This window comes from Azolla caroliniana, unplaced genomic scaffold, assembly GCF_043228905.1.
Source record: "Azolla caroliniana isolate FFs.n. ecotype wild unplaced genomic scaffold, voAzoCaro1.0.p SCAF_8, whole genome shotgun sequence".
NCBI lineage: Eukaryota > Viridiplantae > Streptophyta > Polypodiopsida > Salviniales > Salviniaceae > Azolla > Azolla caroliniana.
In genome coordinates this window covers 7,091,154-7,163,242 of record NW_028230443.1, presented here as the reverse complement: position 1 = coordinate 7,163,242, position 72,089 = coordinate 7,091,154, and the positions used below count along the sequence as shown (strand labels likewise).

The window sequence follows — 72,089 nt, the reverse complement described above, 5'->3', positions numbered from 1 at the left end:
GTACGTTTGACTATCGGCCCATGCCCTCGCTCGATCTTCCCATTTGCTTCCGGATTATAGGCAATTGTGAGGGAGAGCTTTAGGCCTAGTCGCTCGAAGAGCTCCATTGCTTCGTGCGCATCTAACTCCCCTCAATCGGCCACTATCTTTCCCACACACATCTATATTGGCAGACGACCTCTTCGAGCAAAAATTTGCATATGGATGTTGTCGTCTTATTTGCTAAGCCTCGTCCTTCTACCAGGTTTTTCAGGTCTTCCCTCGCTAGTACCAAGTACTTCATCTGTCCCACTCCCATTGGCATCGAGACCAGATCCACCATCCATTTAAAGTGTATGGTGAGTGGGTATGTTAGTCACCACTCATCACGGTGACGTATGTTCGAATGTACTTGGCAGTTTTCGCATGTGGACATGAAATGTAGTACATCTTTGTACATGCTCGGCCACCAATACTTCTCCTTTAGCTTTTCAAACGTTGCACAGTTCCTCTATGACCTGCCCATGGACTCTCGTGGAATTCAGACATCAACGTTGTTTGGTCCTCTTTCTTCACCACTACTTATCCTGGCATCCCTATCCTTCTCTTTGGATGCCACCAAAGGAATCCTCCCTTCAGAAAGTATTGGTAAGCTTTCTTCCGTACTTGTAGAGCCTCCTCCTTCGTCCATGAAGCATCCGCCATCATTGTTCTCAAGAATCTCCTGATTAGCAACCACTCCCCTTCATACTCATTCTCATTGAGAGCGTGGAGGGTTGGCATGCCTCTGTCTTCTGACGACAGTCGGGTTTCCTTGAAGAAGTCGAGGGTGACATCTTCATCTTCCGAAACTATGGCACTTTCATCCTCGAATCGTGCTCTTGACAGCATGTCGTCCATGACGTTGTTCTTCCCAGCAATGTGGCGGATCTCTGGGTTCAAAGACTTGATATAAGCGATCCACCTTAGCATAGCCAGATCTAGTGTCGCACATCTGGAGATCATCCCAAGGATTGGGAGGCAATCCATTTCAATTACCACCTCCGACCCGTGCTTGTCTACCTTCACTGCAGACACTATACCCCAGAGTTTCCACTTTACTTGGGCGTATCATCATTGTTGTTCGCAAAGGACCTTTGCTCCGAACCGGATGGCGTACCGTGTGCTATCTTCTCCTTCTTGGTTGATGACCCATCCAATTCCCGTTGGACTCGTATCTACCGTGATATAGATGGGCATCCCTTCTTTGTAGATGGCTTTCCTTAAAGCTGGTGTTGCCATTAGTAGCCCTTTTAACCTCTTCATCACCTTTGTGTGTACTGATTCCCATTTGAATTTTCTCCCTTTTTTTAGTAACCTATACAAGGTTTCAGCCACATGAGCATAGTGTGGAATCCAAATGTGGTAGAACACACATGCTCCTAAGAATCTTCAGACCTTTGTCTATGTTCCACATTCCTCTCGCATCTCTTGAATAGCATTCACCTTCTCAGGAGAGGGTTTCCGTTCATATGGTCCACAAAGATGTCCCACTACTAGGATCTCGCGTTGGCCAAATGCTGATTTTTCTCCGAAGAATGTGAGTCGTGCACCTTCTAGTCTTTTTAGCACTCTTCCACAGTCTTCAGTATGGTTTGAAACAAATCTTCAACATCCATCTTGATCTAAAGACTCATCCTTCTCTGATTCAAGGCACCCCTTTTTAGGGACATCATCGAGGAAAGGCATCGTAATATTTGGGATGCAGTCTCTTAGTACTTTGTTCATGGCATTCATCATGTGGGCCACTGAGTTAGTTGCCCCTTGCAGTAATGTGCACATCCTTACTAGCCCGATGGGAGTCCGCATCGTTGTGATGTCTCGACTGTCCAAAGATAATTGAAATTGGTCGTATCCAGAATACAAGTCTCCAATTGAGTAAATCGACCTTCCTACAAAAGCTTCAGCAAACTCATCAACACTAGGTCCAATACCAACATTACGAATGGTGACCTTGTTTACCAGTTGCAAATCTTGGATAAATCGAAGCGCTCCATTCTTCTTCGGCACTGTGAACCACCTATTTGAATAAGGCGCATTAGATGGCTCAAGGATTTCCATTCTAATCTTTTCTTTTAACAGCTCTAGCAATCTTGGAGTTTGAGCTCTTGGAATGGGAATTGGCTTCAAGTTCCATGGCACATGGGTTATTGTAAAGATAACCATTGGTTCCACAAGCATTGGGTCAACACATCCGATCTCTTGTGGGCAAAAGGCAAATGCTTTCCCGTGTTGCTCCAACATTTCCCGGAACTTGGACTCTTCTTTGGGAAGCAAAAACTCACCCCCACCAATTTTGAGCTTCCTCCGAGTTTCATCGATGACATGCCCTACTCCTTTCTGGTTTCTAAGGCACAGATCTCTCGCTACCTCCTTTATTCGCTGCCAACTATCTTCAAGCAAGGGAGCAGCCACAGGTTTGACCTTCTTATCCACAGTCTTGTATTTGGTATTAACTTCGACTTCATCCGTCGCGACACCTTGTTCATATTCTTCGATGGCGGTGTATAAGGCGACAGATTTTATTGGAATCATTCTGTTGACTGAATCTGTTTTAAACAATCCAACACTTTGCAGCCTTGACCCTGTTTAGCATACCCACCAATAAGTGCATTCATTACAAGAGACTATATCTCGAATAGGAAGCTCTTGAAGCACTTTTTGAGATTTTACAAACTCTCCACATTTGGCATACATATTCACTAAGGTATTTCCATGCATAAAATTATTTTTCAGCAACCTTGAGTTGAGAATCATATCATGCATTTTTTACCCTTGTATAGAGCTGCTATGTTTCCATAAGCCTTTCAAATGCAAAAAGAATGAGATCACATCACGAGAAAGCCCCTCACTTTGCATACATTCGTAACACTTCAGCTATTCAAGATCTTGCCCTTGTTGGATATACCTTGAAATTAATGCAGACTCTTTTCATAATTCCAATATCATACGAATTGGGAAATTTATGAAGGCTCGCACATCTTACATTAGGCTATGTACCCAACCATAAAACCATATGATTTTGAGAATGTTGCCTTCTCTCCGGAGGCTACAACTTCGATTCCTAACCGGAATCGAACCAAAGGACTGTGGTACATGGTGGTCAAAATCGCTTTTAAGAAACGAGATGACACCCTACAGATTACATAAGAGAAAGCCTCAGTTTGTGTATACACAATAGGGAGAGTTAAATTATTTAACAATTATTAAAAGCTAACAGTGACATTACATAGAGCCAACACTATTTAGATTACAGAATGGGAAATGGTTACAGTTACGCGGCTATCTGCCGGAATGTAATAGATACACTGTAGTATGATATTTTATGTAATAACCTCAGACTTCTCTCCTATATCTCTCTCTCTTTTTCTTCAGTCTGTTGCTCCTTATATATATGTTCCTTGGCACGCTCCTTCTCCTTTCACGTTTACGACTGTGTTTTTTTTGGCTACTTCTAATTGCTTTCGGTTGTTTTACCTATTGTTGCCTAATACCTATTACGTTTCACATATGATACTATTTTGGCCCACAGACAACAGAGAATATGAGAACCAAACACAATTTTACATCTACTTCTTTCACATCGCTTGTTGTTCCATAATATGTATAGTCATGTACAATTAGCTTAGATCTAAAATTCTTCTGTGCAAGATGCGGCACAGAGTGATTGGTAAAGAGCCTCATTTTCAATGCATGTATATGTCGGGCAAGTAGGTCACACGCTATAAATTTTTGGCCCCTTTATTTCTGTCAGGGTATATCCCTATACAAATCGAAAAACAAGACTTCATTTTCATTAATGGGGTGACAACTTTTATTACACTGAATTGGGGACATAGTTAGATGTCCCCGACTATTGTTGTCCCTCTCCCTAATAGGCCGAATTAAAAATCCTCCCTAGATTCTTGCCCTAAGTTATGCCTATTTCTTTCATGGTTCGGTCGTACGGTGAGGAATTTAACCGAGCTTGTCCCATCTTGACTTTGTATCCGCTCATATGTTGAACCATTATCAAGTACCTTTGTCTCCATCCAGGATGCTATAATGTAAGGCTCGCCAAGGATGATAAGATGTGACGCCGATTCCTACACAAAAAAGTGTTGATCATGCTCAATGTCACCAATAGTTACCTTAACGTTAGGGCAGGCCCCATGAAGCTCTTCAATCGCCCTGGTTGCCGCTCAAATCTTCCACCCATGTCTAGTATTAATGGGCTAGCGACCTTTCCGATAGAAGTCAAGAGACATGAGGTTGATCTCCAAGCTATTATCAATGAGCGCCACCACCGGATCTTTCAAGTCTCCCATCCACACCGGTGTCTCGGTAGTGGCCCTAGCCCAATGTGGCCTAGCGAAATGGCTACCCACAAATTTTTGTTCAATTTCGAGACCTTCCATTGTTATAGTGCTTGTCGAGACATTTTCCAGTCTGGTTCCTTCTTCAGTTGGCGTCAGTCTCTTCCTTCTTATTAAGTCAATGATGACATCATGAAATTCTTTCTTTGCAATTCCTAAGATCTCCCGTAGTGTGAACTCAATTCGGCTATCCAGGATCCTTTCTTCCATCACACGCTTAAGGTCAGTGTATTGCTCTATCTCCGAGCATAGTTTGAACGTTGGTCCGATTCTTTCCTTCCCTCTTTCGGTTATCGTTTGGGGCGGTGATGATTCCTCCCTTCTTCAAACAGCTTCTCGTGTGTCATGTTTCTTTGAAAAGCCTAATTGGTCATCTAGTCTTTTTCATGTCTCTTCAATTAGGACGTTGTAGTTTTGACACATGGCCTCGACGAAGCTAGACTTCTCTTCCACAGGGTCCTCCCATCTTGTCATTGCTTGGACTCTTTGTTCTGCTTTGAATGCCTTGTTCATGCATAGCTTCCCTTTTCCGACTTGCGAGAACCGACATGGTCTCTCATGCCTGTTGGTGTTCTTATTCCCTGTGAGGACCACACATGGTCAGACACGCCCGTTGGTATTCGTGTTCCAGTCTCCGGTGAGGATCGAACATGGTCACTCACTCCAGCTATTTTCGTGTTCCAAATCCCGGCGAGGACCGACATCGTCGCTCATGCATGTTGTTGTTCATGTTCCAGTTCCCGGTGAGGACCACACAAGGTCGCTCACGCCCGTTAGTGGTCATGTTCCAACTCTCGGCGAGGAGCGACATGGTCACTCATGCCTGCTGGTGTTCGTGTTGCCCATGAGGACCGCACATGGTCGCTCATGCCCATTGGTGTTCAATACCTCGTCTTCTGGAAGGGTTACTCCTTGTCTAGGATTTACAAAATACTTGGAGGTGGTCTAAGATTTTCATCAACAATATCCCCTTAAGCCAACGACCGGTTTGAGAAGATGGCGTAAGAGGGGGGATAATTTCACATTCTAGACTCAAACCTTTGACTTTTAACACACACCGTACATTGTGTTTTGTTAACCATATGGAAACGCTTGTGAACTGTCCATATTCGATTGTGAACTTGTATATATTATAGAGTCTAGTGTGTAGTACATTCGAGAATATTCTAATCGTTAGTATATTCTAGAATTATTCTATGGTATATTCTAAACGGATATATTCTCGAGATATTTCTCGAGTATATTCTAGAGATATTCAATCTTGGAATTTATATAAATACTTCGAACATCCTTGGTCCCTTTCAAGGGATTCAACATTAGTCATTGACACATCAATCTAGTATTCTTGTTTCACCTCATCTTTGTCTCCTTGATCTCTATTTCTGTCTTCATGCCCTCATGTCGCTCACAACATCTAGAGTTCCTAGCCTCGTCACATCTAGCTCCAAGTTCATCCGTCATTCGTAGCCCCATCATTTGTGCTCTGTCCTAGTCCGCACTTGGTGTGTTCGTGACAGTAATCTGGACTTGGCTAAGGTGGGGGACAGGGGAGCTATCGTGTAGGACGGGGATAGGGGGAGCATGTGGGATAAGAAGTTCGTGGACATTGAAATCAATCATAGCACGAAGTGTGAGGAACCAATCGCAACCTAAGGAGAGGGGGAAGAGTTGGTGGGGCAAGACATAAAAGTGGTGTGAGAAGATGAGAGTGCCTAAGGTGAAGGTGTAGTGGGCTTGCGTGCAAGAGTGGTATAGATGTTGGTGATTGCCAAAAAGGACTTGGATGGAAGGAGCGGTGAATGTGTGTAGGCCTAACTGGTGAACTAAGGCGGTGCTAATGGAGGAGATACTACTACCAGATTCTAATAAGATGATGTGGGTGGAGTGATTGATGGTGGCGAGAGCACTGCATACCTGTGAACTGGAAGAGGCGGACGCTTAGATGTGGCGGGATGGCTCTTCCATCAACACCCCAGAAGTCAGTTTCTTGGAAGCTCAGCCAACAATGTCGTGTCAGCCATGGTTATCTAGACTTGTTTCTTGTGAGATTGTTGTTGCAATTTCCGGCAATGACGTCGGACATGTCCATAATAGTGCTAGTAGAAACACTTCAAGCACCCTTGGCCATCGCGATTGAGAAGGTTGCAGCGAGCCTGCAGCTACACGTTTTGGACATCAACGTTCATGGGGGCTGCTCCATGGTACTGGGCTCATAGGTCAGTCGATGATGGATGGGGCCAACGTGGTTGGGAGCCGGATAATGTACAATCTTCAATGCGTTGGGCAATGAGGATGGCGTCGTTGAATGTCTTGGGACCTTGGTCTCGAGCACGGCGAGTGATGTCATGGCGCAAACATGGCCATAAGAAGAAAAGCTTCACATGCTCGGGCATGGTAGGGTCAGCGTGAACGAAGAGTTGATTGAGGCGAACATCAAATTGGCCCATGGCTTCATGTGCTTGTTGCTACAACGTTTCGAGTTGTTGCAACGCCGTTTGGGCTGAATTTTGATGGGCAAAGTTTTGCATGTGGAGATCCCAGAGGATCACTGAGTTCTCTATCACTTCGCTTGATTGTTGTACATACTAGGTGGCGGCGAAATTTTCGAGTAGGGTAGAAACTTCCAAAGCTTTGCGCTCGTCAGACCATCGATCGTAACTAGAGATCATCTCGAAGTGGTTCAGCCAAGCTACGACATCCTTAGAAGGCAAGCCGGAGAAGGACTTCGGGCGGACCTTGCAATCTGGCCGATCTTGAGCGCGGTCATTGTTAGAGGAGAGGAAGGAGAGCATAGCTTCATTTGTATGGCTAATTTTAAGCATGGCGTTGGAGAGGACTTGCAGGAGTTACTCCATTTGGAAAGGGGGTGGTCGTTCATGAGGTTGCGGGAACTCAAGCTGCATAGGGGTATCGGCGTCGGAGGCGACAGGAGGGAATCGAGATGCCATGAACGAGGTGGTAGTGGCTCAAATTTACTCCTCTTCTCCACCAATTATGTGAAATGCACATAAAAAGAAGCCAAACCAGCTTGCTTAGCTTCTTACTTATCGTTCAATTTATTGAAGATACAAAGGTGCCCATTTTGGGTTGGCCTAGCTACATGCGTTCCAAAAGGATGTACTAAAAGGGTGCGCTAAAAGGGGTGGTGTGCTGAAAGGGTGGTGTGTTAAAAGGCATGCGCTTGCACGAAAGGAACACCACAATATTATAGGCTATTTAGTGTCAGAGCTCATAAGTGAGCATTAAAGTACTAACTAGTCAGTACTTGTGTCATCCCACTATCAAGGTCTTGTATATAAAGTGCTTTGTGAGCACATTGTATGTACTGAGAATCATTGTGTTGAATTGAAGTTGTTTTGTGTGCTCACTCAGTCTCTCTCTCTTATTGTGTACTTGCCTTCTACCCACATTCTCTATGTATTCCTAACTATCTATAGTCTTCCGGCTGAGCCGACTGCTTGTGTAAGCTTCCGCGCGTAACTCTTTTCAGGGGATAAATAAAGATCACATGGAATTTGTGAGGGGGTTATTTTTCCGTCTAATTTTACGACGAACCATTTGGCGATAAATCTAAGTCATTTTAGTAGAAATATTAATCTTGATTTTCTTTAAAAGATACGTTATCTACTAATTTCTCATTGAATACTATCTTATGTCTTCACTCACATTCAAATCTTGTTCGAACTCAAATTCAACTGTTATAATTCTACCCCATCTCTAAGTCAAGAAGCCATGTGGTTCCATCCATCCACACAATGATCCAGATTCATGAGTTTTGATGACAATGCAGTGAGTGTTCATGCACATGTTGCTAGGGGACATAATAGGGTGGATGATCATGATGTTAATATGCAAAGTAAACAAGACAATGTAATGAATGAATTGTTGGATGCATTAGTAAGTGATAACGTTGCTAGTAATCATGCATTGATGCCACAAATTTCGAGCAATAAAAGGAAATGATTGGATTCATCATGTATTGAAATAGCCCTTATACATTGAAGCTCATTGATGGGAAAAACATTAACATGAATTCATTGTTTCAATTGATGAGAAAGACACATTTTCAAGTAGTTCATAATGTGCATAGTGCATGGTTTTCATAGGTTGTCATGGCTACAGCCATTGTAATGTTGTTAGCCTATTCAGGTCATCATGTATGCAAAATTTGACTAATGAAGCATATTTTGTTATGAAAAAATGTGCATAGTGCATGGTTTGTCCATATTTTGAGTTTTCGTAACAATAACCTTCATTTTGAACCTATTAACACTTAGGTTACTTATATACAAAAGTTTTATATATACATTCATAAGCTTTTAGCCATCATCATCATCTAAAGCATTTACAGAATGCATGTCCTCTACGTATAACAAAAGCATGATAATTACATTCCCAATGGTGACTTCTTCCATCCTTTCCTACTTTATAAACTCCCAAAGATTTCATATAGAATATTCTCTATGTACTCCCAAACATTTCATAAACCACATATTCATGATGGACGAATGAGTTAATATCATATGGTATCCAATGAATTCAAAACAAACAATGTATTTGTATATATTTATAATGAAGTGGATATCTCTTGTTGATCTCTCATCACCTAGTTAGGCTCTACGATATCTCTTCTAGTGCTCTATATTTGCAACAATTCATAGTTCAATAATTCTCTCATAAAAGATCTAGCACATTGCATTGTGGTATGTTTGTTGATCCCTTGTCTATATCTATATATATCTTGGATAGAGAAAGATTAATTTTGGTAATTTAGGGCGTTCCAATGATTTAGTGTTGGAGTGGCAAAATCATATAATGTTTTGCTCAGATTATCTTTGAGCAAAAAAAGGAAAGTTTTGATCAATTTAGCAACGGAAATTGGAAGGTAATCTTTCTTTGTGCCAAAATCTACAGATGAATAACATTGTTTAGAGAGAACTCACACTTTCCACATTATTGAGGTCAAAGATACTAGGATGGTGCTTTATGACAACTAAATGCAAGGAACAACGGCCTAAGTCATTCTTAATATTATGTTGGAAAATGTTGTTCCTCGTGGTGTACGGTTGAAGCCAACCATATCAAAACAAAGGGAAGTACGAAAGAGAACTACATTGTTCCAGTCACAATATGAATTCCCACAGGGTCAAAAATAGTAGACTGGTAAATTAAGATTGGTAAATTTGACGAAGCATTTTTGAAGCTCAAACCCAAATAATGATGGATGACCTTTAACACCACATTGGACTATTATGTGTGTATAGGTGTATTAGTAAACCTAGTCATATGTACGAAGATGGAAAATTTACAATCCCAAGGTAATCATATGTAGAGCGAGAGAGAGAGAGAGAGAGAGAGAGAGAGAGAGGAGACCCATTGGTGGTTGTATTGTGTGGATGTACGAGTGCGGTATTGTTGCCACAAAAATGTAGTAATGATAGTATAGTGGATAATAGGGTTATAAGAGTTTGAGGGCATCACACAACAAGGTAGTCTTTAGTCTAGGCATAAACTAAAATCACTAAGGCAAGATGATGAATTATCATTCCTAATGATTATGATCCAACCCAACCAATATTGTGGATTATATTTAATATTATGCTATATGGCTATCATGTTCTTATTGGTAGTTGTAGATAGATATATATCTTTTCAACATCCATGTGAGACTAGTGTAAATCTATGCAGCAAATGGTAGTGGGAAACTACATTATAAAGACATCTCTAAAAAAGGTGATTGTGGCACCAATGGAACAACAAAAAGTGCCTACATAATAATCAATGACTTACATTTGGTGCTCAAATGCATTAAGGCAATTAGTCTATCGGTATTGACACTAATTTTCTCCAAGTATGTTCGAGCTAATAAAATATAACAGGTATTGTTACAAATTTGCCTTTCAAAACATGGTCTATGAGGCTCAAACCAACCATACCAATAGCTTGGGATAGGTTTATTTATCAATTATATTAACACACAATTGGACACAATCATACAAACATAGACAAACTTCGTATGTGGAGCTAAACATGAGATAGGTGTGATGGTATATATACACCAACATGGCATTAGCATAATTTGTTTGTAGTGAAAAACCAAAACTCAAAGGTATTGAGATCAAACATAAAAAGGTGATTTGTGGCCAATCTCCTTTAATTAGATGGTATAATCATCGACAATGTTTAAACCAAATCATGGTCATTGATAAGTTGCAAGCTATATCGGTATGTTATTGATGTTCATGGCAACCGACTAAAATGATAATTCTTCTTGACCAGTATATCCAAATCGCTTGATGAAATTTTTAATTATATTGTTCCTGTTGATGTACAAATGAACGTAGCCCCACATGAAACATGAGGAAAACAACATTGGGGAAACCTCAACCCAAAATAGTGACCATATGATCATGTAGAAACGGAAAGAGAGATGTATGTGTTTGTATGTGTGCATTGGTTTATCTTACCTTCGTATCAAATTTAGTTGGGTTGATGCATGATAATTTAGATTTAAAATATTGTCGATATATATTTGCATGCAAGGTAGTTTTCCATCGTGGGGAGATTGTTGGAACTAATTTAGTGAATATCATTCAAGGCAATGACAGATGTGATAGTCATAACCTCCAAAATACCTTGATAATGTTGATTATGATTGGGTACAAACACTTATTAGGAACAAATTATATTGAGGTAAAAGATCCAAGGTATGTGGTAACTTATAGTAAGTTTCTATCACCTATATACAAGTTTACAACATGTTGTTTTTTCTTCTCTTTAATCCTTTACCAGAATGATAGTACCCTTTAATTGCATTCCCCAAAATTACCAATTCTTTGTCCACACGTAATGACATGACCAAAGTCATGTCTATCCTAGAGGCTACTCTCTTGAATACACATTATTTATTATATATTGTACTAATATTTGTGAACTACAAGTCCCTAAGTTCGAATTCATGGTATATAAGATTGCTCAATAAGGTACCAAATCTTTTTGGGATAGAGTCGCGCAAACAAAATATCCTAGAAAGCATAATGTTTTTAGGCTTTAGTTTCTTTTATAATTGAATCATGATTCGTGACTTTCTTAATTTCCTAGATGAGCTACCAAATCTTTCTAGGATCGAAAATCATTCCATGGTGAATTGACGACATAGTCATCAAACTTTTTCATTGGCACCAACTAGGACGCTAATCCGATGTATATGAGTTAGTCCCACCTAGTTGAGTAGGTTGGCATGGGCGACCATAGTTTTCATTCACTAGCTTGTACTCAAAAAGTATAGGTTGTCATTTGTATATAGTGCATGGTCTTCCATACATCTTGTTACATCCTTTTGATCTAAAAAGTCATTTGATTACGATTGTGTGACCTATTGTACATCATAATAAATTCGTTTAATCTTAGAAACTTTCAAACATGATTGGACACACCATAACCAAAGTAAGACTAATATCAATGGTCCAACAAGTATTATTAACAATCATTAACGTATAATCGAAATGATTAATTAGCTCACTGACTTTTCCAATATTCTTACAAAAGATTCAAAGTAAAATAGAAAATTTACCGGTAAAAGTCGAAATTAACCATAGGGTGATCACGGTTGCACCCATTCTCAAGGTCTTTACTAGTGACATATGATATCTCATATGAAATATTACGAAGATTCAAATTACTTTCGGCCCTACTATCTTATCAATCTAAATTTTCTTCTCAACTTAGGAAACATAATATGCTTATAATGCTTGTTCCATGCCTCTAGCAATATTAAAGATTATCTATCAACATTACGCAAACCTCATGTGTACATATTGATCGACTATATTTGGTCATGTGGTACACATTACTCATGAAGTCTTGCCTTTAGATATGGGACATCCATCATATCACTTTATCATTACTTGTGCTTACACAAGTACTTGTCACTTGACATTCTTCACTTGTAGATCCTATCAATAGATTCATCGTCCTTCACTTATAATCTTTCTTTTCAACTTTACAACCTAGTAAGGGTGCATGTGAACAATGAGATGAAAAACACATAACAATATTCATAATACATGTATGTATGTGATCATTATAACCTATGTACTTTATGTGTTTCTGATGATTGTATACTTATGTAAGTATTTTATAATATGACATTATAGCACATAAACAAAATTGATAATCAACACGCTTTGATTCGTTGAATATGGTATCCATTTAAACACATATTTGAAGTCCATAACTTTCTATTGTTTATCTCCTTGGTACAACAAGACTCTATTATTTCTTGCAAACTAACTTCAAATCTTTGCAAAATTGCATAGCAAAAACAACACAAAGGTTCTCGCCACAAAAGTTATCTATGGGCAAAAATTATGTTTATATTGTCCCCTACACAAGACAAGCACAAGACCTAATGCACATGTCGCATTGATGTTGCAATATCATGATCTACTTGAGAACAAATATTAAGATTCCGTGATATTAATGGAAAATTATCACAAGTTTGAACTATGTCATACACGACCTCATCCAATATTATGCATGCATGTGAAGTTTAAGTATAGATGGTTGACAAGCAAATGTGAAAATCTAGTTTTCATGCTTTGAGGCTTCTTAAAGGTTAGTATTAGGGTTCCATATGCCTGTGTTTGGTATGAGATAGGTAAATAAGCAACTTTTAATTAGTATTATTGGTTGGGGGATATTGAATATTTAGAGCAATACTCACAAAAGAACGATGACTGATAATGATGTAATGCGAGATGCCCCATAAACACTTAGTATTGTTGTGGTGCCGATATTTGGAATTGATTTCACATGTTGAGCTTCCCTAAAAAGCAATCTTTATATATGAGTCATTTGTCTGAAGTACTAGCTCATGAATTGGGAGTTTGCATTTGTGAGATGCGGACTAAGGAAGTAGATCAAAGGTTAGGCATACATACTGATACAACATAGGCCTTTCACTTGCTTGCTTTGTTTTTAGGTGATAAATTGGTTCATTGATCATGACTATTTCATTGGAAGTCTATGCTCATAAATCATAATAGTGTGAGTATTTCAAGAACTTAACCTATGTTAGAAAAACAAAAGCATGGTGGTGTACTAACTAGAGATGTTCAAATCAAGAGAATATAGTATGAATAGTAGTCTAGCTATTACATAGACCCTGGATACAATAAAGAGTGATCTATAACCATAATAGCAGAGTACTTTAGAACTTTCAACCTTCGAAAGTATATGGTTGCCCTTGCACAAATTTAACCTCTCCAACATGACAAAATTAAGATAAATAATTTCACGCAATGTGACTGGCCAAGTGAATTCCAAGTACTTGTCAACCGAACTCAATAGCAAGAAACAAAAAGTGTAATGTTTTGGTACTAGACCCATCTGTTTGAAGAGTGTGCTAGTATGTCTGCACAACTAGTAATGACGAATTTGACTGAAGAGCGTGGTAGTATATAGCTGCATAGCTAGCTGGTAATGCCAAATCGTGAACCAACACTATCTTTATAGAGGAAATCAACGTTAGAGATGAATGTATGTGCATGTGTGCATGCCTGCGTGTACTTCCATATTAGCAAGTACCTCCCAACATTGAGAATAATGAAAGCGACAAAAAATGAAGTATTAAATGAATGTATTAAAGGGAAAATCTAGTGAGGCTAAAAAGATACATATAATGTGTATATATATACACATGGCTTCCGTGTTCATTAGAAAGTCCTACCAAGTTTGGATAACCATTTGACCATCTTCATCACAAAATTGATCTATATTTTAATGTATACGAAAGAAAAGGACATGATCAATTCATCCCATTTCAAGTATATGCCAACATTGGGATTCGAGATCGAGTGAAAAGTATTATAATATTTGAGTGTCGACCTAAATTTATCCAACCTTCTCAACGAAGGGTATGTCAGATGTTTTTACTTGAAGGTTTGTGAAATGCTCATCCCGTCCGTACACACATTACATTACTTGGTCACATCATGCATTGGTAACTTTTTAAGCACACTTGTAGCTAGTGCCCCATGTTCTCTTCTTCTCTGATCACTTTTATCTTTTGTTGTTTTATACCTACACAATATAATTGACACCCAATGTTTGCACTGATTTGACATGCACACTCTCGAAATTTCTTGGGCACATCTGTGTTTTTTCTTTTCTTCTCCTTTATATCCTATTGGCATCATATGTCGTTTCTTGACTAGCTAGTGCAATCGCAATCAAGTACGTATCAAGTTTTACCAATTAGTGCACGGAATCATGAGAAGTAAAATGAGCTCATTATTATAAATCAATGCCATCAACTTATTATAATATGTTTAAAGAATGTTTTTTGGCCACGTTGAACTGAACATCATCGAGAATTTCATACCACCTAAACTTTCATATTGTAGATCTCACTATAGTTTGTAATGCTTTCAGACCTCAGACATTGTCTCAATATGGTTCAATTCTAATTCCAAATCTCAATCCTAGATTCAACGTTGCAATTCGAATCATAAATTTGATTCATAAATTAAATATTTGGATCACCCCATGCACAAATTTATTAACACAAAATCAATGTTATTATATCAATTCAAAGTTTTCAAAAGGAATTAAATTATTCGTGATTCATGACAGAGTGTATAATTTACATGTATCATGTTATGTTAAAATTTGTTAACACTTTGACCTCGAGTATATGTTAAACTTGAACTTTAGCCTCTGATTGCATAATATTAATGCCAATTATAGAATAGATTATATCCCTGACGCTTTGTTTGCTTTCCGTACATTGAAATATTGAAACATTATAATTTTCCTTTGCCTAACAATCTATGGGCTATATGGTAATCGAAAGGCCATCCAATCCTAAGATTGATGTGAAATAAATTTATTTTTGCCTTCAAACTGTTTGGGAGAGTAAAGTCATTGAGAGATAGATCCCTCCCCATTGTCTTTGTACTCTCTAGAGATGTAGAAAAGGCTCCCCACATCCCTTTCACACCTTTTCTTTTTTTGTGACTTCAATGGCACATCTTCTCCCTTTGTCGATGATCTGGCTTACCTAGTCTCAATTTCACTCACTGTACATCAAGTAGAGTAGCTCTTCCTGTTATTTCCAACAAAATTCGCCTATCTTTGGTTACCTATACATACACATGGAGACATTTGTAATATTCAAAATGCTAAATGCGCAGCAGCACGTGTGGCATGTCAGGAACACATCACATATTAACAAGAATTGCATTCTAAGAGTCGAGCTCGATGAAGGTCATGCGGCTTGGGAGTATCGGTTCAACTTTTTCAACTCTGGTGCTCTGACCTCTTCTTTCATTGAAAATGTATTTAGGAGGAGGTAATAAAACCTCGCTCTAAATATTTTGGGGCAGGACGATATATTTCACGATTGACGAAAACATCAAAGTTGCGTAGATGAAGTTGATGAATCATCAAACCTATCTATCTCCAATGGGGGGGGGGGGGATCCAGATGATAAACCAATGTTGGAGCATCACAAGGTGGGGGACGCAAAGAAACGAACGAGGGGTTCAGAGTTGGGGTGGTAACTCTATTTACACGTAATGTGACAAAAGGAGAGCTGGAGTAGTAAAAAAAAGAAAAACAAGGAAGAAATTTAAAGAGAGAGAACAAATCGTGCAGACACAAGTTGTCATGCATCAAGATCGAGATCCCAAAAAGCTCGTGGGTGTGTTAAGAAAGTGGCAAAGCAAGCTCAGAGGGAGGGGGGGGGGGTATACGAGGGGCACAATGTCCAGAAGAAGAAGAGGAGTAAAGCGAGGTACACAAGTGTTTAGGAGCGAGGGACCAATAGGCCAAAAGCGGGTGGGTGTGATGAGGGGGAGGGGTTAGGTGGACATAACCAAATGGCCCACTAGGAGGAGTGTGTGGGACTTTTTTTCTTTTCTGTATGTACATGTATACATATGAGCTATTTGGGCTAAATCTGTAAATAACCAAAAACAATAGGAGAGGGTAGAAAGTAGAGGCAACAAACAAAGCACACACGTTCACTCGAGTACAATCTCACACTATAAAATGGCGACCTATTTTATAATAATAATAAGAAGAAGAAAGCTATCCATCCACACATTTATTTGATTTGAGTATGTAGTAAACCCGCTTTCTCTCTATGTATGTAACTTCTTAAAACCCAATAATCAATCACATACATACATTATTATTACATACATACATAGCCCATTGATTAATTAGTGAGTTACAATACTCCCATGGGGCTCATATTAATTCATGATTTTTAAAAAGTATAATACATACATACTGAAAGGCCTGATTAATTCGTGATTATTAGTACATACTTAGATATCATTTCAATTTCTATTGTGCACGTGCGTCGTTGTTCCTGTTTTTATTATTTATTTAAATCCCTTTCTTTCTTTATTTTATTTATTTAAATGATTGAGTACTGTATATACATATATATATATAAATATATTATATATAAAAAAACAAATAAATATAATATATGATATATATATATATATATAATATTCCCGAGGGCTCTTTTTAATTGTTTTTTCTTTTTGGTGGGGCCGCGGTAATCATTGCTTCTGCTCCTTTTTTGTTTTTCCGCTGTGAGTGTGCATTATTAGCGCTTGATTAATGCTTAATGACTCAATTACTAGCCCCCACCCCCCCCCTAATTAATCCTTAATCACCTCCATTACTAGCACTTAATGATCCCCCATTGCTCCTTAATGACCCCTCTCTCTCTGTCTCTGTCTCTCTGTCTCTGTGCTCATATTTCTTCTCTATGTAACATTTCTTCCTAACTCGCCGCCATCGCCATCGCCATCGCCACACACACACAGTTCTTCAGCACTTCTTCTTTCTAAGCTCCTCCTCATTCGGCTATGCAGCAGAACAACAATCATTGGCAGCAGCAGCAGCAACAGCAGAGCAATCCTCCTCCTCCTAATCATCATCATCATCATTCTAATGATGATGATGATGATGCAGAGAATCCGAATGATTTAATCCATATTAACCGCTACAGTAGCAGTAATCATCCGAAGAGCGGAGATCATCATCATCATTATCATCATCGTGGCAGCCTCAACGCCATGTCTGCCGCCACCGCCGCCGCCTCCGGAGGCGGCGGCGGCGGCGGGTTGTACGGAGATTCCGCCGCCGCCGCCGCCGTGGCGGATCTGAAGGCCCACGTGGTGTCCCATCCCCTGTTCAAGCAGCTCCTGGCGGCTCACGTGACGTGCCTCCAGGTGGCGGCGCGGCCCTTCAGCAGCAGCAGCAGCAACAACAGCAGACCAACTGATCGCCTCCTCCTCCTCCTCCTCCACAACAACAACAACAACAACAATAACGACCAACTGCCGCTCCTCGCCTCCAACTACCTCAACCAATCCTCCTCCTCCTCCTCCTCCAATCTCATTAATAATAATAATAATCATCATAATAATACTATTAATATTAATACATCCACCTCCACCCATTTCGACAAGGACGAGCTCAACCAATTCATGGTAATAAATTTTTTTAGAAAAATCCTATAAGGTCCATTAACGAAATCTTTTAATATGCAATTAGTAGCTGCTATAGATTATTTCCATGATGCTGTTCTAACCCTCTCTCCACATCAATCCACCGCATCTGAGTGACTGGTGGTATTACATGATTCAATAGTATTACATGATTAGATTATGCCAGAAATTCACAGTTAATTCAACAGGTTGTCCTGAGCTTCGATCGATCATCCCATATAGTTAACTGTAGTTAGTTAATCCGCTAGGTTGCAAATATTATTATTGCCAATTGTATTGCTAACGATGTATATATATATGCATTTTAATTATCATTAGCCTCGACCGTATTTATTTGAGAGAGATTTGTGAGCTTATGGTAGACCTAATTATCACACATAAATCCATGAACTAGCTTAGCTGCATGTAGTAATAATGAATAGGAGGGGCTGCTGCTCATGTGACACTCTTCATTAATTGGTACCGGAATTAATTAGCTGATCAGTTATGTTATTGATCACGTACAGAGCTAATTTGAAATTTTATTCCAATTTGATAACTGTTGATTGTTAATAATTAGCAAAATTTGTGTACTGTGGGATGAGGATGATTATCAGGTAAGCTACATATTATTGCTGGAGTCATTCAAGCAGCAATTAGAAGATCATCTGAATACCCAAACAGCCGAGGCCTTAACGGCATGCTTAGAGATCGAACGTTCGCTCTACGATCTTACGGGTTAGTGCATAATTGCCAGAGAGATTAATCCTTCCCCTCTGAATTCACCATATAATCATCCAGGATTTATTTCAGCGCGTAATTAATTGTCTTTATAATGCAATAACATTTTAATTAATTGGAGATCGAAAGCTCGCTCTACAATCTTTTACTGGTAAGTGGATAATTGCGAGAGAGATTAATCCTTCCCCTCTGAATTCCCCATATAATCATCCAGGATTGATTTCAACGCGTAATTAATTGTCTTCATAATGCAATAACATTTTAGTTACATAGGATTAAGCATGCATGGACACACACAAGCACATACACATACACACAGATTAGGGTAGTATACATCTTATATTGCTTAAATTTAACTTTTCATACAATGATTTAATGCTGATAAACACAGTGTAATGATTACTCTGCAGGTGTGTGTGTTGGGCCTGGGAATGGCTCCTTAATGCCCGAAGAAGACGAGAAGCATCATACCGATGCAGAGATCAACAATATGTATAATTTTGGCCAAGATAATGTGTACACATATGCGCTCGATGCCTTCTCTGCTCATGATATCGATCGCGCCCTCATAGACAATGTTCGACAAGAGCTGAAGAAGGAGCTCAAAGAGGTGGGTTTTTTTTTATGAATACAATGTTATATTTTCAAATATGCAGGCCTAGTTGAACTAAATTCAATTGCTAATATGTAGATGATTTATTGCCATGTTTTCAATAATATGCAGGCCTAGTTAAAATAAATGCAATCGCTTGATTGATTATCTAATTTACAAAAAATTCTAAGGCTCAAACATAAGAACCAACCCAATCTTTCAATCATTCAATTAGTATATATATAAATTTGCTGTATGTATTGCTTGACAATATGGGTGTCATGGAAATTATAGCATATAACCCTAAAAGGGCAATAGTGTACAGATGATTATATTGTGTACACTTAAAACCTAATGTCCTAATTTGATTCCCATCCTGCATTCTTTGATTCAATGACAAGGTATAAGCATCCATTACCTTGTTTGATGAAAATGTGACTCCATTTAAGATCCACTGCTATTATTTTAAACATGCAGGCCTAGTTAAAATAAATTCAATTGCTTTGATAAATTATCTAATGCTAAGTGTCTAGGCACAAACATAAGGACTCAATCTTACAAGCATTCAATTAATATATATAAATTTGCTGGATGTATTGCTTGACCATATGGGTGTCATGGAAATTAAAGCATACAATTCTAGTATATGAAACCTAAACCATAAACCCTATTAACTGATTAAAAGAGCAATAACGTAGATGATTATGTTGTGTATGATATTATATAGGATTATAGGTCCAAACTGAGGGATGTTCGAGACGAGATAATGAGGAAGCGGCGTGCTGGGAAATTACCCGGAGAGACGACCCACGTGCTCAAAGACTGGTGGAATGCGCACGCAAAGTGGCCATATCCCACGGTATAATTACCTGCAATACATAATCACACAAGTTGTTTTCATGGAGCTAGAGCTACTAGTGCACCATGAATTCTTGCTTTCTTAGGTTTTTGCTGATATGCATGGTGCATTCATTAATTATGTTAAGTATAAGTTTTTAGGGTTTTGTTCGAGGATGTGGGTTTCATTTCATTAATTATGTTAGTATGAGTTTTTAGGGTTTTGTTTGAGGATTTGGGGTTCATTTCATTAATTATGCTAGTATACGTTTTTAGGTTTTGTTTGAGGATTTGGGGTTCATTCATTAATTATGTTAAGTATAAGTTTTTAGGGTTTTGTTCAAGGATGTGGGTTTCATTTCATTAAGTATGTTAGTATGAGTTTTTAGGGTTTTGTTCAAGGATTTGGACTTCATTCATTAATTATGGTAGTATAAGATTTTAGGTTTTGTTCGAGGATTTGGGGTTCATTTCATTAATTATGTTAATATAAGTTTTTAGTGTTTTGTTGGGTGATTAAATGTCATTGATTATTTATATATCATCTCCATAATTGTGGAGTGCAGGAGGAGGATAAGATTAAATTAGCAGAAGAGAGTGGGCTTGAATTGAAGCAGATCAACAATTGGTTCATAAATCAACGCAAGAGGAATTGGCAAGCAGAACAAAATAACACCACGAACTGTTAAGTATATAACATAATTATGCATATAATAAATACACAAAGAGAGAGACATGTAGAGATAGAGACAGAGTTTTTTTTTTGGTATGTTCCATTAAAATGTGAATTTAAGTTTGGTTTTTGTTGTATTTTGTAGGTGATGATGATCAATCTGCAGCATTAGATAATCCGGTGAATGTGTCATTATCCTTGATGAATAATCCAGAGCATGAGGTCCATGGTTCGAATCCACCCAGCTAGCTTGCTACCTACCTACCGGTTTAGGGTTAGGCTTTAGGCTTTAGGCTTTAGAGTTAAGCCAACAATTTACACGCATATTGATATATATCCTCCAAATCATGAGGGAACTCAGTAGAATACAATAATTAGTGGAGATGATGACCCCCAAAAATTGCCATGTTTCTTAACATAATTAGAAGGTAATTAGAAATAATATTATCATTCAGAAAATTCTAATGTGATTTGCATTTTAAAGTACTAGTAGTAACTTTGACATAGGTATCCATATTAATAGTTTAATTAAGGGAAACTCACAATAATGCTCCTAGTAATTAGTGTATATTGTATTTAATTAGAATCTTAAACTTGCCTAACACCATTAATTAGATTTCCACAATCTCCCGGGTAATCTCAATCCTAAGTCGACTAAAATCCTACATCGACTACATAATAGTCTCTATTTGGATGGTCTGTTGATGAACTCGGGTGTCCAAAATATATGTCAATGAATCAAACCAATGGAAAATCTCATGGGATTCACTATACATATATGCATTGAACTTATGATCTCCTTTCATTTAATGTCTAGTTTCAAATTAATAATATACATGTAAAAAGAAACACGTATTGGAGAAGTTTACATTGAAATTATGTTGTTGGTTGAAATCATGTACTCGTGATGCATTGGATCATACCAAGTGGTCGCATTCGGAATTCCAAAAATATTTGCAAGACTGTCCAAAAGAATGTCTTGATAACTTGCGAAAATAATGGAGGAATCACAAGATAATCACAAAACTAATACATAAGGTATAGGAAATTACAAGACGTATATTCGCACTAAGTAGAGTGTAAAAGAACGATTATTACAATACAATTTGATAAGATGGGAGGTATATGTAGATCATGTGCTTCTAAATACGAGCAACTAATGATACAGCATAGGAAGTGAAGTGAATGGTTAACCCTACATTACATTCTAAGGTTCCCTTTGTACAATAGGTTGTTAGTCCAAGTGACTAACTTGTCTACTATTCAAAGCCATTCGTGTTCCATTGATTGCATGTGTTAGGGTCCCTTGGTGCTTGTTCGCACATAACACTGCTCAAGTGCCATTTAACCTATACAAACACATCATTTAATTGGATTCGGAATTATTCTCTTTTTCATTCAAATACATAATGTACCGTCACATCATTTGATCTTTGGCATTCTAAATCATTTGATTGCTTGCACTCGTGCATCATTTGAAAATGATCTTCTCTCCAACTTAACAATTTGCAACATCTTAATTCACTCCCAATTCCTAGGAACTTCATAAAGAGACCCCACACTATTGTGCTCTATGTGATAATACCCTGGTTTTCTTCTCATTCGAAATGAACTCTCATATGAAGTGGTATTGGATCTCTATGTGCTTGATTTGCCCATGGAACACCAGATTCTTTGTGGTAGTTGCAATAGAGTTCTAGCTTTGACAAATCCTACCTATGTCGGCTACCCTCAATCAACATTCTAGTTTCCACGACACGTCCTATTTCATGTTCTTCCATACTCCACTTTTACATTATAAAGAATGAGACACTTGTAGGTTGTAAGAAAGACTGGAGCAAAGTAAAAGAAGAGTTGGAATAGAAAGGAGGGAACTTTTTTATTAAGAAGACTCTATTATAGTGAGAACTCAATGTAACAACTTAATGTAAAAATACTCTATTATATATATATATATATACCACATGGATTGTGTTGAAGCATGTCCAATCGTGAGGTTATATTCTTCAAGAAGTTCTAAAATGAAGAGATGGCATGCTCATATCTCCTTGTTCTTCTTGAGATCATGGGGTCCTTAATAATTTTGATGCAACATTGGTTGTCACACCTTAACTTAAATTCAAAGATTTTGAGGATGGCTAGTTCATCAATGATAGACTTCAACAATAATCCTTCATTGGTGGTGACACTAGATGTTGTGTAGTCTGCTTTAGTAGAAAAGAGAGTCATAATTTACAGCTTGTTTCTGAGTTCGCCATGAAGTGACATCACCTACAAATAGAAATACATAGCCAAACGTGGATTGAGAGGTATCCTTGATAGAAATCTAGTTGCTAACAATCGACGACAGTCCGGTTCGGTTCAAGAGTGTCAAAACCAAACAATTTAAAATTTTGAATCTTGAACTGAACCATGAGACCAAAACCATTTAAACCAAACTGAACCATTAGGAAACAATCCAAAATATTAAACCATTAAACTATTAAAACCGCAATTTTGTGGTTTGGTTTCGGTTTTCAACTTAGATCAAAATTCAAATTTTCAATTTTACATTTTGAAAATTTTCATTATTTCAAAATTTAAAGATTTTTCCTAAAATGTGAGAATTAGGCCTAATTGAGTAGAGTGCCCACATGCAGTAGAATCAATACAACATGCTCTGTGGGACTGCCCGACGTCCCATCAAATATGGCGGGGGGTTGGCCGCTTGTTGCAATTATGCCAAGTGCAAGGCTCCATCAAGTGGGGAAATATATGTTGGCTATCATGGCAAACCCCAGTTGGCAGATACGAGCATCAGGAGGAGGGGATAACTTTGGTGATAAAAGCACAAAAGGTTTCTTTCTCCACCAGCGGCAATGTCCACTCAACTCCTCTTAATGACAAAGCCCAAGCTGTGTTGGAATTGGTCAGCCCAATAACTCTTTGGATTCTATGGAAACAACGGTGTAGACGGGTCTTCTCCAACCAAACCGTGCATCCAACAAGGCTACTGCAAGAGATATGGAGTGAAATTGTAGCCACTCTAAAGAGCCAATATGATGGCCTCTAGGGCGGCTCCGATGGAGTGGAAAGACAACGAATAGCCTTCATCCAACAATGGCCATCCTCTCCCTTTCTTGAGTCAGTGGGCATCCACATAAGATGGAACTATCGCGTCCCTACAGGGATTTGTACATAATCGTCTCATTTGTAAAATTTTATAACTTATGGAAGAAGTTTTTTTGGGGAAAAAAAAAGAGAGTGAGAATTAGGCTTAAAACTGAAAAGGTTGTTTAAAAAATATATTTAAAAACCATCAAACCATTTAAACCATGGTTTCAAATCATTAAAACCGAACCGAAACCAAGTCGTTAAAAAAACTTGAACCTAAACTAAACCAAACCAAACCGTTTAAATCGTTAAGTCGCGGTTTCACGGTTCATTTAGGTTCAAACCGAACCGTTGCCGATTGTTACTAGTGGCAGCAGATAGGTCAAGTTGAGTGTAGTTGATGAGGCACTAAATACTCCCCAACACTTGTCGAGATTGGAGAACACTCAATCATATCAAACTTGGTTAGTATATTGTCAACAAAACTTTGCTATGAGAGAGAGTGTTCCTAGAAGTTGGATTCCTTTTCACATGAACTCCAAGACAATGTTCTAGTGGCTTGACTTAACAGGGAGTTCTTGTCGTAATACTAAAATAAATTTGATGACTTCCGCTTCAAATGTCCTAACGATATGGAGCACTAACATATACTCCTAAGAGTAGGAACTTTATCTCTGTTTCCCTCACATATAGATTAGGTTCCGATTGAAGTTGTTAAAAGTTGGCTCATAAAAGGAAGTTGTGAATCTTGGCATATCACTATCTTCAAGGATTTTTTTGGGCCATATAAGGGTTTGTTAAGTTTTCACACATAATTAGGGGTTGTATAGTTTTTCATAATTTTGGATTGCCCCATACAAATTGCTTCTTCCAAATCACCCATGTAAAAATGTGTAGTCCTACTCAAGAAGTAACAAAGAACCTATACAAGAGGGTGTCCAAGTGAGACTACAAGCTATCTATGGCATCCCTTATGAACATTCATGTCACCCCTCTTTTTCTAACAAAGAACCTAGTGACCATTATTTTCTTTCTCAAAGTTAAAATCTTATGTTGAACACAAACATGTTACAAATAACTACACATGCCACAACATGCAGAGCTTTTCTTTTTCCAATCAAAGGTGAATAGTCAATAATATATTCTAGTATATTTCATACAGAAGACACCATTGCAATTGAATTAGACACAACATCATTTCCAATAATGTAAATAAGAAACAATACTCCCAAATGTTAAGGTATCTCAATGCATGAGGTGAGACCAAGGTGACCATTCTAACTCACAACACGATCTTGACAAGGAGGTAGTTACATCAAATTTTCTTACGAAATATGTTCCATGGTGAGTCATGATAATGTTACTTCTAGTTTTCTGCGCACAAAAGTGTTTGCATAATCCATTTCTGTACTTAAAAAGATCTAGTAAAAAGACTTGAGCTTCCAGCAATATTACTCGTAAGAAAAGTTGTGCTAGCAGAAACATTCTGATTTCGTCTCCATGGCCATTGCAACCCCTTACATTTACATTTCATCACAGAAAGTCTCAATACTTTCGACACCATATCTGGAAGCTAATGCATCCTGCATGTCTAATTTCTGCATATAGTTTAGGCGAAACAATGTTCGTCTACTAACAAAAGCTTATCTTAGGCCAGAATCATCTACGAAATATCCAAGTAACTGGAGTAAACATGCAAGTAAAATAAAATGGAAACAAAAAGATTATTGGTATCATAAATTGACAAGAGTATATCCACAATTATTATTCCATATACAAATATATTTAAGAATGAATCAATACAGAAAACTCAATCCTACACATAACACCACATCAGAAAGTAAGTCTAACATCCAACCTAGACCAGCAAAATTTGACGCTTATGCATACGGAGGATCTATCATTGCCCATTCAAAAACATGCTCATATTGTAAGGCTGCATGGTCCCACGAGATATCTTGTTCCATGCCTCGACGCATTATACCTTCCCATGATTCTTTGTGTTCTCGGAAGGTCTCGATAGATGTCCTCAACACCTAAATGCACAAATATGCACTCATTGACAATCAAAATTTGTATTATAGAGTTACAACTATGGTATTATGTAGTAATCTTTGTATATGTATATGAAGAAATCAACACAAAGCTTTATTCAATTTTACCCCTAGCATGGCATCCTTGGTGAGGGGAGAGAAAGTCCATCTGCAATAAATTATTTAAAACCAGTTATAATTGATTTTCAATATAGTCTTACTCAGAAGTAGCAGGCATATGCAATTTTTACGCTGACACAAAAGTTATATCTTGTTAGCAATCACTTGTAATAAAACATAATATTGAAACAAAACAGAACTATTGCCCATCAGCAATTGCAGTGACAACTTTCTCCATGCAGTGTAATGTGGTTTGTAGAGCCTATTATATCTATGACACTACTAATGTACCAAAGATCCAAAAACCCCAACTAGATCAATTGAAGGGAAGTGTACCCAAACACTCCCCTCATTTTTCACGAAATATGCAAACAACTTTATGAGAATAATTGTGGAACTAGGGAGAAAATTTTACAGCTAAATGACTTGCAAGAGACTCTACAAAAAGAAGAATGTCAGGTCAAGGAATGCTGAAAATCAACCTATAGACGTTTGGAAAAGCATGTGCCATGTCGATGGACTGATCAGTTTGAGCATTGAAAGGGAAAAACACGTGTCATGTAGATGGACTGATCACTTTGGGCATCGAAAGTAACTGACTATTTGACATAGCAGGGTTTTTAGAAAAGCTTAAGGAACATTTTGAGAAATAAAAAAACATTGATGCATTTTGGGGAAATAAACTGAAAAATCATAAGAGGGATAATTTTTAAGAGTTTCACCATGTTATTTTATGTGTGCAAATCATAAGAGCAGAATTTCAAATGCACTTTTAACTACAACTTTACGTTAAGACATACCCTGTCCCAGCTCCTTTTCCAGAATTTGCAAATGGATTAAAATCCTCAACAGTGTCCTGGACCAAAATTCGGCATTTATTATAAGCAAATCTTTACCTATTAAAATTCTCAACAGTGTCCTGGACCAAAACTCAGCATTTATCTATATCAACACAACGTAATAAAGCTGCAATTAATTTTTCTAAAGCTAAAGCTAATCTTTTAGAGAATTCCACAAAAAATAGCACTCATTTTTAAAGAAATCCAGAGATTACCCCCTCGTAGTTACACGTTCTTGCTTTATCTATAAATTATATAATGTTAGCTCTCCTCTTTCTCTACAGTTTTGATCTCTTCTCTCTGTCTCCCCAATTTATCTCTTGAACTGAGCAAATTGTACAGACACAAAGAGAGAGAGAGAGAGAGAGAGAGAATTTATAGAGACAAAAATGTGAGGGATAATTAGGGGAATCAAAGAAAAAAGGAGGAAATCTATCGGTAAATTCCTCAGATCTGTCAATATAAAACCATACCCTTAGTCCACCGGTACAATGAACAACTGGTACTGTACCATATCGCATTGCATATAATTGATTAAGACCACATGGCTCAAACCTTGAGGGCATCAACAGTATGTCGCACCTGGTGGATGAAAGTATAAAACAGTAATGATAATAATAGTTACAATCAAAGGGAAAAAACAAGACTATTTACTAGTATTGAATATATTAAAAAGTTTACCCAGCCGTTATGCGGTGAGCAACAGGGACACTAAATCCAACCCATCCTCGAAACTTGTCTTGATAAGTTGTTTCTGCCCACTTCATCCATGCCTCGATTGATCCATCTCCAGAACCGAGCATAACCTACAAATGGAAAAGCAAAATTAAAGACTGACATACATATGAGGTTAGTATCACTCTTTTGATGGATTTGCAAAAAGCATAGAAGAGAGAAAAAACAAAATTCAAAGAGCATCAAAGAAAGAAAGATATATATAAACCACATTTGCTTAGGGGATGAATCCTTCCTTTTACAAATCCTCATAACTCCTCAGCCCAACTAACTCACTTCAACTTGTACAATTGTATCATCCTTGATAATGAGTGAGTTTCACACAAAGATTATGTCCGAAACAGGCCAGGTGACTTGGCACAACTAGCTAACGTGTTCTAGCAACCATGCCCATTATTTCTCTTCTGTTATAGCTAAGCCACCCAATTCTATCTCATTTACAAACTGCTCAAAATTTCTTACTTGGTAATGAAGAGTTGTTACATGTTTTCTACCATCTTAATACACATAATAATGCAAATCCACCTGTGCCTAGTACTATGAGCTGCTCCAACATTTTATCTCGTAGGAAGTGTTGTACCTTATTTTCACTACATCAATGCGTATACACCTTTGATTGCTTGTCTCTACAACTTCTCACCCAATTTGTTAAGATTCACGTATTACTAACATTGATTCTCTCAAAAAGAGGACTAATTGATAACCTCAAAACTTGTGTGAGTGTGACTTCAAAGATATCATCAAGTTGGATGATAAGAACTTGAATCACAATGACTGCTCAGATTATTCGCATTCTAGTGTCATCATCATATGAACAGATGTCCATGAGATGAGCTAAAATTTTCTGGCACAGCTTGTCATGATCCATTGACATGATTCTTCAACTAGAAGATATTTCCTCCAATCATCTTCACAAAATCTCTTTCAGTTCCAATACCATGATCTCTTCCGAAACACCTCCATCCTGAACTGAAGGGGATATAAAATGGTCTATAAGATGGATTTACAACAATCAACCATCTAGATTGATGATAAAGGTGTTTGGTGCTTGCAGTTCTGGTAAGATTATTTCTGACTTCTTGTTCTACAATGAGACAGCAACATATTATTTCTATCTCGTATATGTTGCTTTTAGTCCTTTTTGCAAGGTATTCCTGATCTTTTTTCCAGCTTGAACTTAGAATTTACCATTTGTACATCGTCATCCATTAGTTCTGGTAAAGCAGCCTGTATGATGTCGGGCCCTTTTTGATAATCCAAACGTCCAATAAATCCAATCTGCAATAAAACTCCGCATTAAAAAAATAATATTTACACATATATTTAGTAATTTAAAAGCACCCACGTGAAGGGTTGAAAAGAAAGAGCAAATACAGTTGTATAATCATATAAAGTTTAAAAACCCTGAGATATCATTCTCACCAATGGGACATCTGACCGAATAGCTAGCCCTAGCTCCTTCTGCAAAGCAGCTTTGCATTCTGCCTATACACTCAGCATTTTCACTTTCAAAAATAAAAACTCAGAAGTTTAGCATGACAAGGACAATCTCTAAATTATAGAAAATTAATAATACCTTTCCTGATGTATCATCTAAAGAATATGGAGAAGCAACATGTTTATCTGTGGATGGGTTCCAGTCATCCACATCAATACCATTGGTGATGCCTAGCAAACATAATCCGAAAACATTTGATATAACACTCTTTCAAACTGAACCTAAATGCCAGTATACCATTTGTATTATTATTGACCACAAAACTATTTGGAATAGAATGCTATTTGTAATTAATATTCAGCACAAAACTGTTTGGATTAAAATGATAGTTTACCATTCATCACTGAATTTCTGAACCTAAGAAGACCATCTAAACCATACCATTGATCACTGAATTTCTGGACCTAAGGAGACCATCTAAACCCCAGCCTCCTTCTATCGTCGTTATCTCCCATGCATATCCCTGTACACACAACAAAGTCACATTACGTAATTCGTATTCACAGATAAATTATTATTTCTATATGAATACTAAAGATGTTTGTTCTACATGACCACTCTGTAACAACAAAGAGTTCTATATAAGAGCTATAAGGTCCAGTTAATTATCATATATAAAGAGGTCTCCAACAACATTTTGTATGACAAGAATCAAGATCTGACGAGACTGAATGCCATTAGTTTAGCTTTGAATCTTCATTAGGATACATATGGAATTAGATATAAGAAACCCATTTGGAAATCTATTCATTGCATATTAAAGTTTATGATAGCCGAAGATGACCATCAAGAGAATTATACATAATCAATCAGTCTATTCAAAACACAAAATCACATCCAATTATCTAATACCTGGCTTACGGTAATTATTCGGTCCGCAGTGACAATAGCACCCTTTAAATGATTCACGGCTTCACCCTTATCAAGCGCATGTTTCCTCGCCCAGGTAGGAAATACCCATTCAAGGGCACCATACCAATCCCCAGGTAACCCTAGCTTGCTATAGGTTGTTGCAGCCTCCACACCCTACAAAAAATGAGTCCAAAGCAGTCACTTACAAAATAATATGAACAACACAGTTACAAAACAATGGCGGCACCAGGCTCATACAATACCTGGTGTGCAAGGTTGTGTATAGCTAGTATAGACCTTGCATCCTTATAAACTCCATATGCTCGGTATTTCGATGCCAACAATCTAAACGGAAATATTGTTCATGCTTTAGAAGTGGACATCAATTTTTTTATCAGCAATTATATATAGAGTTTAGATGCTAGAGCATAGGCTGCTAACACTGGTACAAGACTGGCATGCCAATCATTAGCAATGAATATACATTTTTCGCCATATGTATAACCTCCTAGTGGCAAAACCAAAGGTGCTTCACATGCTGCATGGCACAGTAAGGTGAATCGGAACTGAAATTATACCACAAAAAAAGATCATCATACATGTGACATGATTTTATGATAGAACGGCTTAGGAAACTACAAGAAATATACCTGATTGTCACCAAAAGCACCTCTCGTGTCACCATATGGGGTTCCTGGTCTATGGTAAGAAGAATGATCAACAAACACCTGTCACGAGATGTTTTAAAGATCTTACTGACCTATTTTATACCAAGAACCTTGGCATACATGAAATATATATATATATATAGCAAGATTTTCCAGTGTCAAAGCAGACTTTTCTATATAGAACTTAAGGATTGTATGCAGAAAACTGTCCTGCACTACCATATATTCTTTATGGTAGCAAACAAAAAAGACAAAGGTTGTAGACATACCCAATCAACACCAGCTCGAAACTCATGGAAGAATGCAATCTCATGTTCGCCATCAAAGCAACCAATCTTGATGCGACATTGTGCATCGAAAGCTCCAGAAAAATTAGAATCATCAACTCCATTCATGTAACGAGGAGAGATTACCATTACTCTGTTACCTCTTGCGGCAAGGGCAATGGGTAATGACCCACAAACATCGCCAAGTCCCCCTGTTTTAGAGTAAGGTGCCACTTCTGCTGATACAAATACAATGTTGAAAGGATGCTTTGTAAGCTTGCCACTTTCTTTGAGATCACCACGAGCAAGCTCAGCACTATGAAGGCTGCTGTGTTCAGTAGCTTTACGAGAGATCGGTTGCCCTGAAGCCAGACACCACATTAGTTTTGTGCTGTGAGTCAAATTACAGGTAAAATAAGCTCAATTAGAATAAAGCGTGAATAATTGTGATTTTAGCTGATCTATAGATCATATATATGATGGGATGGCATCCATCTTGCACAAGTTCATCATTCCATGCTCTTGAAACTCAAGCCAATGCGGCATGGATCGATAATGTACATGACGGAAATGGATGGCTATGCCCCAAGGAAACCCCATGAGCATATAGTCTGGATAGCTTTAACACCCAGGAAATTGATATTTGACACTATGGTCCAAAAATACTTCCGAATCAAACCTGCTTTGCAACGAACAGGTTGTACTTCCATGCTTACAGGCTTCCCTCTTCCACATGTTCCATCTCCCATGCACTGAAGGTAATGAGACATGGATACATTTCTACATGTTGTCTACGGATGGCTGTATCTTGTGCATAATCTGACACCATGGATCACAGTATTGTTTCTAGTCTCTCATATAACTAAGTTAACTGTCAATAATTATGCTACTTATCAGATCAGGATATGATATACAACAGAGCCTCCGAGGGGAGAAAAGAGCATGCGCAAGACGTTTTAGAAAGCTCCGCATATGGGAAAGATCACATATTTACTCATTTTTCGTGGTTAATGCGCTTACAGAGGGGAACCACAGCATACTTAGCTAGTTCCAAGGGGGACGATGGGGCTGCAAAGATAGAACTATACACTTTCCCTCTCCAAAAATGTTCGACATTGTGAACTTATGCAGACAAATTTTCCCATGTGAGAAATTAATTGGGCGTATTCTAGGTAGCTAAGGTATTCTACATATTTTACCTTTAGAATACGTATGCTAAGTATTAAGAAAAGGAAGAATACTTAGTGCACGTATTGTATGCTAAGTATTTTACAACTATGCCTACAACATTCCCCTCATCATGTACTTCTGTAGACAGCATTTTCCCATGTGGGCAGTCAGATCTCATACCCCTCATGCTTCTCTATGATTATTCAAACAAGCCCACTTTGCACCTAAGTTTCTCACCACAATGTTCAACCTTATGAGTTTCTACTACAGCAAACGGTTCAGCACATACCTAGGTAGGCTCAATCATATGCTCTGCATCAGGTACAAAGGCTCCTAATGTTACGTTCAAATCCTGATAGTGCTCGGAATGGGTGGCATTGCGTTTATACATCACATAAAAGGCCTTCTATGTGACCAGATTGAATAGCATTGCATTTATACATCGGATAAGAGGCCTTGGATGTGACTGAAATAACATTTCTCTTTATACATCATGTAAATGACTTTAGAAATCCTCAGAATAGCATGTCCTTTATACACATAAAAGAAACTTAAGACATCTCCATAGTGTGCAAAATATCAAAAAAATCAGGCAGGAAAGAATATTGGGGAAAGAGAATATTTGAGATGGAGATTAACTGTTAGAATGTTTACCTTGCTCTGAGAGGAGGGCTTGTTCTTTCCCTATACTTGAAGGTGAAGATAATTTAGTGACAGAACTAACAACATCTGTAGATTGAAAGGATGCATCTTTGCTTGTTCTTTTCTTCTCGCCGCCTGAAGTTGAGCTTGTGGTAAGGCGGGCAAGTGTATAACAATTACAAAGCTTCTTCTTCTCCTTATGATTATGATACTGAATTCTATTAAGGTTATAATTATGATAGAGAAGGTTCTTGGATGAGCACAAAAAGCTGGTAACATCTGGTTGGAAAACAGAGCAGTTCAAATCCGAGGGAAAAGAGCATGTTGGATGCATGACTAGCCAGGATTTGAATGCAGTTATCATTTTACAGCAGAGAAAGAAGATAGATTGTGTTGAGTTCTTTTTTTATTCTAGGATTTAGAATCTCTGGGGGTTTGTAAGGTTTAGATTTTCGGGTTTGGACGTTTTGGGCTTAGAGTTTTGTAGGTTTGGGAATTGGGGGATAAATGGATTTCGAGTTTTGGGGTTAAGGATTTAGGGTTTGGGGGGGGGAAGGGCTTTAGGGTTTTGAGTTTCTTCTGGTTTAGGCTCTTCTTCCTTCAGATTGAGATTGAAGGCAGAGATGTATCCTGAATCGTAGAGTAGAGCTATATGCAGAGCTTCCAAAAGCAGAGATTGTAACTTAGAGAGGATGCGCCATAGCAGAATCAGAATCAGAATCAGAAGAATGGCTCAAGAATGAGAAATCACTCAACAGAGATTACCCAAAAAAAATCTTCCAAAAATAGACACCCAGAAAAAAAAACCAAAAAACATTTTGTTTTTCTTATTCTTTTGAAATCTCAAGAAACTTAAAAAGCTCTTACATTTCTAGCCTCCCAAAACTCTCCTTTGTTCCTTTGTTTTTCCTTTCCTTTAGCTATGACACGTGTCAGCCGTTGGTCCATCCACGTGGCTGCTCTGCCAAATAGGGGCGTGCCACGTGGCACGCCCAAAGGTACATGAAACCCTTCTTGTCGATAGGAATCAATTCCGTGTCCGGCCAAACACAATCTGCTCGGTCCGCAACATGGTCTCCCTCGCCTTTCGTTTCAAGGCTCTCTCTCTCTCTCTCTCAACCCATAGGAATCAACATGTTCGGTTTGAACCGAACCGCGAACCTATGGCTTAACGGCTTAACGGTTTTAAACGGTTCAGTTCAATTCAGGTTCAAGTTTTTTTTTAAACAGTTCGGTTTGGTGGTGAAGTTTTTTAAATTTTTAAATTTTTTTTCAAAAAAAAAAAACAATCTTTTCATTTTTAAGCCTAATTCTCACATTTTAGGGAAATCTTTAAATTTTTGAAAATTTTGAATTTTGACCTAAGTTGAAAACCGAAACTGCGGTTTTAAACGTTTAATGGCTTGGAATTTTTAAACGGTTTCGCTTCAAATGGTTTCATGGTTCGATTAAGCCTAAACCGGTTACCAAGTCGGTTAAAGCTTAATCGGCTTGGCTAAACCGGTTTAGGAACCGGTTCAGTTCAGGTTTGGAAACTCCCAACCCCATTTAGGCTTAATCGCTTTGGTTTGGACATGGCCAAACTGGTTAAGCTGAAACCGAACAGTTGCCAATTCCTACTCCCAAGGGAAAGTCTCAATGCCATTTTCCAAGATAAAAAAACGTGTGTGTTTCTCTCCAATTCAGACAGGACGATGCCTCACCCACACACTCCCTTGCCTGAAGATGGGTTAGTCATATTATTTGAGTTCACACTCATAGATCATACAAATGGCTCCCACGAATTGATGTGTACATTGAGGGATCGAAGCCAACTGAAGGGTAAAAAAATATAAATTGACATACATGTCAAGACAAAGTAACATATATTTCTGAGCACCTTAGTTGGGTTCGCAATTCATAAAGTTGGATACTCCGATGGCAAAAAAAAAGGCGTGATTGATGTGCAATCTTGGGGTTGACATCAGTAGAAGGGTGGAAGATTAACAAAGTACAAGGTTTCGTTCAAATCAAGGTACCCACCATAGGAAGGTTTGGACTCTGGAGTAGGTTTGCATTCAAAAGGCAATACATTACAAACTAGTCACACGACACCCGAAAAAATATAATCCATGTGTATTTAAAGTTCTGAATGCAATTGGTTAAGCTAGAAAGTGTTAGGTTAGGTTTGTGGTCAAAGGTCAACCATTGAAGTGAGCCAACACGTTTTGAATTATGTTGTGTCCATATTCCTCGACGAGGATCATCTCATATAATAGCAATTGTTCCGTGAAAGATATTCTCCATACATATGCAAAGTGGGTGCAAACATAAACCCAAATGCCCTATCGCTTTGTAAAGAAAGGAGGAACATTGTCAACAAATATATTCATAACATTATACATTGAAGTTTATGCAACTCGCTAATAGTTTGTATAGTTTCCATTCCACACATTACCTCTGTCATTGCTAATTCAAAATAAGAACCCCAAAGGTTGTGATGTGTCGTGCCCATTTGCTATCAAGTTGTGATGTTACGTGAACGTAATTTTCATCAAATACTAAATTAATCTTGTTGAATAATTTGCATAGATTGCTTATATGATATCACTACTTTTGTTTTTACTTCTCTCAGTGCAATATTCACTCCACCAAGCATGTTATTGTGAGAATCAATCGGCTTTTTGGGAAAGAGACTATTCAGACAAAAAATGTGTGTATTCCCAAGCCAATCTATGAAAGTGTCACTATCATCAATAATGACCACACACACTTATTGGAGCAATGCATGATGTTGTCTCATGGTTCTCATCTACAATTTCATGAAGATAGAACAATATTTTTATTTAGAGTCCAAATGTTCTATAAAGCATAATGAGATGCATGGTCTTCCTACCTTTTTCTTTTGTAATATGTCACTTTGTAACCATATATTTGATCATCAAAACGAATGTGAATAATTTCCATGACTAGGTTTTGGGACGCACTCAATGATACCATATCGACGTATTTCTAATAAACAAAGGTTAAGTACCCATGATAATGTTTGTTAATTTGTGTTAACATCAAGTGAACATTGTCTAAATACTCGTATGTCCCGACTCCCGACTCCTTTTCATCGAATTATAAGCACCTAAATGTCTATAAACAAGAAAATACTTGATGAGCTAGTATAAGCTTTCTAAAGAGGCCAAATGTGTTGTTTTGGGGATGGCAAGTGAGAGTTAGCATTTTGTTGGTCGGTGTTGTAGGTGAATATGAAGGTGTGATTAAAATGGATGATAAGGAGACTCCTCTTTCACAACGCTTTAAATTCCTCCAACAACGTGACATTTGGGGCAACTTTGGACTATCTAGATATTCTAGTTTCCCTTCAAGCTCTAACATTGTATGTGGAAATGCCACTGTTAGAGCAAGCTAACAATGTCAAAGTCACCTATCGTCAAGTGATTGTCTCCTTCGCTAGATATATGAGGCTTGTCTTTTGACATTAGCTATCTTGAGTGATCGTCTCCTTCTATGGTCTTAATTTTTAACACAATATTGACCCATGAGGAGCGAATGGAGGACATCTATGCTGAATTCTGTTTTGTATGAGGCTCACGTGGAGAATATGTGTTCGAGTAATGCTATACACATAGAATGATGTGGTGTTTTGGAGTTGTTTTTTTATGTTGTTTCATCTACACATTGTTTTCCTTTGACATGCAAGATGTCTTGTAAGATATGAGTTGTAAATGATTCCTTTGTACATTCTTAACTAATGGAAGTAGATGTTTTTGGAAAAAAATAAATATTGACCCATTTGCAACATGGGTTTTTTTACATAGGTCTTTGGTTATGTCAACTGTGTCTCTAGAAATATTTTTTAATTCAACCCACCCTTACATTTTGTTTATGAGCAAAGCTAAATAGTGGAGAATGTAGAGCCTCTAGAACTATTTTTTAATTCAACCCACCCTTACATTTTGTTTATGAGCAAAGCTAAATAGTGGAGAATGTAGAGCCTGCTTATTATGATTGCCAATCTTGCTAAAATATGGACAACATGTCACCAACTCACTTCCATTTCTTTAATAAAGCATTTGATGCCTCAATGTCACATCTTGCGGATGCAAGTGTGTATTGATCTCGATTGACTATCTATCTTATTATGTATGTTTAAAGAAAGGACAAGGTTGTTATTAGCAAACATCTAACATTCATGTTTATAATTACAATATAAACATACATACATTCATGTGTGGAATTGGTTACGAAACCATATATTATAGTATCACTACAACTTTGTAAAAGTAAAAATCATGAATGGAACATGATCATTTACAAAAAATACTAGACAAAATTTTAAAGGCTCTCCAAACTTATGAGAGAAAATACATTGAGAAGTTTTGGTTGTTGCCACTTGGGGTAGTATATGTTTGTACAATCTATAATCCTCTTCCATACCAATAATTACAAAGAGTGAGGTGCGTCAAAAATATATATTATATTTGATCATTAGGTTAGTACTTGTCCCCATCGCCAACTTTGTGTTGCATTTTCATGTGCAAAACTAAGACCAACATCGATTACACGTGCATCATCACCTTGTTGATGTCTGGATCGACTCCGACTTAATGAATTCCTCATCAAAAGGAGGCAATCTGGAGGCGGTTGTGACTGAGATTGGGATGCATCAAAGTTCTCTCCTACGATATTAATGACATTGATTAACGAGTGAGGTGGAACTTCACTAATATCGTACTCAACAACAAGCTCATTTGATGATGGCACAGAAGTATAATGCTCTTGATGTGTTTGGTTCGTCAAGTTCACTTGAACAACATTAAAGTGATCGGGAGCACCTTGTACACCATCAACGTTCTTAAGTTTTTGGGCATCGAAATCCATATCATGGCCTTTTTTGGAACCAAAAAACATTTCATGTCCCCCACTCGGCCTTTGCATTGATGACGACGACAACTTTGCATCCACCATGATATCACCAACATTACTAGTCTTCTTCATGGTCACACTAGGGGCTATGCTTTTCCTTGGGGCTTCATCCTCATGACCATCTAAATCTACCAAATTCTTGGATACCTTACCTTTCTTCATGCCCTTGCTATCCTTCTTCTTCCCATGAGAAGGAGCACACTTCTTGTTCTCTCTAACTAAGGCATCCCAATTCACCTTCTTCCTCCTCACCCTACCAATGCATGTGACTTGGGGCGAGGTGGGCTCGTCCGACTCGTAGCCGGCCGGCTTCTTCTTCCCGACAACGTCCGGGGGGATCATCGTGAACGCGGAAAGATTGCCCGACATGTGATGCCCTTTACTTGTCCGGATGGTCGGGGTAAAAAGATTGCTTGACAAGGACCCATGCGAGCCGCCTCCGGATTTCGATATCCCGCCACTAAGAGACGATAACTGGGGCGATCCTGTGGCGGCCAACATCTTGGACATGTGTCCGGCCGAGGTGGGCGAACCCATCACCATTGACCGGAGAAGCCCATGTGAACCCGAGCTCGAGTGGCCATGGCTCATTAGGCCAGACCTAGTCTTCATTGTACCTTCCTTCATCAGGTTTTGGTGGCTAAGATTGGATGAAGGGCTTGATGATTTGCTACTAGTGCTTATTATATTCATAGGAGCTTTTGGAGAGGCTGTATTGGGATGATGCTGATGCTGATTAATCATGAAACATTGGGAGAAGATGTTAATATTGCCCATGTGATTAGCATGCCCTGTTCTAGAATTAGTTAGTCTACCAGAATTAGAGGCACCTATTGGGGTGCTAGATGCACTGGATTGGGTGGATCTTGGGTTTAAATCACTATTTGCATCATCATGGGTGCCTGTTGATAAGTTTAGGGTTTCATTATCTTTTGCATGTGATGCAGTTTTTAGGGTTTCAGCATCATCCACCTGATTCATTAGGGTTAGGGTTTCATCAGGAGGATTGTAAACATCAGCCCTTGATAATTCTAGATTTAGGCTTTCTTCACAACTCACCTTTGAAGAAGCTGTGCTAGATGAACGATTATTGGATGTCCTGATTGATGGTAACGCAGGCCAATGATCCTCCATAGCTTATAAATCTGGTTGCAACCTTGCAAGAAGAAGAAGAAGAAGAAGAAGAATATAGTAGAGGCTAATTAGAAACTATATATGTATAATAACTAGCGATATGATTAGGAAGGAAACCAGATGGATTTTTGAGGGATCCTAGAGATGTGATTAGGAAAACAGAGATGGGTATTGACTGAGATTAGTGGCGTGATTAGAAAAACAAAGATGGGGGATTGAATGAGATTGGTGATGTAATTAGGGAAGCAGAGAAGGTTTGGTTTTTGAGGGTGATTAGTGATGTGATTAGGAAAACAGAGATGGGGTTTTGGGGTGAGATCAGTGAAGTTACTTGGGAAAAACAGAGATTAATGACATAATTAGGAAACAGAGAAGGGGTTTGAGTGAGATTAATATGTGATTAGGAAAAACAGAGACGGTGTTAATGGGTGAGATTAGTGATGTGATTAGGAAAAACAGAGATGGGTAGTTTTGGGTGAGATTAGTGGATGCACAATTGAGAAGGAAGAATGAATATGATTTAATTTTGAAAACCAATTGATTGCAGAGAAGAACAGAGGGAAAGAGACAGAGACAGAGACAGAGAAACAGAGTAGTTGAATATACACAATATATGTATATATATATATTCTTTTTTCTTGATTTTATTTTTATCTCCATAGCATTGAAGAAACATAAGGAAAAGAAAGTCAAAAAGCAGAACAAGGCAAAGAATATTGTTCTTAACTCTATTTTTGATTGATTCCACAGGCACACACACATACACATTAAAAGCTTTTCTTCTGCCATGTCTGATATGGATGACCACTTGGGCCTCTCAAATTAATGTCCACTTGATATTGTGCCCATGAGACAGACCCATGGCAAAAGACACACACCCCACACCTAATCTCTCCTTTTGTTGGGGGTTGCTACTAAATTTAGCTAGAAATAATTTTCTCATACTTTTAGGACCCAGTTCCCCCAATAGACAAGCCCTCCCTTCTCTCCATCAACTCTTTCAAATGTCTTGCTGGTATCTAAACTTACGGGTTCATGATTGTCATCGATGACCAACACCATTCCTTCGACGACTCCACACACTTCGATGGCTCTAATCAATGTTTGTTTGTACCTTTTCTTCCCTAAATCAACTCTTTCAAATGTTTTGCTAGTGTCTGAACTTAACGAGTCTGTGGTGGTCATTGATGACCAACACCATTTGTTTGATGACTCCGCATATCTCTCGTCGATGAACCCCAATCCTTTTCATGTCCTCTACTCTTGACACATACCTAGCCCCTGTTTGTAGCTTTTCTTCCCAAAAAGACAACCCTAAATCAACTCTTTCAAATGTTTTGCTAATAGAAAATTTATCGGACCACATCAATGACCATGTTCGTTCGACTCCTCCACATATCTCTCATCGATGAACCCCATATCTTTCACATCCCGACTCTCGACACATACCTTGTCAATCACTTGCAACAATGTACTGAATAATATTGAATGTTTCAGACTCAATTGCCTTGTCATAACAAACTCATACAATACAATCAAGACTTTTGGAACATTCACTACATATGATCATTTATCATTGAACCACTTGGTTTTATTTAATTCAAATAGAGATGGTGAACTTCTATAAGTAAATGATATCATGAATGACAAGTTGCTTAGGGATAATATATCTTGGACCAAAAAGTTAGGAATAGGATATGTGTTTTCTTCAATAGACTAAAAGAAAAATGAGCTAAGTTTGAATGCTTCAAAGTGGCCTCATATCTTTCTCCTTCGTAAATCACATGCAACATAAGTTGCGTCACTGTTTTCTCCTTTGTAAATTATATGCAACATAAGTTGTGTTCTCAAGATAATATTTATGTTTTCTGAAAGTTTGAATTTTTCTTGTCGAGAACATGAACATGCTTGACGTCAATGTTTGTTACATAATAGAGAATTGGCTTATGAGAGTACATGCATGTTAGGGGCCAAGGCTCTACTAATATGCCACACCTCAATCAAACTTCTGAGAAAATGAGAAACATGCAATAAATATAATTAATACCCCATTACTTATCAAGGCACAGTGAATATGGCAAACTTACATAAGTTACATGTACCAACTTTAAGCTTTCATCGAGAATTAATAGAGGTAGAAATTTAGCTTTAAATAAGTTTTGAGTGCAATTCTTGGATCAATAACCTTGGTGATGCTTTGCTGAAATTACAAGCCATATGGCATTGGATAGTGGAGACATCATATTGTTATTGTCAACTCTTAGAAATATCACAAACCAACCTTACGATTTGGACGGTTCAAATTTTCTTTATGGTTAAGGCTAAGTTACATGATGTGATGTATTACTTGATTTGAAATTTATATTCATTCTTGAACTAAACATCATAGTCTTTGAGAGTGCAAGAAATTATAGCACTATCCAAGCACCCCAATCAACGCACCCACTTTTCTTAGCTAGGCTTAACCAACATTTCCATACCCAACATGCAAGAGATCCTACATGTGAGAGAATTTCCTGAGGGCCACCATGAACATTTGTGAATTGCATTTTTAAATACAATATTCTAAGATAGACTCATAATGCTCCCATGGACCTTTTAATAGAATATTTATAAGTCTTATTTTGATTTTCTTCAGGTTTCCGTTTGTTTAGGCCAAAGTTTCGCTAATGTTATGTGTTTATGATTCGAGGCAAAAATCATGATGATAATCCCATGGGTGGTCACTAAGCATTATGCGTGGGACCTACCAAAAAAGAATTGTGAAGAAATAAAAAAGTACACTTCACGTATCTTTCATGAGTGTTTTTCAAATGCCCAAATAATGGGCATACATAAACCATACCCAAAAGGTGAGGATCACTTTAACAAACATTGAGGATTTGAGGTAGGTTGGTTCATTCAATAATCAATGCCGAGTGAAAGCTCGATTGAATCTATGTGTAGGTTTTTCAATCTTCCTAAATGCCAACTCCTCGTCACATCCTTAGCTTTCATGTTTGCAAAGTGTGTATATTAGACCTTCTCTAAATTTTTTGGCTTCCATGAAATAGATAAGATTCAAAATTTCAATGGATAAGTCATGGCAACAAGTATTGTGACAAATGTCAGTAGAATGATTACTCGTCTTTCCTTAGATGTTATAGGAATGAAAATATGTAAATTGGGTCATTTTGATTTTACATTGTAGGTTTTACTAAAATTGTGAGATTGTAACGCTCACATAAGTGTTTGACAACAAAGATCTCCAAATGTCTGAATGACGACTTTTCACTTGACAGACTTAGACGTGTCCATCTTGTCATAATCATTCTGTGGTTCGATATGAATGTTCTGCACCCGAGTTTATATTTGGTCTACTCTTTTTTTGATTTTGCAACTAGTCATGGAGCTATTGTCTAAGAATAACATGCAATCCCATAATATTTTTTTCATTGTGGTAATAATATGAGCAATCCAAATGGTTGTACCTTGTGATAGAGTGCACATTTGTACTAGCTCAATTTGAATCAAGTTTCCTCGAAGGGTTTGACAGGACTCATAATCACTATCAAGTTCTGAAGGGTTGCCTTTCTTACAATGGGCTAGCCGAGGGATTGGGGGATGTTAATCTCCAACTGCAAAGTCCACACCATACATCAATACATAAAAACCCTTACTTCTCCACTTCATGCAACGGTGGACGCCTTGAAGGTTTTTACAGTTAATTTAAAATTAAAACACACCTAATCACTACAATAATTAAGAAACGTGTTAGTCTTAACTAAATAGATAATTACTATATAAGAAATGTACAAGGTGCCTTAATTAAATAGATACTTGTTATGTAGAAGACTATGTCTCAAATAATCAATGTGGAAAAGTTCTCAGTGGATGATGAGGGGACAAAATGAGGACAAAAAGGTCGCCCCAAATTTGGGTCACCCGAATGTCTTTTTACATTAGATCTCTTGCTTTTTATACAAGCTAGAAACTGTAAAGGGTCCTTTTCATATTATAAGCCCATTAGCCATTAGCCATTCCTACATAATAAAGGATAGTCCTCTACAAATTGTAATATGGCCATGTTTCTTACCAACATTTGGCATAAATATTCTAGATTGGACATATTAGGCCATATAGGGTTTTGAAATCTAAAAAATATGATATTATTTCCCTTCACACAATTGGAATTCGCATTGTCACAAAATCTCGACTATTTGTGGCCTAAATATAGGTGTTCCATAGAATAGATTGCTTGACTCATAAATGCTTCTATGAACTTGTCAACGATCGGTCCAATCCTAGTGTTACAAACTATTACCTTCTTGATAATTGTAGATGTTGGATAAAGTGTAACAAACTATACTTATTTTTTGCATTGTAAACCATAAACTAGAGTACAGTTCATTTCGTGGATCCCCCATGGTGATTTTTTCTTTAGTCATTTTATTACCTTTAAAATGTGTGACGTCAAAACTAGAATATAGGTTTTAAGTTCCATAGTGTCATAGTATGGTGTGTGTGAAGAGAGAAACACAAAAAGGCCAGGTTTTACAAAAGCTTGGCATTATGGTCAAGGTGATCATTGAAATAAAAAGGAAAAGAAGAACATTAACACACATTGCCTACAAATGGGTCTAGGGTCGAAAGCCCAAAAGGTATGAGTTAGGCACTGTCAATGGAATAGTCGCGGGTTTGAAACTCAATTAACAATTACTAGGAGGGAAAAATGGAGTTATAATGGACGCAATTGATGATGAGGGATCATGAGAGGTGTGAATGGTTGAAATACGTTCTGTTGAATCTAGACGCCCATCTATAGAAAAGTAGCATTATGAAAGATGAATTTGCAATTGGGCATAAGTGAGTATAGGGGATCGTGCAAGAAGCATGAGTGCTTGACACATGTTTTGTTGAAGCCGATCACCCATCCAAAGACAAGTGGTGGTGCATATTAAGAAGAAAAAGTAGCACGATATTCCCTTCTGCTCTTTTCTTTTTCATCTTGATTTCACCTTATGTTTATGGGCTTAAATCTTGTATAATATTGCCTAGATTGCTATATTTGTGTTTAAAATTTGAGGGCTTTCTAATGCTTCTTCTCTATTGATCTACTTTAACTATACCCATACACACACAAAGTCTCGACACAAGGGAAGCTCCTCATAAAGGCTATCCTCTGTTGTGACTCGTGAGAGAGAGAGAGAGAAAAAGAAAGAAAAGAAAGATATATTAACGTCTTCTAAGGCCAAAATTGGCCCATGAGACAATTGGTTTACAACAAAATGAGAGAGAAGGCAAGAAATGGAAATGAGATTATATTATGAGAAAATAAGGTTACAAAGAGTAGGCTAAAGGCTAAAGGTTGGTGTTGAACCAAATGAGTTGTGATGAATGAATAAACATCTATTCATAGGTCCTTATGGAGTATTCTAGAATGTTCTAGAATATTTTAGATATTTAATATAATCATGGAATATTTTAGAATGTTCTAGAATACTCTAAATATCTTGTAATAACTAAGAATCCTTGTAAGTGTCGAATACAAGTGTATAATGGACGTATTCACACTATCCCTTTGTATAGCTCAAGTTTGGGCCATTTGTGTAATTAGCATAAAGGGTAGTTGCCCTAAGTTGTCACTATATAAAGTGACCTTGTAACCTTTTTGTAAGGTTGGGTTGTATTATTGTTTCTATTGAATAGAAAGAGTCTTTTGTGCCTCCTCTCTCTCTCTCTCTCTCTCTCTCTATCTGTGCACGATCTTGGAAACTGTCATACGCAGGTACTCAACCCCAATCGAATGCTACTTGATCTTCCGCATTGACGGCCTTGTCTTCAACATTTGGTATCAGAGCGAAGGTTCCTCAACCCGCTGTCGGCCGTCGTCTCAGCCTGCACAGCGTTCGGTTTCTTGCGTCATTCGAAGAAGAGAGAAGAAGAAGAAAAACGAGGCTTGCATCTCATCGCGTTAGATCATCTTCGCTTGGAGTAAGCCAGCAGGTTGTACTCTGTTCCTTGTGATCGTAACCGCTCGAGGTGAAATCCCCTTGTGCAACATTGACACGATCGTGCTCCACTCGGTTAAACGGCATCCGAAGAGGTCATCAAACGCTGCTCGCCGCTCATTGTAACCACTCGGTGCAGATCGGTCTCAAGACAACAACCCCAATTCGTGCTTCATCCGGCTGATCGACATTCGGGAGGATCAGTTGGATCCGTCTCTCTCGTCGCTGCAGTCACTCGAAGCAGAATCGGTCCAGACAATCGGTTTCAATAATCGGTATTTGGCATATATATTCGGAAGCGAACCGGGCTCACTCCGACTCAGCAACATTCGGGAAGACCAGTCGGTTCTGTCCCTCAAGTTACCGGAGTCAATTCGAGCAAGTTCAACAATACATATATCCGAAGCCGAACCGACTCGGGTTCAAATCCGACTAGAACGATATCGGGTGAGCCAACCGGCTGCACTCCAACAAGGTTCGTAGTCAACTCCGAACCGAGCTTCGTCAACCGAAACCAAATTTGATGGCATCAACATCCGGCTCGTCAGAAATGAGTCTACGAAAGTTCGATGGATCGAACTTCAACTTCTGGAAGGAGCAAATGCAGGACTATCTCATAGTCAAGGGGCAAATCGATCCCATCGAAAATGAAGAACCTCCAGAAGGATACAAACCAATTGAGTGGCAGAAGCTGGACAGAATCGTCCGCGCCACGATTCGGATGCACCTATCGGAATCGGTATACTTTACGGTGCAATTGTGTACGACAGCATTCGAATTGTGGAAAACACTGTCGGACACCTACGAAAAGAAGGTCGCCGCAACGAAGATGTTTCTGATCCGGCGCCTCTACAACTTGCGGATGAAAGAATCAGATTCGGTTCAAGCACATCTCAATGAGTACGAAAGCATAAGCTCCCAAATCTCATCTCAGGGGACAGCAATCGAGGATGAACTCAGAGCAATGATACTCATGAGCAGCCTTCCCTCATCATGGGAAACTTTCGTCACAACCGTGTGCAACGCGTCAACCACGGCTGTTAAATACTCCGAAGTCACGAGCGCAATCCTGACCGAAGCAGCTCGGAGAAAGTCTTTCGCCAAAGACTCAACAAACGACGCTTATGTAGTACAAGGTTCGACAGAACGATCGAACATACGAGGAAGAGATTCCTCACGGCAGCCGAACAATCAGCGAAGACGGAGCCAGTCACGGGACAATCGAATCTGCAACTATTGCAAGAAACCCGGACACATCAAAGCCGACTGCCGCGCACTCAAGAACAAGAACGACAAGTCTCAGAAATCAGACAAGAAGAGTGGCCGGCATGAGGAGATCAATTACGTCAGCTTCTCAGCTGATGTGCTACCAAACGACCCGAATATACTATCAATCGAAAATCCAGTCGGATCAGAAGTTCTGCTCACGACTGAAGAATCGAGCACATGGCTCTTAGATTCGGGCGCGTCATTTCACGTGACTACTCATCGATCCCAATTTCGGCAATATACGATCCGTCACTCCGACTCAGTTCGAGTCGGCAACTCGCAACACTGTGACATCATTGGAATCGGCACAGTAGAGCTCAACCTTGCAGGTGGCTCTACACTTGTACTTCACAATGTCCGACATGTACCCGAGCTCTCAAGGCCATTGATCTCAGTCGGACAACTAGATGAAGACGGCATTCATGCCGGTTTTTCTTCGGGAGGGTGGACACTCCACAGGGGGAACCTCCTGCTTGCTAGAGGACCCAAGATACACTCACTGTATCCGTTACATATTACGCTCAGAGAGGGTAACCTGTTTTTGGTGGATATTCCTGTGTCATCACTATGGCACAGAAGATTAGGACACCTCAGCAAGGCCGGCATTACGCACCTATCTAGAGCCGGATACATCCCTAAACTCTCCTTCTCGGACCATCAATTCTGCGAACATTGCCAGTATGGCAAACAAGCAGCCGCATCACACCCGACATCAGCACCAAGAGAAACGAGACCTCTCGATCTAGTCCACTCGGACGTCTGTGGCCCAATGCCGCATCAGTCTCTCGGCGGTGCCTCTTACTTCGTCAGTTTTATTGACGATTCGACTCGAAAGGTGTGGGCTTATCCAATTCGCACCAAAGATCGTGTCTTCTCGATCTTCTCCGATTGGCTCGCTATGGTAGAAAATCAAACTGACCGAAAACTGAAATGCTTTCGGACCGACAATGGGGGAGAGTTCAAATCAGAAGAATTCGTCAAATTCTGCCGACAACGCGGCATCTGACGTGAATTTACGGCACCACACAGTCTGGAGCAAAACGGGATTGCAGAATGCATGAATCGGACAATCCAAGAACGGATAGTTTCCATGCTCCAACACTCCGGACTGTCGGATGGCTTCTGGGCAGAGGCTCTACTCACGGCAGTACACATAATCAATATGTCGCCAAGCAGACCTCTAGGACTTCAAATTCCTCAGGAACTATGGATCGGCAGTAAGCCGAATTACGACAAGCTGAGGATCTTCGGATGCGAGGCGTACGCCCTTATTCCGAAAGATGATCGCCGAAAACTTGCACCTCGGTCCAGGAAATGCATTTTCCTTGGATATGGATCAGACGGCGAAATGGGATACCGACTCTGGGACCCCGAACGCAGACAAATCGTTCGAAGTTCGGACGTTGTGTTCAACGAGTCGGCTATGAATCCATCAGTCAAAACACCGATCGAAGTCCGAAGGGTAACATTTTCCGATGTGCCGACCCTTCAAGAAGGCCCCGCTCTTAACACACGGTCAGCTTCACGGGTAGCTGAACCTTGCACTACCGACTCGGACAACTCCGACTCGGCACAGCAGAATAATTCGCTTTCGGACCATCCGACCTCGATACCCGATACGACCAGTCCAGTCATACCTCGACGATCCGAGAGACTGTCGCAACCTCCGGAGAGGTATTCTCCTGGAATTTTCTTCACCGACGCCGGCGAACCGACGTCTTACGAAGAAGCATCGACATCTGTCGATTCAGCCACCTGGCATCTGGCGATGGAGTCGGAAATGCACTCCATTCGGGCAAACAAGACTTGGGATCTGGTCGAATTACCTAAGAATCGACGTGCTCTTCCTTGCAAGTGGGTTTATCGACTAAAAGAGACGTCTGATTTGACCACCCCAAAGTACAAGGCCAGATTAGTTGCGAAGGGCTTCCGACAAGAATATGGCGTCGACTTCGACGAGATTTTTTCACCAGTGGTGAAAATGACAACCCTTCGTTTTCTACTCGGCGTAGTGGCAGCCGACAACTTGGAGCTGATTCAGCTAGATGTCAAAACAGCCTTCCTCCATGGTGATCTTGACGAGGAAATTTATATGGAGCAGCCAAAAGGCTTCGTGGCAACTGGCCAAGAACATCTAGTCTGCCGACTCAGGAAGAGTCTATACGGCCTGAAACAGGCACCGCGACAATGGTACAAGAAGTTCGACGACTTCATCCAATCGATCGGCTTCTCCAAAAGCGATGAGGACCATTGTCTTTTTACCAACACAGCTCAAGATGGATCACCCATCTTCCTCATCATTTACGTGGACGACATGCTAATTTCTGGACGCCACGCGGGCGAACTTGCCGATCTCATTCGGCAATTGCGGTTGAAGTTTGCCATGAAGGACCTCGGTCCGGCACGACACATACTTGGCATGAAGATTAGTCGGCATCGCGATAAACGACATCTTTTTTTGTCTCAGACCGACTATATCGGACGTGTCTTGGAACGCTTCAACATGCAATCAGCCAAATCTGCTTCAACCCCGCTCCCCATGAATCTTCGGCTCTCTCAGCGAGACTGCCCGACATCCGGTCCAGAGGGGGAAGATATGAAGTCGGTACCGTATGCACCGGCAGTCGGCTCCCTTATGTACTTGATGGTCGCGACACGGCCTGATATTTCTCATGCCGTAGGAGTCGTTAGCAGATTTATGCACAATCCTGGCCGATCGCATTGGAACGCAGTCAAGCATGTGTTCAAATATCTGGCTGGCACAAAAGACCACGGCATTCTTTTCGGTCCGAACCGAACCTCAGGCGTAGTCGGTTACACCGACTCGGACTTCGCCGGCTGTATAGACAGTCGGAAATCAACAACTGGATACTGCTTCAAATTCAGCAATGGAGCAATTTCGTGGAAGTCGAAACTTCAGGAGTGCACAGCGACCTCAAGGACCGAAGCAGAATATGTAGCTGCGTCCGACGCTGCAAAAGAAGCTCTGTGGCTCGGCCGGCTGGCGCACACGTTTCGACAAGTCGACCATGACTCGGCCCCAGTTGTCTATAGCAACAGTCAAGGTGCTGTTGCCTTGTCGAAAAATCCGGTTCACCACAACGCCTCCAAACATATCGACGTTCGATATCACTTCGTTTGGGACTGCGTCATTTCAGGGAAAATCGGTCTAGAGAAAATATCCACAACCGACAATGTCGCAGATGGAATGACCAAGTGTCTTTCGGCAGACCGCTTTCGGTCCCTTCGGCATCAGATGGGCGTAACGACAAACCAGTCCGGTTAGAGCCGGACACAACGCATTATGGTTTCAGACAACCGACATCAGTTCCTTAATGATCGGCTTCAACTCTTCCGACCCGACCAGTTCGGTCTTCTGCCTTCGGACCCTGCCGACTCGAACAAAACTGATATGTCCGAGAACCTAGGTTTATACATGTAATCTTAGATAACCCATGTATACGCCCATTACGGGGGAGTGTCGAATACAAGTGTATAATGGACGTATTCACACTATCCCTTTGTATAGCTCAAGTTTGGGCCATTTGTGTAATTAGCATAAAGGGTAGTTGCCCTAAGTTGTCACTATATAAAGTGACCTTGTAACCTTTTTGTAAGGTTGGGTTGTATTATTGTTTCTATTGAATAGAAAGAGTCTTTTGTGCCTCCTCTCTCTCTCTCTCTCTCTCTCTCTATCTGTGCACGATCTTGGAAACTGTCATACGCAGGTACTCAACCCCAATCGAATGCTACTTGATCTTCCGCATTGACGGCCTTGTCTTCAACATTTGGTATCAGAGCGAAGGTTCCTCAACCCGCTGTCGGCCGTCGTCTCAGCCTGCACAGCGTTCGGTTTCTTGCGTCATTCGAAGAAGAGAGAAGAAGAAGAAAAACGAGGCTTGCATCTCATCGCGTTAGATCATCTTCGCTTGGAGTAAGCCAGCAGGTTGTACTCTGTTCCTTGTGATCGTAACCGCTCGAGGTGAAATCCCCTTGTGCAACATTGACACGATCGTGCTCCACTCGGTTAAACGGCATCCGAAGAGGTCATCAAACGCTGCTCGCCGCTCATTGTAACCACTCGGTGCAGATCGGTCTCAAGACAACAACCCCAATTCGTGCTTCATCCGGCTGATCGACATTCGGGAGGATCAGTTGGATCCGTCTCTCTCGTCGCTGCAGTCACCCGAAGCAGAATCGGTCCAGACAATCGGTTTCAATAATCGGTATTTGGCATATATATTCGGAAGCGAACCGGGCTCACTCCGACTCAGCAACATTCGGGAAGACCAGTCGGTTCTGTCCCTCAAGTTACCGGAGTCAATTCGAGCAAGTTCAACAATACATATATCCGAAGCCGAACCGACTCGGGTTCAAATCCGACTAGAACGATATCGGGTGAGCCAACCGGCTGCACTCCAACAAGGTTCGTAGTCAACTCCGAACCGAGCTTCGTCAACCGAAACCAAATTTGATGGCATCAACATCCGGCTCGTCAGAAATGAGTCTACGAAAGTTCGATGGATCGAACTTCAACTTCTGGAAGGAGCAAATGCAGGACTATCTCATAGTCAAGGGGCAAATCGATCCCATCGAAAATGAAGAACCTCCAGAAGGATACAAACCAATTGAGTGGCAGAAGCTGGACAGAATCGTCCGCGCCACGATTCGGATGCACCTATCGGAATCGGTATACTTTACGGTGCAATTGTGTACGACAGCATTCGAATTGTGGAAAACACTGTCGGACACCTACGAAAAGAAGGTCGCCGCAACGAAGATGTTTCTGATCCGGCGCCTCTACAACTTGCGGATGAAAGAATCAGATTCGGTTCAAGCACATCTCAATGAGTACGAAAGCATAAGCTCCCAAATCTCATCTCAGGGGACAGCAATCGAGGATGAACTCAGAGCAATGATACTCATGAGCAGCCTTCCCTCATCATGGGAAACTTTCGTCACAACCGTGTGCAACGCGTCAACCACGGCTGTTAAATACTCCGAAGTCACGAGCGCAATCCTGACCGAAGCAGCTCGGAGAAAGTCTTTCGCCAAAGACTCAACAAACGACGCTTATGTAGTACAAGGTTCGACAGAACGATCGAACATACGAGGAAGAGATTCCTCACGGCAGCCGAACAATCAGCGAAGACGGAGCCAGTCACGGGACAATCGAATCTGCAACTATTGCAAGAAACCCGGACACATCAAAGCCGACTGCCGCGCACTCAAGAACAAGAACGACAAGTCTCAGAAATCAGACAAGAAGAGTGGCCGGCATGAGGAGATCAATTACGTCAGCTTCTCAGCTGATGTGCTACCAAACGACCCGAATATACTATCAATCGAAAATCCAGTCGGATCAGAAGTTCTGCTCACGACTGAAGAATCGAGCACATGGCTCTTAGATTCGGGCGCGTCATTTCACGTGACTACTCATCGATCCCAATTTCGGCAATATACGATCCGTCACTCCGACTCAGTTCGAGTCGGCAACTCGCAACACTGTGACATCATTGGAATCGGCACAGTAGAGCTCAACCTTGCAGGTGGCTCTACACTTGTACTTCACAATGTCCGACATGTACCCGAGCTCTCAAGGCCATTGATCTCAGTCGGACAACTAGATGAAGACGGCATTCATGCCGGTTTTTCTTCGGGAGGGTGGACACTCCACAGGGGGAACCTCCTGCTTGCTAGAGGACCCAAGATACACTCACTGTATCCGTTACATATTACGCTCAGAGAGGGTAACCTGTTTTTGGTGGATATTCCTGTGTCATCACTATGGCACAGAAGATTAGGACACCTCAGCAAGGCCGGCATTACGCACCTATCTAGAGCCGGATACATCCCTAAACTCTCCTTCTCGGACCATCAATTCTGCGAACATTGCCAGTATGGCAAACAAGCAGCCGCATCACACCCGACATCAGCACCAAGAGAAACGAGACCTCTCGATCTAGTCCACTCGGACGTCTGTGGCCCAATGCCGCATCAGTCTCTCGGCGGTGCCTCTTACTTCGTCAGTTTTATTGACGATTCGACTCGAAAGGTGTGGGCTTATCCAATTCGCACCAAAGATCGTGTCTTCTCGATCTTCTCCGATTGGCTCGCTATGGTAGAAAATCAAACTGACCGAAAACTGAAATGCTTTCGGACCGACAATGGGGGAGAGTTCAAATCAGAAGAATTCGTCAAATTCTGCCGACAACGCGGCATCTGACGTGAATTTACGGCACCACACAGTCTGGAGCAAAACGGGATTGCAGAATGCATGAATCGGACAATCCAAGAACGGATAGTTTCCATGCTCCAACACTCCGGACTGTCGGATGGCTTCTGGGCAGAGGCTCTACTCACGGCAGTACACATAATCAATATGTCGCCAAGCAGACCTCTAGGACTTCAAATTCCTCAGGAACTATGGATCGGCAGTAAGCCGAATTACGACAAGCTGAGGATCTTCGGATGCGAGGCGTACGCCCTTATTCCGAAAGATGATCGCCGAAAACTTGCACCTCGGTCCAGGAAATGCATTTTCCTTGGATATGGATCAGACGGCGAAATGGGATACCGACTCTGGGACCCCGAACGCAGACAAATCGTTCGAAGTTCGGACGTTGTGTTCAACGAGTCGGCTATGAATCCATCAGTCAAAACACCGATCGAAGTCCGAAGGGTAACATTTTCCGATGTGCCGACCCTTCAAGAAGGCCCCGCTCTTAACACACGGTCAGCTTCACGGGTAGCTGAACCTTGCACTACCGACTCGGACAACTCCGACTCGGCACAGCAGAATAATTCGCTTTCGGACCATCCGACCTCGATACCCGATACGACCAGTCCAGTCATACCTCGACGATCCGAGAGACTGTCGCAACCTCCGGAGAGGTATTCTCCTGGAATTTTCTTCACCGACGCCGGCGAACCGACGTCTTACGAAGAAGCATCGACATCTGTCGATTCAGCCACCTGGCATCTGGCGATGGAGTCGGAAATGCACTCCATTCGGGCAAACAAGACTTGGGATCTGGTCGAATTACCTAAGAATCGACGTGCTCTTCCTTGCAAGTGGGTTTATCGACTAAAAGAGACGTCTGATTTGACCACCCCAAAGTACAAGGCCAGATTAGTTGCGAAGGGCTTCCGACAAGAATATGGCGTCGACTTCGACGAGATTTTTTCACCAGTGGTGAAAATGACAACCCTTCGTTTTCTACTCGGCGTAGTGGCAGCCGACAACTTGGAGCTGATTCAGCTAGATGTCAAAACAGCCTTCCTCCATGGTGATCTTGACGAGGAAATTTATATGGAGCAGCCAAAAGGCTTCGTGGCAACTGGCCAAGAACATCTAGTCTGCCGACTCAGGAAGAGTCTATACGGCCTGAAACAGGCACCGCGACAATGGTACAAGAAGTTCGACGACTTCATCCAATCGATCGGCTTCTCCAAAAGCGATGAGGACCATTGTCTTTTTACCAACACAGCTCAAGATGGATCACCCATCTTCCTCATCATTTACGTGGACGACATGCTAATTTCTGGACGCCACGCGGGCGAACTTGCCGATCTCATTCGGCAATTGCGGTTGAAGTTTGCCATGAAGGACCTCGGTCCGGCACGACACATACTTGGCATGAAGATTAGTCGGCATCGCGATAAACGACATCTTTTTTTGTCTCAGACCGACTATATCGGACGTGTCTTGGAACGCTTCAACATGCAATCAGCCAAATCTGCTTCAACCCCGCTCCCCATGAATCTTCGGCTCTCTCAGCGAGACTGCCCGACATCCGGTCCAGAGGGGGAAGATATGAAGTCGGTACCGTATGCACCGGCAGTCGGCTCCCTTATGTACTTGATGGTCGCGACACGGCCTGATATTTCTCATGCCGTAGGAGTCGTTAGCAGATTTATGCACAATCCTGGCCGATCGCATTGGAACGCAGTCAAGCATGTGTTCAAATATCTGGCTGGCACAAAAGACCACGGCATTCTTTTCGGTCCGAACCGAACCTCAGGCGTAGTCGGTTACACCGACTCGGACTTCGCCGGCTGTATAGACAGTCGGAAATCAACAACTGGATACTGCTTCAAATTCAGCAATGGAGCAATTTCGTGGAAGTCGAAACTTCAGGAGTGCACAGCGACCTCAAGGACCGAAGCAGAATATGTAGCTGCGTCCGACGCTGCAAAAGAAGCTCTGTGGCTCGGCCGGCTGGCGCACACGTTGTCGGGGTTGCTACGCCCTTGCGTGCAGAAAGGAGGAGGGACCACGGGGGTCTTGGACCGAAGAGCAAGAGAGAGAGAGAAGAAGGAGAGACCCGATTACACAGAACCGAAGATTGCACAGGGACACGGCCCAATCAAACAGAGATCACAAATAAACGCCGACACAGATGGACGCAACCACGGAAGATATGTACTTATGAATGCAAGAAAATAACAGCTAAAGTGTTACAACCCACGGTGGGGCACGAAATAGATACTAACGAAAACGAACAGGGCAGCGAACAGATGCCGACCCCTGTATGTCGCGACGCACGGAAAGGGGAAAACAGGTCGGAGGTGCTGCAGGACGCACTCGGGGCGTTCCACGGAACAGCGCAAGCCTCCTCGAAACCTGCACAGGTACGCGATGGAGCAGAAGACAGAGAGAGCAGGAGTGAGTGAGGTGCTTCGAAATCGGTTCGGCAGCACTTCGTCCTCTCTGCGCGAGATGATCTCTTCTATTCTTCCTCTTCCTTTTTATATCCCGTCAAGAGGCCGTTTGGTATTAACTGCATATCAACCGAATCTACCCACCTAGGATCCTCGTATGTACTTCTTGGCGCGCGCGTGTGTAGAGCCGTTTCCCACGCCTTGTTCCTCCGATTCCTCTTGTGGGCGGTTTTCTTCACGACATCCGCCCCCACCTAACCGCGCATCCACCGGCATGCGCCAAATTAAGTTGGCACGGAGAAAACCGGCCCGCCTTTACTCTTCGCCTGCCGGCCCTTCCTCGGTCTCAGATCGGTCGTCGCTGCTGTCCAGGAGAATCGGGTCGGGTTCGTCGTCGTGCCGCTTCTTGAAAGCTTTGATCCTCTTCCCGGCCACGGGTATCGCTATTCTCGTACCGTCGAGTTCCGCCAGATGATACGTCCCGTTGTCGTTGGCGCTCTGTACCGTGTACGGCCCGAACCATCTCTGTGCGAACTTCCGCATTGCTCGGTGCTGGTTGTCGAGGCTGCTGTCGTAGACGAGCACCCAGTCACCTTCGTCGATTCTCGTCGGTCGTAGCCGGTGCGTTCGGTCGAACCGGGCTTTGTTCTTTGTCCTCGCCACCCGGAGCTTCTCCGTAGCCAGTGCCACGTCCTCCGGTCTCCGCTCGAGCTGTCGTATACGCGCGGCCAACAACTCCTCCCGGCTCATCTCGTTCCTCCAGTCGACCGTTGCCCACGAGGAGATCGTCCGTTCAATCGGCATGATCGGCTTCTGGCCGAACATGAGCTCTGTCGGCATGTACCCGGTTACCGAACTGTGCGTGGTCCGGTCTGCCCACAAAGCATAAGGTAGGAGCCGCGGCCAGTCACCGATTCGGCCTCCGCATGCCCGAACCAACGCCTTGACGATCGGTCCGTGTCCGCGCTCCACCTTCCCATTCGCCTCCGGATTGTACGCAGTGGTGAGCGAGAGCTTGACCCCCAGCCGGTCGAACAGCTCCGCGGCTTCCTCGGCGTCCAACTCCCCTCGGTCAGCCACGATCTTCCCGACGCACCCGTACCGGCATATCACGTCCTCGATCAGGAACCGACACACGGCCGCGGTCGTCTTGTTCTGAAGGGCTCGGCCTTCCACCTGGTTCGTCAGGTCTTCCCGCGCTAGGACCAGATACCGCATCTGTCCTACCCCCATCGGCATCGTCACCAGATCTACCATCCATTTGAAGTGGATAGTCGGAGGGTACGTAGGGTGAAGCCCGTCCCGGTGTCGGACTATCGAGTGCATCTGACAACTCTCGCAAGTTGACACGAACCGATGCACGTCCCGGTACAATCCCGGCCACCAGTACTTCCCCTTCAGCTTCTCAAATGTCGCCCACGTTCCACGGTGTCCAGCCCAAGGGCTGTCGTGGTAGGCCGCCAGCAGCTCCTCCTGTTCCTCCTTCATCGCCACCACCCGGAGCGGGACGCCGTTCCTCTTCTTCGGGTGCTTCCACAAATGCCCATCTCGGAGAAAGAATCGATATGCTTTCTTCCGGATCCGGTCGGCCTCGTCCTTCGTCCATGACGCATCGGGCGTCATTGTCTTCAAAAACCCGCCGATCTGCAGCCACTCCCCGTCGTACTTGCTCGCGTCGAACTCGTTAAGCGCCGGAGTGCCCATCCCGTCGGTTGTTATGTATGCCGCCTCGAAGAAATCCACGCCGACTTCTTCGTCTTCCGAAACCATGCCGCCCTCGTCGTCGAACCTCGCCCTCGAAAGCATGTCGGCCATGGCGTTGTCTTTCCCGGAAATGTGTCGTATTTCCGGGTCCAGGGACTTGATGTACGCTATCCACCTGAGCATCGCCAGGTCCGGAGTCGCGCATCCGGAAACCATACCGAGAATCGGCAGGCAATCCGTCTCGATGATCACTTCTGTCCCTATCAGGTAGTCTTTGTCGGCCTTAACCGCCGAAACAATACCCCAGAGTTCGCGTTTAACCTGGGCGTATCCTCGCTGCCGTTCACTGAGGACCTTCGCGCCGAATCGGATCGGAAACCGATTGCCGTCCTCGTCTTCCTGGTTCACGACCCATCCGATCCCGGTCGGGCTGGTATCCACCGTTATGAATACCGGGGTACCCTTCCCGTATGCCGCCTTCCGGAGTGCCGGTGCCGCTGCAAGGGCCTCTTTCAGCCTCCGGACCGATTCCGCATGCTCGTCTAGCCATTCGAACCTTCGCCCCTTTTTCAGCAACCCGTACAGTGGCTCCGCGACGTGTGCGTAATGCGGGATCCATATGTGGTAGAACGTGCATGCCCCCAGGAATCTCCGTACTTCCGTGACCGAGCTGCAGTCGGGCTTCATCGCGGAGATGGCTTCTACCTTTGCCGGAGACGGTTTCCGGCCATATGGTCCGCACAGGTGTCCGACCACCATGATTTCTGACTGCCCGGAGGCCGACTTCTCCCCGGAGAAGGTGAGTCTCGCATCCTCTAGCCTTTGCAGCACCTTCTCGCAGTCGTCGATGTGCGTCGCCACGAATCGCCGGCATCCGTCCGGCCCGATCGTCTCGTCCCTTTCTTCCACCGGGCATCCCTTGACCGGGATGTCGTCCAGAAACGGCATGGTGATGTCCGGGATACAGTCCCTCAGAACCTTGTTCATCGCATTCACCATGTGGGCCACCGAGTTGGTCCCCCCTTGCGGCAGTGTACACATCCGAACTAGGCCGAGGGGAGTTCGCATCGTCGTAATGTCTCTGCTCTCCACGGCTAGCTGGAACTGGTCGTACCCTGAGTATAGATCCCCGACCGAGTAAATTGACCTTCCGGCGAAGGCCTCCGCGAACTCGTCTATGGTCGGTCCGATCCCTGCGTTCCGAATCGTCACTCGATTGACCGGCTGCAGGTCCTGGATGAAGCGCAACGAACCGTTTTTCTTCGGTACGGTAAACCATCGATTCGAATATGGGGCGCTCGACGGCTCGAGAATTCCCATATCAACTTTCTGCCTCAGCAGCTCCATCAACTTCGGGATGTGAGCTCTCGGAACCGGGATCGGCTTGAGATTCCATGGTACATGCGGTACCGTGAATATCACCATCGGCTCCACGATCGTCGGGTCAACGCACCCGATTTCCTCCGGCGAGAATGCGAAGGCTTTCCCGTGCCTTCCGAGCATTCTCCGAAACCGGTCTTCCTCCGCCGGCAGTAGGAACCCGCCCCCACCGATCTTGAGCTCTCGGAGCGTCTCGTCGGTAAAGGTGTGTCCTATGCAGGCCGGATCTCGTAGACTAGGGTCCGATGCAACCCCTTTGATTCTCGACGCGCTGTCCTCCGGCAAGGGTGCCGCGACTGGCCTTACCTTCCGGTCCACAGTCTTGTACTTGGTGCTCACGTGGGCCGTCCGAACCGACTCGAGCCCTCGACCGAAGTCCGCGATGACTTCGTACATCTCCTCGGAACACACCGGTATCGTCCGGTCTTCGTTAAGGCCTTCTTCGACTACCTTTCCCAGCATTCCCAAGGTGTCGTCGAATGAGACCGCCTCCACGGCTCCGTCGATTTCCTCGTCAGGGCCGAGAACTCCGCACGCTCGAAGTCTCCCCTCCGCCTCTCTCTTCTCTCGGCCGCCGATGCCGACTGTCGTGCACGCTCCGCTGTCGGAGAACAAAAATTCCCTGCCTATGGTACAAGGTTTCTTCGGTTTTATCGTACAGGTGTGGGGTTTTCCCGGGGTGTCCGGACTGTCGCGGCCCCACGCCTTGGCAGCCCTCTCTAAAAATCCTCTCGGTGTTCGGAACCGAGGGAATCACGGTTTCGTTCGTGGTTCGGCCTTACCGTCAGAAACTGGACCGAATGGCGCCCGTCTTGGCTTTTGACCCTCGCGTAGGCCGAACCATTGTCCAGCACTTTGGTCTCCATCCGCGCCGCCGTAATGTACGGTTCTCCCAGAATGACCGGGTGCGAAGACGTCTCCTGCACGAAGAAGTGTTGGTCAATCTCGACGTCGCCAATCTTGACTCGCACATTCGGACAGGCCCCGTGCAGCTCCTCGGTGGCGCGCGTTGCCGCCCTTATTTTCCACCCGTGCTTGGTGTTGATCGGCCATTTGCCCTTCCTATAGAAGTCCATGGACATCAAGTTGATCTCCGATCCGTGGTCCACCAAAGCTATCACCGGTTCCTGGACATCGCCGATCTTCACCGGGGTTTCCGTGGTCGCTCGGGCCCAGTGTGGTCTCGAATAGTGGCTTTCCGCCCACTCGTCTCCCAGCGCCATGTCGTCTAGGTGCGTCGTCCGCACTTCCACCGGTCTTTCCGGTTCTGTCTCCGTCGACAGCCTCTTCCGTTTCACCAAGTCCACGATGGAGTCGTGGAACTCCTTCTTGGCGATTCCCAGCACCTCTCGTAACGACAGCTCCACCTTGCTGTCGAGGATCCGTTCCTCCAGGACCTTTCGTAAGTCCGTGGTCCTTTCTATCTCCGTCCCCAGACGGTACCCGCCCTTCTGGGGTCTATCTTGCGTGCCGGCCCCGCCGGCTTCGTCCCGTCGTGGCCCGGACCGGGTCTCGTATCGTTGTGAGGGCCCGGTCGTCCCGGGTTTCCCCACCCGCTTCTCCTCTACCAGAGCCTCGTAGTTCCGGCAAGCGGCTTCCACGAAGCCCGTCTTTTCCTCGACCGGGTCGCTCCACCCGGTCATCTCCCGTACCCGTTTCTCCGCACGGTCCGATTCCTCCCTTTTAAGCCCTGCACCGGCAAGGCCTTCCAGCATCGTCGGCCAGAATCCGGCTTTGCTTCCCCCCCGGGCCTCGCCGCCCCCGACTCGAATGCCGGCTGACGCCGAGTAGTGGACGGTTTCCGCGTGTCGGGCCGCCGCCTCTTCCATCACCCTTTTCATACCGCCTTTTCCGTCGTTTCGGCTCAGGGCCCTTCGGGTGTCGCTGGCATGCACTCGTCCTTCCCACAGGTACACCACCTTGTCCCTCAGCGCCTCCGCGAAGTCGCCGCAGTCCTTCCGAATGTGGCCGACTTCATCGCACCACATGCACCTGTTTCCTGCCGCCGGCCGTCGGTCACGAGCCGGTTCGCCTCCTTCCCTTCGGGCCTGCGCGATTTGGAGGTCCTTTATCGCCTTCGTCAATTCCTCCAGTGCCGCTCCTCCGGTTGAGCCTCTGACTACGCCGGTCGAAGCCGAACCGGTTTCCAACCACTCCCCGGACTCTTCCTTTCGCACCCGCGGCACCGGTTCGAACTTCCTTGCTGCGACCGAGCCTGACCCGGTTACTCCGTTATCCGCCCATTCTCGCCGTTTGTCGAAACGGCCACAGACCTTCTTGACAGCTGCCCAGTCGGTAGTGAGCCCGTCTTCAGTTTCCAGCAAGAGGCCCACTTGCTCCCGATCCCGCTCGTCGACCGACTTGACAAACAGCAAGACCCGGCTCGTGTCCAGGATGGTTCGGTCGAGCGCCGAAAGGCGCGCAAAGTTTTCCTCGAACTCCCGGAGGAGCGCCGACGCGTTCCTTCCCTTCCCCGGGGACTCCACCCATTCCATGAACCTTCGCTTCGAAAGCCGGAGCGCGTCGTCCAGCCCGTATTTCTCTAGGAGCCGACCTTCGAACTCCTCCCAGGTACGGCTCTCCATCCGCACCTCGAGCACCTCCGCGTGGATGCTCGGCATCGCCACTCGGGGAAATCCGGCAAGACGCCTTTCTTCCGGAATGTCCCGCATCAGCATCTCTGCACCGTAGGACGCCAAATACTTCGTGGCATCCTTCCCATCGAACCGGCCGATCGTGCCGACGACCGCCTCAATAGCTCTGTCGAGGGCACCGGTGCTCTCGCGCGCGTTTACAATCCGATCCACGGCCGAAGCCATGGCCTCTGCGAGATCCGACCCTCTCATTTCCTGCTCTTCTGCCGCCTCTTTCACGTCGGGTTCACCAAGATGTCGGGGTTGCTACGCCCTTGCGTGCAGAAAGGAGGAGGGACCACGGGGGTCTTGGACCGAAGAGCAAGAGAGAGAGAGAAGAAGGAGAGACCCGATTACACAGAACCGAAGATTGCACAGGGACACGGCCCAATCAAACAGAGATCACAAATAAACGCCGACACAGATGGACGCAACCACGGAAGATATGTACTTATGAATGCAAGAAAATAACAGCTAAAGTGTTACAACCCACGGTGGGGCACGAAATAGATACTAACGAAAACGAACAGGGCAGCGAACAGATGCCGACCCCTGTATGTCGCGACGCACGGAAAGGGGAAAACAGGTCGGAGGTGCTGCAGGACGCACTCGGGGCGTTCCACGGAACAGCGCAAGCCTCCTCGAAACCTGCACAGGTACGCGATGGAGCAGAAGACAGAGAGAGCAGGAGTGAGTGAGGTGCTTCGAAATCGGTTCGGCAGCACTTCGTCCTCTCTGCGCGAGATGATCTCTTCTATTCTTCCTCTTCCTTTTTATATCCCGTCAAGAGGCCGTTTGGTATTAACTGCATATCAACCGAATCTACCCACCTAGGATCCTCGTATGTACTTCTTGGCGCGCGCGTGTGTAGAGCCGTTTCCCACGCCTTGTTCCTCCGATTCCTCTTGTGGGCGGTTTTCTTCACGACAACGTTTCGACAAGTCGACCATGACTCGGCCCCAGTTGTCTATAGCAACAGTCAAGGTGCTGTTGCCTTGTCGAAAAATCCGGTTCACCACAACGCCTCCAAACATATCGACGTTCGATATCACTTCGTTTGGGACTGCGTCATTTCAGGGAAAATCGGTCTAGAGAAAATATCCACAACCGACAATGTCGCAGATGGAATGACCAAGTGTCTTTCGGCAGACCGCTTTCGGTCCCTTCGGCATCAGATGGGCGTAACGACAAACCAGTCCGGTTAGAGCCGGACACAACGCAGGATGGTTTCAGACAACCGACATCAGTTCCTTAATGATCGGCTTCAACTCTTCCGACCCGACCAGTTCGGTCTTCTGCCTTCGGACCCTGCCGACTGGAACAAAACTGATATGTCCGAGAACCTAGGTTTATACCTGTAATCTTAGATAACCCATGTATACGCCCATTACGGGGGAGTGTCGAATACAAGTGTATAATGGACGTATTCACACTATCCCTTTGTATAGCTCAAGTTTGGGCCATTTGTGTAATTAGCATAAAGGGTAGTTGCCCTAAGTTGTCACTATATAAAGTGACCTTGTAACCTTTTTGTAAGGTTGGGTTGTATTATTGTTTCTATTGAATAGAAAGAGTCTTTTGTGCCTCCTCTCTCTCTCTCTCTCTATCTGTGCACGATCTTGGAAACTGTCATACGCAGGTACTCAACCCCAATCGAATGCTACTTGATCTTCCGCATTGACGGCCTTGTCTTCAACATTTGGTATCAGAGCGAAGGTTCCTCAACCCGCTGTCGGCCGTCGTCTCAGCCTGCACAGCGTTCGGTTTCTTGCGTCATTCGAAGAAGAGAGAAGAAGAAGAAAAACGAGGCTTGCATCTCATCGCGTTAGATCATCTTCGCTTGGAGTAAGCCAGCAGGTTGTACTCTGTTCCTTGTGATCGTAACCGCTCGAGGTGAAATCCCCTTGTGCAACATTGACACGATCGTGCTCCACTCGGTTAAACGGCATCCGAAGAGGTCATCAAACGCTGCTCGCCGCTCATTGTAACCACTCGGTGCAGATCGGTCTCAAGACAACAACCCCAATTCGTGCTTCATCCGGCTGATCGACATTCGGGAGGATCAGTTGGATCCGTCTCTCTCGTCGCTGCAGTCACCCGAAGCAGAATCGGTCCAGACAATCGGTTTCAATAATCGGTATTTGGCATATATATTCGGAAGCGAACCGGGCTCACTCCGACTCAGCAACATTCGGGAAGACCAGTCGGTTCTGTCCCTCAAGTTACCGGAGTCAATTCGAGCAAGTTCAACAATACATATATCCGAAGCCGAACCGACTCGGGTTCAAATCCGACTAGAACGATATCGGGTGAGCCAACCGGCTGCACTCCAACAAGGTTCGTAGTCAACTCCGAACCGAGCTTCGTCAACCGAAACCAAATTTGATGGCATCAACATCCGGCTCGTCAGAAATGAGTCTACGAAAGTTCGATGGATCGAACTTCAACTTCTGGAAGGAGCAAATGCAGGACTATCTCATAGTCAAGGGGCAAATCGATCCCATCGAAAATGAAGAACCTCCAGAAGGATACAAACCAATTGAGTGGCAGAAGCTGGACAGAATCGTCCGCGCCACGATTCGGATGCACTTATCGGAATCGGTATACTTTACGGTGCAATTGTGTACGACAACATTCGAATTGTGGAAAACACTGTCGGACACCTACGAAAAGAAGGTCGCCGCAACGAAGATGTTTCTGATCCGGCGCCTCTACAACTTGCGGATGAAAGAATCAGATTCGGTTCAAGCACATCTCAATGAGTACGAAAGCATAAGCTCCCAAATCTCATCTCAGGGGACAGCAATCGAGGATGAACTCAGAGCAATGATACTCATGAGCAGCCTTCCCTCATCATGGGAAACTTTCGTCACAACCGTGTGCAACGCGTCAACCACGGCTGTTAAATACTCCGAAGTCACGAGCGCAATCCTGACCGAAGCAGCTCGGAGAAAGTCTTTCGCCAAAGACTCAACAGACGACGCTTATGTAGTACAAGGTTCGACAGAACGATCGAACATACGAGGAAGAGATTCCTCACGGCAGCCGAACAATCAGCGAAGACGGAGCCAGTCACGGGACAATCGAATCTGCAACTATTGCAAGAAACCCGGACACATCAAAGCCGACTGCCGCGCACTCAAGAACAAGAACGACAAGTCTCAGAAATCAGACAAGAAGAGTGGCCGGCATGAGGAGATCAATTACGTCAGCTTCTCAGCTGATGTGCTACCAAACGACCCGAATATACTATCAATCGAAAATCCAGTCGGATCAGAAGTTCTGCTCACGACTGAAGAATCGAGCACATGGCTCTTAGATTCGGGCGCGTCATTTCACGTGACTACTCATCGATCCCAATTTCGGCAATATACGATCCGTCACTCCGACTCAGTTCGAGTCGGCAACTCGCAACACTGTGACATCATTGGAATCGGCACAGTAGAGCTCAACCTTGCAGGTGGCTCTACACTTGTACTTCACAATGTCCGACATGTACCCGAGCTCTCAAGGCCATTGATCTCAGTCGGACAACTAGATGAAGACGGCATTCATGTAATTAGCATAAAGGGTAGTTGCCCTAAGTTGTCACTATATAAAGTGACCTTGTAACCTTTTTGTAAGGTTGGGTTGTATTATTGTTTCTATTGAATAGAAAGAGTCTTTTGTGCCTCCTCTCTCTCTCTCTCTCTATCTGTGCACGATCTTGGAAACTGTCATACGCAGGTACTCAACCCCAATCGAATGCTACTTGATCTTCCGCATTGACGGCCTTGTCTTCAACAGTAAGTCCAAAATGTATGTCTTCATGACATTATCCCCGGGCCCCCTTTTCAACAACGAATTCCACGAGTCGAAAGACAAGATTTCGGACTTGGCTTATGGGGATTTTTGTTATGAAATGCAACAACCATTTTAGAGGCATTAGCAAGATTCTCGAGAGGTTCCCATGTTTGATCATTAGGTGTATAACCTAACCAGTCAACCAAATAATATAGTTTGTTGCGAACGATCTTGGAGTCGAGAATAACAACAACTTCATATTTAGAGCCATCCGAAACTTCAATTGGAGGTGGGGGAGATGTAAGACGACCTGGAATAGAGTTGGTTGTGTAGGGCTCCAATAGTGAAACATGGAAGACTGGGTGAAAACACATATGAGGAGGAAGATCAAGGCGAAATGCCACATCATTGATCTTACCAGATATTACATATGGGCCAAAACGTTGATAATCCAATTTGCAGCAAGGTCGGGTTGTTTTAATGCGACCTTGTAAGAGCCATACTCGATCTCCCACTTGAAACGTAGTCGATGAATCACGTCGATGATAGTCGACAACCTTCTTTTGAGTGTTTAGAGCATCACATAAATGGTGCAAAAGGATATCTTGAATTTCTTGGAGTCGGGTGAGCCGATCTTCAGCAGTCAGGTTTGTCGGGAGTTTGGGATGTTCAAGCATATTTCAACGAGGATGGTACCCAATGTTTGCAAAAAATGGGGAGTATCCAGTAGAAGAATGTTCCGAGTTGTTGTAAGCAAATTCTACCAAATGTAATAGATCCGTCCAATCATCTTGTTGATAGTTGATAAAACAACGAAGATATTGCTCTACTATTTGGTTGGTGCGCTCACTCTGCCCGTTAGTTTTTGGATGGTAGCCAGAAGAGAGTTTAGTTTGAACATGTGCCGCCAAAATTTTTAGATGAACTGGGGACCCCAATCACTGATAATATCATCGGGAAGACCATGTTGCCGAAACACCTCTCGCATGAGTAACTCTGCTGTCTCTTGGCTCATAATGGCCTTCGTGCAAGGAAGAAAATGTGCCATCTTCGTAAAAGGATCTACTACCGTGAGAATAGAATCAAAACCCTTGGAAGGTGGTAGATCTGTAATGAAGTCCAATGAAATAGATTTCCATGGACTATCAGGAATAGGAATTGGTTGTAATAAGCTATATGGATGATATCGAGTTTTTTTGGATTGGCAACATGTATCACAACTACGAACATAAGTGAAGTTGCATCAAAAAAATTTCTTTGGGTTCCTTATTTTGACCTAGGGACCTCAAATCGTCGCTAGGTCTCTCTCAAACCTAGGATCCTCCATCTTCATGTCACCAATATTTACTTGGATGTTCATGCACCCCATGTAAGTTCTCCCTCACTTTCATTGTAGGCCAAATCTTCCACCCAAGATTAGCGTTGATAAGCCATGAACTCGTTTCGTAGAACTCCTTTGACATTAAATTAATGTGAAAGTCATGTTTTGATTAGTGTCACCACTGGTTGTTTGACATTTCCAACATGCACCAATATTTCAATGGGTGCATATGCGGTGCATATGCCCCATGTGGATTGAAAAAGTTGAACTCCAACAAATCTTAATACATGTCTGACTGCCTTGTAGTACTCACATTTGTCAAAACATCCAATATGCCCCACTCCACAATTTATCTTTTTCGCTTCATGAGATCAATGAAAACATCGTGGAACTGGAAATTCCATGATCCCTAACACTTCCCTTAGCAAAACTACAACATGACTATCAATAATTTATTTTTTTGATGGCCTTTTGTAGGCCCATTTGTTTGTCATTGTCAAAATCAAGCTTGTATGATGACCCCCTTTCTCAACCCCATGCTTTCTTTTTATTGTCTTGCACTCAAAATCTCTTGTTTCTTTGGTAGGCCCATCAGTTTGCATTCTACTCGTCCACTTGGTCAGCGATTGAACTTTTTCTTCAACTAGACTCAATATCGATCAAACATTGCTTTCTCAAGCTCTCGACATTATGTTTGTTGACATGCTGAAAGCTATTTTCTCACTTGGTCTTCAATCTTCATTGAGCAATTATCTCCTTTTGTTGAAGTGGTTGAAAATTTGATTCACCTCTTCCCATAAGTCAATAAGGCCAGTTTTGGTCGTCATATCCTCTAGAAGAATTCCCAAATAGTTTCAATCCTTCAAATGAATGGTTTGATGGAATAAGAGCACCTTGATTGAAACAATTGTTGAACTTGTAATTGATGTTTAAACCTACTATGTTTTGGTGTGTGTACTTGGCCTAATCCACAAATACACATCATGTCATTTTCGAGGCATCAACAATGTTGTATGTTTCTAGCATATTGTATGCTCGAATCATGCAAATGTTGTTTCTTCTCCTTGGAGCTCTCAAATTCAACCTTGCAATTCTTTGGTCATGACCTATCCAAAGGAAAACATCTACATTGCCTCAAGAATTCTTCCACAAAGCATTTTAGCCTTGTAGTTCTACGAGTAGTGTGAGATGTTGTCAAATCAACATACCTCATCAATAATCTGATTTATAGCCATTACCACCTTCGTCATGGATCATTGATCTTGAAGTATCCGCTTGAGCATAGCCATGATTGTCGACATCTCATCTTGAGTTGCCATGTCTTTGCCATTAGTTCATGTCAGGTTCACCAAAGACGTGGCAATTTTAATTCTTCATTATTGATGATGCATGCATGGGTGGGACTACTAGGGTTTTGAAAATTTTGAGAGAATCTCTCTTGTATGAAATCCAAACAAGCGCAACAATGATCAATGCCCAGAGTATTTGAGTGGACTAAACTCCATGTCAAGAATATTCAGATTACTTGATGGGTAACCAAAATCTTAATATTTGCTATTAGTTGACACAAGGGTAACATATGTTTTAGTATATACATATTGTACATGTATAGTATTGTGTTGTCCCTTTGGTGCAAGTCCATGCCTTCATGTTGTGGTGTACATGTGTTCCTTTGTGCCACCCTTTTAGCACACCCTTTTTAGCACCCATGTAGCTAAGCCAACCCAAATGGGTACCTTTATATCTACTATAAATTGAGCAAGAAGTAAGAAGCTAAGAAAGTTGGTTTTGGATTCTCTTTATGGCATTTCACATAATTGGTGGAGATGTGGGGTAAAATTTTAGCCATTACCCCTCGTACATGGCATCCCAACTCCCTCCCATCGCCTCCACAACCGATACCCCTATGTAGCCTGAGTTCTCGTAGCCTCGTTAGCGGCCATTCCCCTTTGAAATGGAGCAACTCTTGCAACTACTCTCCAACACCATCCTTCAAATCAGCCACATGAACCAAGCTATGCTCTCCTTCATCTTCTCTAAATGGTCTCAAGATCAACCAGATTCCAAGGTTTGCGCGAAGTCCTTCTCTGGCTTGCCCTTTCAGGATGTCTTAGCTTGGTTGGACCACTTGGAAATGATCTCCAATTACCACCAATGCTCTGACATGTGCAAAACTTTGGAAGTTCGCACCTTGCTCGAAAATGTCGCCACCACTTGGTACGTACACCAAGCAAGCAAAGTGACAAAGAATTGGGTGATCCTTTGGATCTTCTCATGCAAAACTTCACGCATCAAAATTCAGCCAAGACGGTGTTGCAACAGCTCGAGATGTTGCAGCATCAAGCGCATGAACCAGTGGGCCAATTTGGTGTTCACTTAAATCAACTCCTCATTCGTGCCGATCCTACCATGCCCGAGCATGTTAAGCATTTCTTCTTATGGCCCCGTTAGCGCAATGACATCACTTGTCGCGCTCTGGACCAAGGTCCCAAGACATTCAATGAAGCCATCCTCATCGCCCAATGCATTGAAGCTTGTATGCTATCCGACTCCCAACCACCTTGCCGCCCGCCACCATCGACTGACTTGCGAGGCCAGTACCAAGGAGCGGCCCCCATGGACATTGATGTCCAAAATGTGCAGCTACAAGCTTGCTGCAACCTTCCCAATCGCGATGACCAAGGGTGCCCGAAGTGCTTCTACTACAACAATTATGGGCACATTCGACGTCACTGCTGGAAATTGCTACAACATTCTCACACGCGACAAGCCCATATAACCATGGCTGATGCAACATCATTGGCTAAGCTTCGGGGAAACTGACCTCCGAGGTGCTGATGGAAGAGCCAACCAACCACATCCAAGCGTTCGCCTCTTCCACTTTGCAGGTATGCACTGCGCTCGCCACCATCAATCACTCCACCCACGCCTACAATACATCTGTTTAGGCAATGATCAACATGGATTGACCCTTTTCGAGCACTCTATGGGCGCGGCCCTCGGCTCCCACTAGAATCACAATTGACGCCCATTCCAAACTTGCCAACATGGATAGTGGCACTTGGGGGCGCTATCTCCAACAGATGCTCCCCCTCCTTCGACAAGCCAACTCCCAAAACCTACAAGTCACACAACAATGCTAGAAACGGCACTATGACGTGGATCACATTACCCCGACTTATGTTGATGTGTTGAGAGGCAAGCTGAACATGGGCCGAGAGCCGAGTACCGAAGAGCTGAATCAAATAGAGTTCGATTCGGGTGTGCCGAGTCGGATGAAATCCGAAAAGGCCATTGAGGGCCTATATTCCTATTATAGTAAATAGGAATATTGTAGGTATAATTAGTGCCAGGCTCATTTATGAGCATTCAAGTACTGATGGTACTTATGTCAGCCCACTTGTCAAGGGCTTGTATATAAACTGCATTCTGAGCACTGTTGTAAGTACTGAGTCTTTTTGTAATCGAAATATTCTTGTTTGTTCTACTTGGTCTCTCTCTCTCTCTCTCTCTCTCTCTCTCCCACTGTGTATCCATTCTCTGTGTTTACCTAATTACCGAGTTTCTGAAACTGACTGTGTACTCGGTTCGGTGTCTATCGCACACGCTTTCGCACACATATTTTGTTACATAGTATTAGAGTGCGAGGGTTGACACTCCTCTACAACTGACAGAAAAGCAAGCGAACAAGATAGAGACAAGGTTTCTCATTTTTTTGGAAAAGAAAAGACAAGAACATGGACAAAGGAATGGGAAGCTCGCTTCCGACCAAAAAGCTCGATAGGAGCAACTATGCATCTAGTATGACCAAGATGCACAAGTACCTACTCGGGCACAGTTATTGGAGTTACGTTGAAGGAGCTAATGATGTAGCACTCGAGTCGACACATAGAGATTTCCTGGTCTGGGAACAAGTGGCAAGCAAAGTTCTCTATTGCTTTGCATCTTGCGTGAGCGATCAGCTTTTGAGCTACATTAGAGATGCCAGGATGCCGAAGGATGCTTGGGGAAATCTGAAGAAGATTTTCTCTGCGAGCACCACAGCTAGAAAGCTTCAACTTAGACAGGAGCCGAGAAATGTTCGACAAAGAGACATGTTGGTGGCTGATTACACCTCCAAGTTCAAGGAGATCTGCGACTCCCTCTCCTCCGTCAACGATGTCGAGGAGGACGAAATGGTGCAGGTTTGCCTCAGAGGGTTGGTGTCGAAGTTCAGAGCATTCCGAACGATGGTCTACATGAGGGAGAATACACCTTTCTTCGAGCTACAATCGATGTTGCTCATAGAAGGAAACCACTCGGGTGCATCGATGAGTATGCACACCGACAACAAGATGCTGTACACGGATGTGGATCGGCGTGGAATGGAGGCGGTCGACAGGAGCAAAACTTGAGGCATAATCGAAATGCCGACAACAGTTTTAGACCCTCTATGAGTAGGGGGAGTTAAGGCAACGCCGGAGGTCGGAAAGGAAAGGTTGCGTTAGATTGTTGGTATTGTGGCTGGAAGGACCACAGAGAGAGCAAGTGCTGGGAAAAGCGAGCCGATTCGGACAAAGCCGGATCGAGCTGAGGGGACGCAGATAGGCGTCAAATATCGCACTACAAGGAGGGCTCAAGAGGAGCCGGAAATGAAACGGGCCCAACCTTTGTAATGAAGCACAAAGGCAACTCGATGGCGGTGAACACCTCAAGGTCGAACGAGGTGCGGTACATGGATTCAGGCGCATCGAACCACATGACGAATCACAAGGAGTGGTTCTTGACTCTGGAGAAGCTGGAGCAACGGGGGGTCATCGAAATTGGAGATGACACCCCTCACCCCATCAAACACATTGGAGATGTCCCTCTCAGCCATGTCGGCTAGAAGGGAATCATGAGGAATTTCTTGCATGTGCCGACAATCACCAAGAACTTGGTGTCGGTCGGACAAATTATTGACCAGAGCATGCAAGTTCGATTTACTCATCTTGGGTGTTTCATCGAAGAAGACGACAATATCATCGCACAAGGACGTCGAGAAGGGAGGACGTTTATCCTCAAAACGAACGATGTAGGCACCGCCATGTTCGTCAAAGGGCAAAAGGTCGAATTGGACATTGACTTGTGGCACAAGCGGTTCGACCACATCAACATCTCGCGGCTTCGGGAGATGCAGACAAAAAATTACGTTTTTGGCTTGCCAAAATTAAGTGGCTGAAAGGGCCAAGTCTACGAAGCCTGCTAGTTAGGGAAGCATCACCGACTTCCGTTCCCAAATGAAGAAATCGGAGCCAAAACAAGCTCGATTTAATCCATTCGGATGTATGGGGACCGACATAGAACGTGAGTATCGGTGGAAGCCGTTACTTTGTAACTTTCATCGATGACTACAGTTGCCACACTTGGGCGTGCTTGATCGAGTGGAAAAGTGAAATTTTTTCCTGCTTCTTGAAGGTGAAAAGCCTTGCTGAACGGGAGACAAGCCGAAAGATCAAGTCCGATGGTGGGAAAGAGTACTTTTCCGACCAATTCTCCAGCTATCTTTTTTTTTTAGTGACACTTTTATTACTAGTGGGAAACCTCAAAGTGAGGTGAAAACCCACAAAGAATAAAGAAAAATATAGAAGTGTCGATTAGAAACTAAAGAGCTTAAAAGCACTCAAAGTAAAGATTGTAAATTTGCAGTGTGATGTCTCTAAGTTGCAGACAATCAAATAGAGATTGCTTGAGGGATTGCTTAAAGAAGCTAACTTCATGCAATTGGTTTCCACCAAAGACCTTATTATTGCGGGCTATCAAAATGGTCTAGAGTTCTCTAGCTATCTACAAATGGAAGGAATTCAACGCAAATTCTCCTGTAGATACACACCATAGCAGAACGGCATGGCCGAGTGGAAGAATCAAACGATTGAAGAAACGGCCAGGGCAATGCTTGAGGAGAAGCATATGCCAAAATTCTACTAGGCCGAAGTTGTCAAGCTGGCGTTATACCTGCAGAATCGGACTTCTGCAAATGGAAGAGTGTCGCCACATGAGCTGTATTTCGGTAAGAAGCCGAATTTGGCACACTTGAGGGTATTCAGTAGCATTGCATATGTGCATGTGCCGAAGGAAAAACGGAGGAAGTTAGATGCGAAAGCCGAGAAGTGTATCTTGGTCAGCTACTCGGATGAGTAGAAGGGTTATAAGTGCTATAACCCCGAATGAAAGAGGTCCGAGTAAACTGAGATGTCCTTTTTGATGAGTCGGCTTCGTGGTACTTGCCTTCACCTCCAATCCCCATCCACTCCATTCCAAATTTTGAGGATGGGGCTAGTGAGGCCGAGATGCCCCTTGAGGAAGAGGAAATTGGAATTCTAGAAGAGAGTCTGATCTCATTTCAGCTAAGTGGTCCGAATGAGTGACTAAGTCGAACGGACTAGTCGGATGAAGAGCGGATGAGTAGTGGAGACTCGGCCATGCAATCCCCGCACCAGAAATCGAGGAGACGGTTTATGCGCAAGGAGAAAGGGAAGATGAAGATGCCGGAATACAATAGTGAGGCTAGCACATCGGATCGAAGCAAATTCGATGTGGCCAGGAGCAAAGAGGGACCTCCGAAGGCTAGGTCGAAGTCAGCTCAAAGGGGCATGAAATCGATGAATCAGAAGTTATGTTGATCCATAA

At 42.6% G+C, this 72,089-nt stretch overlaps 3 protein-coding genes across 3 annotated transcripts; 1 reads left to right on the top strand and 2 right to left on the bottom strand.

The window, feature by feature from the left end:
* Nucleotides 1–17,473: 17,473 nt before the first annotated feature.
* LOC147860940 (homeobox protein knotted-1-like 7) lies at nucleotides 17,474–21,225 on the top strand. Its single transcript, XM_087323894.1, has 6 exons — nucleotides 17,474–17,890; nucleotides 18,505–18,625; nucleotides 19,039–19,238; nucleotides 19,948–20,079; nucleotides 20,624–20,741; nucleotides 20,876–21,225. The coding sequence occupies exons 1-6, from the start codon at nucleotides 17,474–17,476 to the stop codon at nucleotides 20,977–20,979; spliced, it is 1,092 nt and encodes a 363-aa protein (XP_087180020.1). The 3' UTR covers nucleotides 20,980–21,225.
* A 4,303-nt stretch (nucleotides 21,226–25,528) lies between these two features.
* On the bottom strand, nucleotides 25,529–33,053 carry LOC147860939 (soluble starch synthase 1, chloroplastic/amyloplastic-like). Its single transcript, XM_087323273.1, has 15 exons — nucleotides 32,659–33,053; nucleotides 30,838–31,196; nucleotides 30,551–30,628; nucleotides 30,342–30,466; nucleotides 30,164–30,245; nucleotides 29,901–30,074; nucleotides 29,430–29,511; nucleotides 29,127–29,218; nucleotides 28,973–29,035; nucleotides 28,739–28,828; nucleotides 27,497–27,621; nucleotides 27,289–27,397; nucleotides 26,777–26,832; nucleotides 25,986–26,025; nucleotides 25,529–25,859 (listed from the first exon to the last, which is right to left on the bottom strand). Exons 1-15 carry the CDS (start codon nucleotides 33,008–33,010, stop codon nucleotides 25,704–25,706), a joined length of 1,983 nt encoding a protein of 660 aa, XP_087179399.1. The 5' UTR covers nucleotides 33,011–33,053; the 3' UTR covers nucleotides 25,529–25,703.
* Nucleotides 33,054–36,847: 3,794 nt separating this feature from the next.
* On the bottom strand, nucleotides 36,848–39,271 carry LOC147860938 (uncharacterized). The gene is made up of 2 exons (XM_087323274.1): nucleotides 38,623–39,271; nucleotides 36,848–38,535 (listed from the first exon to the last, which is right to left on the bottom strand). The coding sequence occupies exons 1-2, from the start codon at nucleotides 38,695–38,697 to the stop codon at nucleotides 37,126–37,128; spliced, it is 1,485 nt and encodes a 494-aa protein (XP_087179400.1). The 5' UTR covers nucleotides 38,698–39,271; the 3' UTR covers nucleotides 36,848–37,125.
* Nucleotides 39,272–72,089: the final 32,818 nt, after the last annotated feature.

What these genes read in the sequence shown, in the direction of transcription:
- LOC147860940 (XM_087323894.1), top strand. Translation starts at nt 17,474, where the DNA reads ATGTCTGCCGCCACCGCCGCCGCCTCCGGAGGCGGCGGCGGCGGCGGG. An exon ending in TTCGCTCTACGATCTTACGG is followed by an intron (nt 18,626 to 19,038) that starts GTTAGTGCATAA and finishes ATTACTCTGCAG; the next exon opens with GTGTGTGTGTTGGGCCTGGG. An exon ending in TGAAGAAGGAGCTCAAAGAG is followed by an intron (nt 19,239 to 19,947) that starts GTGGGTTTTTTT and finishes GATATTATATAG; the next exon opens with GATTATAGGTCCAAACTGAG.
- LOC147860939 (XM_087323273.1), bottom strand. Translation starts at nt 33,010, where the DNA reads ATGATAACTGCATTCAAATCCTGGCTAGTCATGCATCCAACATGCTCT. An exon ending in AGCCCTCCTCTCAGAGCAAG is followed by an intron (nt 31,197 to 32,658) that starts GTAAACATTCTA and finishes GTCTGGCTTCAG; the next exon opens with GGCAACCGATCTCTCGTAAA. An exon ending in GCTCACCGCATAACGGCTGG is followed by an intron (nt 27,398 to 27,496) that starts GTAAACTTTTTA and finishes TTCATCCACCAG; the next exon opens with GTGCGACATACTGTTGATGC.
- LOC147860938 (XM_087323274.1), bottom strand. Translation starts at nt 38,697, where the DNA reads ATGGAGGATCATTGGCCTGCGTTACCATCAATCAGGACATCCAATAAT. An exon ending in CTAGCACAGCTTCTTCAAAG is followed by an intron (nt 38,536 to 38,622) that starts GTGAGTTGTGAA and finishes CTAATGAATCAG; the next exon opens with GTGGATGATGCTGAAACCCT.